This window comes from Cavia porcellus, unplaced genomic scaffold, assembly GCF_034190915.1.
Source record: "Cavia porcellus strain 051 isolate PalLab524CR breed Dunkin Hartley unplaced genomic scaffold, mCavPor4.1 scaffold_6, whole genome shotgun sequence".
Classification (NCBI taxonomy): Eukaryota; Metazoa; Chordata; class Mammalia; order Rodentia; family Caviidae; genus Cavia; species Cavia porcellus.
In genome coordinates, this window is record NW_026947489.1 from 43,174,786 (window position 1) to 43,246,874 (window position 72,089).

At 41.1% G+C, this 72,089-nt stretch overlaps 1 long non-coding RNA gene and 1 other non-coding gene across 2 annotated transcripts; both read right to left on the reverse strand.

Moving 5' to 3' along the window:
• Positions 1 to 14,356: 14,356 nt before the first annotated feature.
• LOC111758524 (5S ribosomal RNA) lies at positions 14,357 to 14,475 on the reverse strand. Its single transcript, XR_002792702.1, has one exon. It is a non-coding gene; the product is annotated as a 5S ribosomal RNA (ribosomal RNA).
• Positions 14,476 to 50,591: 36,116 nt separating this feature from the next.
• LOC134476253 (uncharacterized) lies at positions 50,592 to 53,403 on the reverse strand. Its single transcript, XR_010047838.1, has 2 exons — positions 53,093 to 53,403; positions 50,592 to 50,869 (listed from the first exon to the last, which is right to left on the reverse strand). It is a non-coding gene; the product is annotated as an uncharacterized LOC134476253 (long non-coding RNA).
• Positions 53,404 to 72,089: the final 18,686 nt, after the last annotated feature.

The window sequence follows — 72,089 nt, forward strand, 5'->3', positions numbered from 1 at the left end:
ACATAATTTTAAAAAAAACCAGTAAGAAATCACTAGTTGATAAATTACATATTTTCCTCTTACAAATAGTTGTTCAGGTTACAAAATTGAAGCATACAAAGTGGACATTCAAACAGCGAGACTGCAAACAGTACTGTTCAACTATCCAACAAAAACTTAGTAATATGGTTATCAATCCTATACACTTAAACATTCATGCAGTTATATCCTTTGCAGCACTTTCTTTTCCTCTCTTTTTTACAATAGCAATTACACATTTAGGGTTTTATTACTCCTACATTTCTTATTACTTTTTATACTAGAGACACAATATTTATAAATATTATTATTTATTTCACTAATGAGGATAGCCTCAAGTTGTCTTTATTTGCCTAGGAAGGCCTCAAGATCATCCTTTTTTATAGCTGACTAATATTCCATTGTATAAAAATACCACATCTTTTTCATCCACTCTGCAGTTGATGGGCATCTTGGCTGTTTCCAAGATTTAGCTATTACAAATTGTGCTGCTCTGAACATGGGTGCACATATATCACTGTCATATGATCTTTTCAGTTTTTCTGGGAAAATACCCACAAGGGGAATAGCTGAGTTGAATGGAACTTCCAATCTTAGTCTTCTGAGAATTCTCCACACTGATTTCCATAGTGGTTGCACCAGTCTACACTCCCACCAACAGTGGAGCAGTGTTTCTTTTTTCCCACAGCTTCGCCAATATTTGTTATCAGTTGATTTCTTGATGGCAGCCATTCTTTCCAGAGTGAGATGCAATCTCAATGCTGTTTTAATTTGCATTTCTTGAATTACCAGTGATGGTGAGCATTTCTTCATGTATTTATTTGCCATTTGTATATCTTCATCTGAGAACTGTGTGTTTATCTCAGATGCTCATTTTTGGAGAGGGTCTTTGAATTTGGGGGGCTTGATGTTTTTCAATTCTTTATATGTTCTGGATATAAGTCATTTGTCTTAGGGGTTGCTGGCTATAATTCTTTTCCATTCTGTGAGTTTTCTTTTCACTCTGTTGGTGATTTATTTTGAAGTGCAGAAACTTTTCTATAATATGAGATCCCAGCGGTTGATTCTTTGGAGTGTTTCCTGTGCAGTTTGTGTTTTGTTCATGAATTCTTTGCCTACTTCTATGTCTCCAAGACTTCTACCTACTTTGTTTTGCAGTAGATTTAGTAACACTAAATCTTTGATCTGTTTAGACTTTAGTTTTGTGCATGGTGATAGGCATGGATCTAGTTTCAGTCTTTGGCATGTGGAAGAGCCAATTTTTCCCACAACATTTATTAATAAAGGTTATACTTCTTCCAGTGAGCATGTTTAGCCCCTTTGTCAAATATCAAGTGGCTGAGTGTCTTTGTAGTTGTGCTTGCATCTTCTAATCTGTTCCATTGATCCTCAGGTCTATTTCTTTGCCAATACCATGCTGATTTTTATCACTGTGGCTTTGTAGTGTAGTTTCAAGTCAGGAATTGAAATGCCTCCTGCCTTGCCTTTGTTGCTTAGAATTGTCTTAGCTATTCTAGGTTTCTTCTGTTTGCATGTGAATTTTAGGAGTGTTTTCTCTAGATCTGTGAGGCATGTTAATGGTATTTTGATTTGGATTGCATTAAATCTGTCTAAGAGTTTTGGGAGTATGGCCATTTTCACAATGTTTGTTCTTCCTAGCCAAGAGCAAGGAATATCCTTCCATTTTCTAATATCCTTTTCAATCTCCTTTTTTAGTGTAGCATAATTTTCAGCATATAGGTCTTTTACATTCTTAGTTAGTTAGGTTGATTCCTAATTATTTCAGTTTTTTAGATGCTATTGTGAAGGGTTATATTTCCATAATTTCTCTCTCAGTGAGTTTTTTGTTTGTATACAGGAATGCTATTGACTTTTGAGCACTGACTTTGTATCCAGCTACACTGTTGAATTTGTTTATTTCTTCTAGTAGTTTTTGGGGTCTTCTACATAGAATCATGTCATCTGTAAATGGTGATAATTTAACTTCTTTCTTTCCTATCTTTATTCCTTTTATTTCTCTCTCTTGTCTGATTGCTCTGGCTAGTGTTTCCAGAACTGTATTGGGTAGGAGAGGTGAGAGTGGACATCCTTGTCTTCTTTCTGATTATAAAGTGAAAGCTTTCAGTTTTTGTCCATTTAGTATAACGTTGGCTGTTGGTTTGTCATAGATGGCCTTCATAAGATTGAGGTAGACACTGTGTATTTTGAGTTTCTGAAGGGTTTTTATTATGAACGTGTGTTGGACTTTATTGAAAGCTTTTTCTGTTTCTATTAGATGACCATGTGGATTTTGTTTTTGGCTCTGTTGATGTGGTGTATTATATTTATTGATTTGTGTATGTTAAACCATCCCTGCATTCCTGGGATGAATCCCATTTGGCCATGATGTATAATCTTCTTGATGATTTGTTGCATTCTATTTGCCAGTATTTTACTGAGAATCTTTGCATCAGTGTTCATTAGTGAGATTGGCCTATAGTTCTCCTTTTTGGTTGGGTCTTTCTCTGGTTTTGGTATCAGAGTAATACTTGTCTCCAGGAATGATTTAGGGAGGATTGCTTCTTTTTCAGTTTCATTGAAGAGTTTAAGGAGTATTGGCATCAAATCTCTAAATTTCTTGTAGAATTCTGTCCTGACCCACAGGTAAGTCCATGGAGACCCTAGAGGGGAAGTGGGGATTGGAAGAGACAAGAGACGTGAAGAATGGAGAAAAGACAGTGCTCTGATCAAGTCTCATTTATTCAAAGAAAGTAAAGAATATATAGGGTATTGAGGGAGGAGGGAGTTGGGTTCTGAGACAACAGCAGGTAACTTAGCAACAGGGGCAAGACAGGGGTTCAAATCTCCTGTGCGTGGGCTTATAAAGCGGGCTGATTAGCATAATCCCTGAATGGCCCAAACAGGCCAGGCAAGGAGAGAAGCTTAACTACCAAATGGAGACTTAGCTCCTAGAGGAGGTTAAGGTGGCTGCTGCTTGCAGGTATAAGGTGGCAGCCAATTACAGGGCTTCCCACAGGCCCCCCCTTTACTTTAAAATATAAGAGGCTGTATCCTTTAGTAGACTGTGCGTGTCTTGGGTCAGGGCGCTTCCACAGAGGGGCCAACCTAGCCTTATCCATCATTGGAAGGCAGAGCAGTGAGAGGCCCAGTTCCTGTCTTAGGTGGTGGTTGGTGTCCCGTGTGAGGCCCAGTTGCCCGTCTCTGGCTATCCAGTCTATCGCACCAAGGTAAGAGAAATCGAACGGGAAGCATGCTTTCATAAAACATTATCATAATACAGTTTTGCAGGCTCCGTGTAATTTTCTCTATCAGCCATTTTAAGCCTGTGATAATGGACTTGTATAGGTTGCATTTTTATGGCATCCACCTGTTGTTTGACAAAAGCCATCAACTTATTAAAAAGAAAAGGGCCTAATGAGAGTAAAATCAACAGCCCAAGCAATGGTCCAACTAATTATAGAACTACAGTTAGTGAGGGTGACAAACCCAGCATCAATGTCAGAGGTATGGTTATGAGAACTTCCCTGGAGGTAGGGGGAATCTCTGAAACCAATAGGCTGCACTCTACAGGGGAGGCTGGCACTACAATTTAAGTCAGGACATAGGTCTAATTGATCCTTATTTTGGGGGGTTATAGGAGGCTTGGGGAGACATACCCATTTTGTGCATTGCCTCCTCCCACTTGGAGCAGTATCAAAGGTATATCATCTCATCATTGTAACCTGTCATTCTAGTGTAAGAGGTGGGCTTAGTTTTAACTATACCTCGCTTACAATTACATGGGGAACTGAACAGAGTGGCACTTAGAGCCCTTGCGTAGTGAGGGGGTCCAAAGCTTCCCTTTTCTGGCAGTGGTAGAATCATCATAATCCTAAGGGACAGGATCCAGGCTGTCGGTTCCATCATCTGAAAAACAAGACCTGGGAAAGATCTCTCAGGGCTCATTTTTGTCTCTGGAGTCATCTGTAACATTATCCTCTATTTGTTGCATTTGATCTATTTGTTTAACCAATCATTCTGGCAGCCATCTCGCAAATGCCATCATCTCTTTAGAGTATATGCATACTGATCCTCGTCTCCAGATAAGGACTGGGTCTGGACCATGCCATGAGTTAGTCAGAGGGTCTCTCCATAGTACAGTGGCAAATTGTTTTTGTGTTTCGATGTGCCAAAAATGGGTGGCTGCTGATTGTTCAGCAGTATCCAAATTTAAAAAATTAAGGATGAATAAGGCATGAGATAAGATATTGTTAGGTGACCCCCTTGTGGGGTACCATTCCCCCTTTTTTATTTTTTCAACCGTGAGTTTTAGGGAGAGATGTGCCCTTTTAATTATGCCTTTTATACGGTGAATATTAAGATGCTCTATCTTTGGAGTCCTTCTTGCAATTCTTTGTAAAATGACCAGTCTCTCCACAGGTAAAAAATTTTTGTTTGTGTTGTTGAGATAAGAATTGTTTAACTGTAAACCCTTGTAAAACAGCAACCATAGCAAGGCCTTGCTGGTAAGCAGTTCCAGTGTCAGAGCAAAGGTGTATATATCCTGTTACGTCTGTTTTGTTTTTATGAGGTCTGATAGTGGCCTGACAGGGAGCATTAGCATTCTCAAAAGCTAACTGCTTAACAAAATCTGTGCCTGTGTCAGCGTGGCCAAAGATTATGCTAGCAGCAGTAATCAGACGATTGACAAATTCTGAGAAAGGTTCATTGGGCCCTTGCCTAATGCTCGTGAGAGAGGAACTCATATTGCCCTTTGTAGGCAGTTTTCTCCAACCTCGAGGAGCTGCTGTTTGAATTTGAGCAAAAAGCACTGGGTTAAATTGCTTTCGGGCCTCTCTGTCTGCATAGGTGCCCTCCCCTATTAACATATCAAGGTCCCACACATTGCTGGCTTGTGCATTGCACCTGGCGGTCTCTTTGCAATTTTCTATATATTCTGATTTCCACAAAAGATAGTCCCCACCCGATAAGGTTGCTCGGGCCAATCCTTGCCAATCTGTAGGTGTGAGCCAGCCGTAAGCCAAAGAATCCAAGACAGCAAGAGTATACGGGCCATAGCACTGTATTGTGCTACCACCGTTTTTTTTTTTTTTTTTTTTTTTTAATTTTATTTAAGGAGAAAAGAAAAAAAAAAGCAGGGAAAGGGTACAAGTTATACAGATTTACAGAAAAAAATGAACAGTAGGAAATCACTAGTTAATGGATTACATATTGTCATCTTAGAAATAATTGTTCAAGTCACAAAATTAAAGCTTGTAAAGTGGACATTCCATCAATGATACTGCAAACAGTTCTGTTCATTGATCCAATAAAACTGTGTGATATCATTTTCTATCTTATACACTTAAATATACATGCAGTTATATAGTTTAGAGTACTTTCTTTTCCTCTCTTTTGTACCATGACTATTACACATTTTGGGTTTCATTGCTCCCACGGTTCTTATTACTTTTTTGGAAGAGAGTAAAACCAAATGTGACATAACAGAACAGAATCGGTCAAGTCAAAAGGGTGGACATAATAGATAATGTAAAAACATAATACAGGTGATCAACAATGGTTACCATAATGTCTCCCGCTATCTCTAATAGAATTGCCTATATCATTAGTTATAATACAATTGAACAAAACAGTAAAGAATAAAACCGACAAAACCAAAACATTGGAGACATTGTAGGTCTTCAAAAGTAGCTAAAAGTCAACAAGAATGGGCGTCATAATGAATCTCATTATCTTCACAGCTGATGCCTAAACTTTCGAACCTGATACTATCCAGCAAAACAGAATAGGGGAACATCAGTTAAAAACCAGATGGTGAGAGTAATACAGGGCTTTAAATCAAGGTAATGAAAAGTCAAAATGGGTTACTATAATATATCCTGCTATTTTTTTCCTTTAATTAAAAGGATAAAGATAAAAAAGTAGATAATGGAGTGGAGATTGAGATAAAAGAGGGCATAACAATGAAACAGCGCAGATCAAAACATAACCATTTAAGCAGAATAGTGTTTCACCACCAGATAATCCTAACCTAAAAGTAGTTACCATATTGTCTCTTTCTTTGAAATCCTTGAGTACAACTTCGTATACTGTAGCATTAAGTATATCAAAACAATGTAAAACCATTCAAGAGAATGACAGCATTACAGAGTATTTAGAATCGACTAACAGAAAATGAACAATGGTTTCTGTATAATCTCCTTGTCTTTAAAAGGTTTTTGCTTATACTATCATACATAATAAAATCCAATAAGATACAGCCTATTTAGACCATTGGAGACAGAAGGACAAAAGCTAGATGAGACTTCAAAACAAGATGATACTAAATCAGTATTACCTATTAAGATGTCATTTTCTCCAAAATAGCTGTTCCTATCATCCAATCTTCTCTGCCTCATTTCTGTTAAGCTCTTTTTCTGTCAGTAGCTGTCAGTTTGTCTTCTTCATTTTGTTCTCTGCTCCATTTGTTGTGGCCTCCCCGCCACTATTTCTGGGTTCTTTGTATTTTTCTTTTTTTAGAATATCCTGCAATACTTTCTGTAGAGTTGAATTGGTGGTTGCAAATTCCCCCAGTTCCTCTTTATCCTTGGAAGCACCTTGTTTTTCCATCAATTTCCAGGGACAGTTGTGCAGGATATCTCAATCTTGGCTGGAGATTATTATCTTTCAATGCTTGAATTATTTCCCCCCACGCTCTTCGTGATTTGATGGTTTGTGCAGAGAAATCTGCTGTAATTCTGATGGGTGTTCCCTTGTAAGTGGTCTGTTTCTTGTCTCTTCCAGCTTTTAATATTCTGTTCTTGTATTGAATTTCTGGAATTTTTATTATTATATGCCTGGGTGTTGCTCTGTTTGGGTTGTAGGTAGCTGGGGTCCTGTATGCCTCATACATCTGAGTATCTTTACCTTTTGCTAAATTAGGAAAATTCTCCTGGATTATTTCTGTGAGTAGCTTTTGTAGTTCACTTGTTTGCATCCCTACTTCTTCTTTTATGTTCTTAATCCTTAAGTTATGGATCCTCTTATCATCTTCTTGTCTTTGTATTATTGCTGTTTGTTTCTTTGTTATTTTTAAGAAGTTTTTCATTTCATTCTCCCATATTACAAGTCTGCCCTCCAGTTCAGATAGTCTGTCCTTAGTTTCTTTCAAGCTGTTATGCCAGTCTTCGATAGACTTCTTAGTATCTTGGTAGTCCCTTTGAACCTGCTTCACGTATTCTATGCTTTCTCTGTTTTCTCCATCAAACAATTCTCCCCTTTTTTTCTGTTCTTCCATTCCATCACCTGTTTTTTCTTGGGTGGTGCTTAGCATTTCTCTAACTATTCTGCATACTTCTAGCTTCAGGTCGTTGATAACTTCATTCCTGAATTGGTCTATGAGGCTCTCTATATGGTGCCTTATGTGTATTGGTGCGGTGTCTGCTATTGCCTGTTTCTCAGAATTGGGGGCCGAGGAGACTTTCTTGTTGCTGCCTCTTCCCATGCTGCCTCTTCTTCTCTGTTCCTTATATATGCAAGCTTATATAAGAGGCCCAGCTTCTCTCCCAGTCAGCCACAGCCTGATCGAATTGCGCCAGTTAGGTGTTCCCGCTCACCGCTGCGCACCAGGGAGTTACGGACCAGGCAGCCTACGCGTCTCCCCTCCCGGCCACCGTCAGGCTCTGGGATCTGGGTTGGGACAGTCTACCAGGTCCGCCGGCAGCGTCACGCAGGCCAGGCACTTTTCACCAATCCCGCCCGAGAGGGAGATGTGTGGCTGGAATCACCACCGCGCCCTGCTCCCGCAGGACTGCTCAGGCCCAGAAAGTCCTCTGCTGGAGTCAAACTGTGGTAGAGTGTCAGTTTCTCTCACTCACCTCACCATAAGTCAGTGCACGCCTCCCTGCCGTTCGCAGATTGCCGTTCTCAGAGCTTCTGCACGTCTCTCCCCTTGCCGAGCCGCTGTAGAGGCAGCCAGCCGCTGCGCGGCGGGAAACCCAAATCACGGCTTACAATGGCGCGGTTCCAGCCTCCACACCGAGTCTTTTCTGTTCCTGTTTTAGCACCAGGACTGCATTCCAAGTTGGCTTCTCTCAGCCCAGTTCGTTCCTGAGTCAGCAGAGCATATCTCCACCTGCTTATGTCTCCTTAGTCCGCACCATTCCTGGCTTCTGAGCCGAGTCTTTCAGAGAGCCGCCGGTAGTTGCTGTTATCTGTCCGCCATGTTCTCCCGGAAGAGTCAAATGGCAACTTAATTGTGTGTGCTGAGCAATTGGCTAGATCTTACATCTTTGACATCCTCCATAATATATTAAAAGATTGTGTGTCTTTCCGGTCTGTAAGAGTCCTTCCATGAGGCCTGTAGGCCGTAGAAGTCTCAGTAAGCAGTCTAGCCGGGACAGAAATTCTCAGCACTACGTTGTGGTCAGGGCAGCCATCGCCACCACCGTTTTTAATTCTCTTAAATTAAAAGTGGTGTAGTGGTGGATAAGCTGGCCTTCTACACCTGTTGTCTCAGTCACAGGGAAAGCATTTAACTCCGATACAGGGTCAAGCCAAAAGGTAAATTTTGAAATCATGTCCCTCAGGGGGTCGCTTAATGGGAGAGGTTCTGGAGGAAATTTCGGGGTTCACTTTTCATTTTAAATTTTGCTATTTTTAGCCTTTCTAATCGAGCTATCAAATCTTGATGTTCTTTTTCTAGTTCAATCTGTTCTTTTAAAAGTTCAGTTTTTTCCCTTAGTTCTTTACTAGTATCGAAAGCTGAAGCGGACGGTACAGGACAGGGGAGGGGTTGTGGTAGAGACTGCATTGAGGGCTTTGTCTGCACCTGCTGCCTGGTGCGGGGTGGGGGTGGGGCTGCAGTGTGCTAAGTCTGGAGAGGGTTGGGCATTAGCAATTACTGGGTCACTTTGCTCCTGAGATAAAATTTCATCTATTAAATCCCAGTAAGTAAAGGCCGTTACTGGGACCTCTTCAGGTCCAAAGAGGTTGCAATAATCTTTAAATGCTGTGCCAACCCATTTCTACTGTTTGGGATCAATAGTGCCTTGAGTAGGAAATCAAGGGCAAATCTCTTTTATAAAATCGAAGTATTGGCATAATTGTTCAATATTCACCTTTACTCCTCATGCCTTTAAAGCTTTTACTAAATTTTCAACAAAAATCTCATGCTGGCTAATTTCTTGTCCCATAATCAGTGTTTACTTACCGAGGTTTTGCGTGGTGTGGCAGGCTCCCAGGTTGCCAGGTCCTCTATTTTCTTTTCCTTTTTTCTGCTTTGGGCCCACAAACAGCGTCCCTCATGGAGTCCCCCGTTCTCGTGTCCAACGTTGGGCGCCACTTGTCTTGACTGGCGGGTAAGTCCACGAAGACCCTAGAGCGGGAGTGGGGTTGGAAGAAACAAGAGACCAAAGAATGGAGACAAGACAGTGCTCTGATCAAGTCTTGTTTATTCAAAGAAAGAGTAACGAATATATAGGGTATTGGGGGAGGAGGGAGTTGGGTTCTGAGATGTCAGCAGATAATTTAGCAACAGGGGCAAGACCAAGGGTTATAGGGTAATTCAAATCTCCCGTGCGTGGGCTCATAAGGCGGGCTGATTAGCATAATCCCTGAATGGCCCAAACAGGCTAGGCAAGGAGAGAAGCTTAACTACCAAATGGAGACTTAACTTCTAGAGGAGGTTAAGGTGGCTGCTGCCTGCAGATATAAGGTGGCAGCCAATTACAAGGCTTCCCACAGAATTCAGCCATGAATCCATCAGGACCTGGACTTTTTTTTTTTTGTCTTTTTCGTTTTTACCGGTACCAGGGATCGAACTCATGACTGCCTGCTTGCAAGGCAGGCACTTATGCTGCTGAGCTAAATCCCCAGCCCCAGGACCTTCTTTGTTGGTAAGTTTTAAATTACGTTTTCAATTTCAATAGCTGATATTAGGTTATTCAAAATTGCTATATCTTCTTGGTTGAGCTTTGGTAGTTCACATGTTTCTAGCAATCTGTCCATTTCCTCTGTGTTTTCCATTCTATGTGAGTAGAGATTTTCAAAGTAAGTATTCATGATCTTTTGAATTTCCATGGAATCTGTAGTAATTTCCCTCTTTTCAGTCCTTATTGTGTGAATTTGGGTTTTTCTTTCTTTTTCTTCCTAAAGCTAGTTAGAGGTTTGTCAGTTTTGTCTATTCTCTCAAAAAAAACCAACTTTTTGATTCATTAATTCTTTGTATTGTTTTTAAAGTTTCAATTGCGTTGATTTCTTCTCTAATCTTTACAATTTCCTCTTTTTTATGAGCTTTGGGTTTAAGTTTCTCTTTTTCTAGAAGCCTGAGATGAAGCATTATGTTATTTATTTGTGCTTATTCTATTTTTTTGATATGACAGTTTATTGCTATATATTTCCCTCTTAAGACCACTTTCATTGCATCCCACAGGTTACAGTATGTTGTTTCTGCATTTTCATTGAATGGTACGTATTGCTTTATTTCTTCTTTAATTTAATCTGTAGCCCACAGGCTGTTCAAAAGGTTGCTATTCAATTTCCATGTATTTATGCAGGTTTTGTAGTTTCTTTTGCCATTAATTTCTAATTTCAGTGCGCATGGACAGATATTTTGCATGAGATAATTTCAATACCTTTGCAGTACTTAAGAATGTTTTATGGGATAATATATGGTCTATTTTGGAGAATGTCTCATCACAGCTGAGAAGAATGTGTGTTCTGATGTGGTTGGGTGGAACACTCTGTAAATGTCTACCAAGTCAATTGCTCACAGGTATGATTCAGTTCTATTATTTCTTTGCTGATTTTGTGTCTAGTTGATCTATCTCTTTGTAACAATGGGCTGTTAAGGTCCCCCGTTACAGTTGTGTTCTTGTGTATTTGGTTTTTCATGTCCATTAGTATCTGTCTTATATAGTTGGGCGCTCCTGTATTTGGTGCATATGTATTTATAATTGTTAGTTCTTCGTCTTGAATTTTTCCACTAATGAGTATGTAGTGATCTTCTTTTTCTCTTTTAATCATTTTGGGTTTGAAGTTCATGTTGTCTGAAAATAGAATAGTTACCCCTGTTTTTTTCTAGGTTCTTGTTGCATGGAATACTGTTTTCTATCCTTGAACGTTTAACCTATGAGTTTCCTTTTGGGTCAGATGTGTTCCTTGTATTCAGCATGTTGTGGGATCTTGTTTCTTGATCCACTCTGTCAAGCTATTTCTTTTTATAGGTGAATTGAGGCTATTTACATTTATGGATATCACTGATATGTACTGGCTCAACTTTGGACTTTGCCATGTTATGTTCCAGTTGTTTGCTTTCTGCTTTTCCCCAGTGTTTAATTGCTTGTCCTACCTGGTGGTTTCTTTCTGTTGTTGTTCTGGTGATTGTGGTAATTTTTATCTTTATCCTGTATGTCTTTCAATACTCTTTCTAGGGTTGGTTTGGAGGATATGAATTTCTTCAGTTGTTCTTTGTCACAGAAGTATTTTGTTTCTCCATTAAATTTGAATGAACGTTTTGCTGGGTATATCAGTCTGGGTTGAAAGTTTTCTTTCAGGGCTAAAAATACCTCATTCCAAGCTTGTCTTGACTTGAGGGTTTGTGCCAAAAAGTCTGCTGTGATTCTAATGGGCTTTCCTTGATAGTTGAGTTGTGTCTTTTTGCTAACAGCTTTTAGTATTCTGTTTTTATGCTGTATGTCTGAGATCTTAATTATTATGTCTCTGGGTGTAGATTTATGTTGGTTGTGACTGTTTGGCATTCTATATGCCTCACTTATCTGCATATCAGATTTTTTATCCATGTTTGGAAACTTTTTGCTAACTTCTATAAATATTTTAGGTATGTCATTTGCACTGACTCCTGCATCTTCACTGATGCCTATAATTTTATATTGTTGCTCTTGGCATCATCTTGAAGTTGCTGGATTGTCATTTCACGCTGCTTTGTTATTTTTAAAAGTTCTATCCTTTCATGATTGCTAATTGTGATCCTGTCCTCAAGGTCTGAAATCCTATCCTCAGCTTCATTTAAACAGTTTTGCCAGCTCTGAATACAATTTTTTTGTTTCTTGGATGTCTCTTTGAGTTTGTTCATGAATTCTGCTTGTTTTCTATATTGTTCATTCAAGGTTTCAAATCAGTTTCCCATGCTCCTATACTATTTTCTCTATTACTTCTTTAGCTGTGCTTAGTAACTCCTTTACTAAGGTTGTTATTTATATCTTTATATAAATAACATAAAGTACCTAAGTAAAGTACTTTATGTTACTTATAACATAAAGTACTTAAGTAAAGTACTTTATGTTACTTATAACATAAAGTACTTTAATTCGATTTCCTCTATAGCCTCATGGGGTTTTTATTTCACTCACTATCTTTTTAGGAATTTCTGGTATGTTACTTTTGAACTACTCTATTTCAGTGTCTCCTGTACTTGTTCCTGGTGGACTAGATGTTTGAGATTACATTTTTCTTCTTATTTTGCTATTTTCTTTCTTTTTAAAAAAATTTTATTTAAAGAGAGAACAAACAAAACAGAAAAAAGATAGAAATAATACATGATTTCAAAGAAAAAATAAACAGTAAGAAATTGCTAGTTGATAATTACATATTGTCCTCTTACAAATAGTTGTTCAAGTTACAAAAGTGAAGCATACAAAGTGGAAATCCAAACAGTGAGACTGCAAACAGTTCTGTTCAACTATCCAACAAGAACTTAGTAATATGGTTAAGAATCCTATACACTTAAACATACATACAGTTATCCATATCTTCATGTATGTTAAGATTAAACAAACCAAAGCAGGCTAAAATCACTCTGAACAAAGAATAATAGTGTTACTGGATTTCACATCATGACACTAAGGGATCAGCACTCAGTACTGTAGTGTCTCTTTTTCTTCAAAGTAGTTGTTCATTTCATCATGCATTATAAGATCAGTTCTCATAAACTGTTTATAGGTTCTACATATGCATAAGTCTCTACATGTATTTCTATCCTTTCTATATTAGAGGGAGAAACAAAACAAAGTAAGACAAAGCAAAACATATTCCTATAAACACATGAAATGAAAAAGTCATATAAAACTACAGTACAAGGTGTTCTACCATGGTTACTGTGTTGTCTCTTATTATCTTCAATAGAATTGTCTATATCATCAGGCATAGTATAATTGAATATAGAAGTACACAACAATATTAATAAAAACAAAACATTGTAGATAGTGTAAAGCTCCAAAAGCAGGTAATAATCAAACCAGAATGGGTATCATAATGAATCTTGTCATCTTCAGTGTAGTTGCCTATACTCTCAGACTTGATACTATCAATCATAACAGTTTTGAATAAAATCTGTCAATACCAAACAGCAGTCTAACAAACCAGATTCAACTAAGATCAGTCATGGTAAAACAGTATAATTTATACCGGGATTCAGCTTAAGTTAATAAAGAATTAAGGATGATTAGCATACTATATCCTGCTAGTTTTGGGATAGCTGTCTGTGCCCTCAGATTTAGTGCAAGTAGACAAACTGGGACAGAATATAATCTATCTAAACAGAGCAGTGTGAGTAATGTGGGTTTTAAATCCTGATACGCTATTAATAATATCTTCTGCCTTCTCTTTTTAAAGATTATTCCTCCCCTTTCACTTCCACAGGGTGCACTGTGCATTTTTGGGTCCCACCAACTCCCTCAGTTTTTAGATTGTGGGGGCAACCTGCTATTTACTTAAGTGGGTCCAAACCTTCTCCCTCTTGGACTTAATCTCAAGTTGTATTCCTTTACCTACAAAACCTGCCTTTCCAACCTATCTGCAGGCACTGGCTGAGTTGCCCCTATTACTCTCTGGTTCCCTGTCACATAGAGCATTGTTTTCTCAAATTTGATTTTCTATCTGTAAACCATTTTTCAGGTCAATTATATTTCCTGTATATAGCATCTCAGTGGACCCTGCCTCCTGATCTACTCTGACTGTTTTTCTTTTCTTTTCTTTTTTTAGTGTATCAAGGCTATCTATATTAGAGATTATAGCCAATCTTCTCTACCTCCTTTCTGTCATGCTATTTTTCTTCCATTAGTTGTCTGCTTTTCTCCTTCATTCCACTTTCTGCTCCATTCACTGAGGCCTGTCTGCCACTGTTCCTGAAATCTTGGCACTTATTTTCTCTCCAGAATGTCCTTCAGTAGTCTCTGCAGGGTTGGATTGGTGGTTGTGAATTCCCCCAGTTCCTCTTTGTCTTGGAAGCATCTTGTTTCTCCATTAATTTCTAAAATCAGTTTTTCAAGGTACATCAATCTGGGCTGGAGGTTATTTTCTTTTTTTCTTTCTTTCTTTCTTTCTTTCTTTCTTTTTTTAAAGCCTACAGCACCCGGTATTCCCAGGCAGTCTCCCATCCAAGTACTAACCAGGCCTGACCCTGCTTAGCTTCCGAGATCAGACAAGATCGGGCGCGTTCAAGGTGGTATGGCTGTAGACGGGGTTATTTTCTTTCAGGGCTTGGAACTTCACTCCAAGCTCTTCTTGATTTGATGGTCTGTTTCAAGAAGTCTGCCATGATTTTGATGGGCTTTCTTTTATAGGTGATCTGTTTCTTTTCTCTGGCAGCTTTTAATATTCTGATCTTATATTGAATTTCTGGCATGTTGATGATTATATGTCTGGGTGTATCTCTGTTTTGGTTGTAAGTGGCTGGAGCTCTGTATGCCTCATACATCTGAATATCATTTCCTTCCTCCATGTTTGGGAAGTTTTCTTTAATTATTTCTGTGAATAGCCTTTGTATTTCCTTTGTTTTTACTCCTGCTTCTTTCACGTTCTTTATTCTTAAGTTATACATCCTCTTGTCATCTTCTAACCTTTGTATTGTTACTGCCTGTTTCCTTGTTATTTTAAAGAGATTTTTCCTTTCATGATCACACATTGCAAACCTTTCTTCAAGTTTGGATAATCTATCCTTAGTTTCTTTCAAGCAGTTTTGCCATCTTTCAATGGAGTTTATTTCCTGGTAATCTCTTTGAACCTGCTTCATGTATTCTAGGTTTTCTTTATTTTTCATTGCATGTTTCTCTCCTTTTTTGTGTGTTTCTCCATTCTTCCATCTGTGTCTTCTTTAGAGGTGTGTAGCATTTCTTTTATTAATCTACTTATATTGCTTTACTTGATTAAATGTTTCACTTTTGAGCTTGTCTCTGAGGTCCTGAAGATATCTCTTTATGTCCACTGATGCCGTGTCTGATATTTGCATATTTGCTTCCCTCAGACTCTTGTATTTACCTCTCCTGGATCAATGATTTCAGGGCTGGGGGCTGGGGACTTTTTCTTGTTTCTTTCTCTTGTCCTGCTTTTGGTTTCTTCCAAGCAGGTCTATAAAGGAGGTCCCAGCCCCTTTCCTTGTTGGTTATGGCTCTTCTGAAGTGTTCTGACAAGGGTTTTCTGTCCTCTTCAGCTTGCTATTGGTTACTGAGTTGCAAGCAGGGGTGGTGTATGTTGGCCCCTCCCCTCTGGGGCAGTCAACCTGCGGGGGGCCTTCACTGTGTTAGTGTGCAACGAGGGTAAGGAATTGGTTTGGGGCACCTCATTGGGTCCCGGCCAGGGTGTGACCCAGGCCAAGCATATCCCACCAATCTGGTCTGGGAAGGGAACGACTGACTGAAGTCACTGCTGTTTCTTGTTCCTGCCCATCCTGCTCGATTCCAAAATGTCATCCAGTTGGTCATCCCTTTCCCGTGGGAGGGTCTTATCCCAGCACTCACCACAGGTAATGGAGGTCTCTTGCTGGCTCTGTTCTCCAATGGGCTCACTGACCTCTGACAGCATGACTGCAGTTCCAGCAAGTTGCAGGGACAGTGAGTCTCAGTGGTGGGAGTTCAGTCAGCTCAGTAGAAGCAGCAGGAGTTTGGGTGGTTTGGCGAGTTGTGGCCATATGAGTTTGGCACTGCAGTGAGGCCACCATGCCTATAATCTTAGCTACTCCAATGGTAGCCATGGGACTGCATGTTTGACTAGTTCTTTTCCCTTTAGTTTCTTCCATATCACTCTGTCCAAACCTCCCCATGATGTTTTACTCTGGCATCTGAGTTGTCTGTCTCAGGGAGCCTCTGTATTCTGCTGCTAATCTATCTGCCATCTTGGGGGAGGGAGCCTCATTTTGCCATTTTCCCCTTTCAAGTTAATATTTGGTCCTTCAGTCCCACTAGCGTCAACTGTTGGTAGTATGTATCTTGGGATCTTAAGGTAAGTTGATGTTTGTCCAATTGCTGGGTCCCTCAATGAGGAGATGGGTGAGTCACCTGACTTTCCACTGCAGGGCCTGTTAGATGAGTCCTATATTCTTCCTGGGCTGACAAGCCTAGTAGTATTGATGTAGGTCAACTTTTAGTTTCCACTATTACTTTATCTTCTGGTTATTCCAGATCACCAAATCTCCCTGTCTATAGTGTTTGTGTTGGCTGAGGTCCTACTGTGTCCCTATTGTGTGCCTGTGTGTCTCATCAGCCCTTTTGATTTTCCCCAGGTTGGGGGAGTCCTTATTGGCACACTCCTCACCCTGTCTGATGTTCTTGATGTGCAGGAAGGGGTCACCCACACTTTTGTCAGACTCACCAAGGTCTTACAGTTAGTTTGAGGGAGCTTTAGTACTGGCCCTGTTTACCCACTGTACATCTCTGTTTTAGGGGCATACTCACCACACTGAGTGGAGCCTGCTGAGATCTTCTGTTTGGGTGAGACAGTTACTGAATCTCCTTGCAAGCTAGCACAGTTAATTTGCGTATTCCAACATTCTGGGAGAAAGGGTGGGAGCTAAGATCAACAGCAGTATCAGGTCCAGGAGGTAGGGGGTATCCCTGATGGCCAGCAGATGTCCTGGGTCTGGGCATCCACTGGGCACGGGCCAAGGTCCCAGGGCAATGTGGTGTTCCTTAGTGCTGACTGAAGTTGTGCAGGAAGCGGGCGGCTGTGGGGCCAAGGTCTGAAGGCAGTGTGCATTCCCCAGGGCTGGCGGGGGTCATGCAGCCTGGGCCCCTCGTGCTCACAGTGGCATGGTCCCAGGGCAGTGTGGCATTCCTCAGTGCTGGCTGGAGTTGTGCCTATTTCTGGATTTTGAGTGATGTTTCAAAGCTTCCTCAGTGTACTGGGAATCACCTGGTCCCCTTTTGGCTCCCAGGGCAGACTGCTGGCAATTGCTTGCCTGTTGGAGCTTGCTGGGTGTGGGCCAGTTGCGCCTCTGTGTCCTCTGGTGATTTCAGATGCAGGGCATGGTTTTATTGCCTGGGAGCAAAGTTCCAAGCTGGAACGTGCACTGAAATTCAACCTATGCACGGGGTCAGAGCCTGGGACTGGATTCCGGGCCCTGCTTGCTGCTTGGAGTTGGCTGGATGTGGCCTGGTCTGTGTTGTAGATTTAATCCTGAGAGACAAGGTAGCTGATCAAAGAGGGAGGATCACCCATAGGCCACCATATTGTACATCATGTTCTTGGTTCTGAGAGCCAAGGCTGAGAGAAGCCTGCCTCCTGACACACTTCTAGAAAAGAAGCCGTTCAAGTAGAAATCATAGGTGTGAACTGAGGGTCTGCAGGGGAGTGTGCTTGGGAAGTAGCCCGATATATAACATCGGTGTTAACAACTTTAGCCTTACGGGATCAAAACCTGATTTAGACAGTGCCGTGAGATCAGATCCAAAATTTGAGAAAGATTTGCCTAATCAAATCTACTGAATCAAGTCTACTGAAAAAATAATCATCCTTCAGATAAAAACACAATTGTTCTGCAGATAAAGTGCACCTGTATCTTCCTTTAGAATAATTTTCAAGCGAAGTGTCATCATTAGATTGGTTGTGAGCTTGAAACCAGAACACAGAACTCTACTGAGGTGGATTAAGAGCCTCAAGTTGTGATGAATTATGGTTACACATAGTATACTTGACCTAAACACTAAAGAGCTTCAACACACTTGAACACATGTAGGTGGGGACTTCCAGTCCCATTTCTGGTGATGTGGTACTGCTTCATCTAGGTTTATACCTTCGGTCCAGTCTTACAGGTTTGGGACTCATCCCCTGTCTTTTGGTGAACTTCAGCTCTCTCCTGTGGTTCTTGCTTCAGTCTTACATTGCAGATTTTTATCCCTTGAAATCTTCTCATCCCATTGTGCTGCCAAAGAAGAAAATATTACATGCCATTCTGGGGCATAAGGAGTAGCCACTGATCAGTGATTTTAAGTTGGTCAAGACGGAGTCAGAGACTTTTCTTTTAGGAGGTGGAGGTATGCCAGTGTGGGTAGGAAGGAAGACAGAGTCTCAGGCATTTGATTAGTTTGTCACCAGAGAGGGCACTGAGTGAAACAGAATCAATTTTCTTTTTTTTTTGTCTTTTTTTTGTTTTTATCTGTACCAGGGATCGAGCTCACCACTGCTTGCAAGGCAGTCACTTATGCCGCTGAGCTAAATCCCCAGCCCCTCTTTCTTTCTTTCTTTCTTTCTTTCTTTCTTTCTTTCTTTCTTTCTTTCTTTCTTTCTTTCTTTCTTTCTTTCTTTCTTTCTTTCTTTCTTTCTTTCTTTCTTTCTTTCTCTCTTTCTCTCTTTCTTTCTCTCTTTCTTTCTTTCTTCTTTCTTCCTTTCTTTCTTTCTTCTTCTTTTTTTCTGAGACAGGGTCTCACTATGGTCTCAGGCTGGCCTTGAGCTCACTATATAGCCCAGGGTAGCCTTGAATTTATGATGATCCTTCTGCCTCAGCCTCCTAAGTGCTGAGTTCCCAGATGTGCCCACCACATCTGGTTCTCTTTGCTGTTTTTAGACCAAAAGAAGTGGGAAGCTGTCTAAGAGTTTCATTGATTAGTGTTTCTGGGCTTGGGTAGCTCTTGTTGTCTAACCTTTATCTTACCTTCTCCCCATTTATCTGATTAAGAAATTATGTGTCTCCTATCTAGCTCCTTGGTAACTGATGCCTTCTAATAATTTAAGTTTCAATCAGGTCCTACATTTCTCCCAGTAATCTCAATACACATTTGTGAACCATGGCTTTATCTTTCTGGAACACAGCCTTTGTAGGATGAGCCCCGGGAGTAATATTCAGCATTCACGTCAGGTTTGAGTCACTGTAGAGATGGTGGATTTCATGGGTGGCCATGCAAGGATGGCCTGGTGGGCAGTGCAGGTTCTTAGCCAGGTAGCCCACACCCTAGGGAAAGACGGGGTGCCAGGGTCTGCCAGGGTCTGGGCTGCTGGGGCTGGATGACATGGAGGGATGGGTGGGTGCCAGAGTGCAGGTTCCCAGCAATACCCACCAGGGTTCCAGAAGCCAGGGCTGCCGGGTGGCTGTAGGAGGAGCAGGAAGGCATCAGGCTGCAGTTCTCTGTCATCTGACTGCGTCTGCCCTTCTCTGCCTTCCTTGTGGCTGTCAGTTTCCCAGAGTTTTCCAACAGAGCCTCACATTGAATTTCAAAATGCACACTCAAGGCAATTATCTTCCTTTCCCCATATTCTTGGAGATTTTTTGCTGTTGGAATATAAAGAAAAGGAAGTGAACCGGTGCCTTCAATTGACATCATATTTGGAGAAGAATATATTATGAATCCAGTGGACTATAATTTCTTATTTACTTAGACCCTAAATCCTCACAACCTGCCTTGATTCAGATCTTTCCTGGACCAGGCCAAGTGGAACTCATGTATGATCCAAGTCCCCCTTCCCTCCCTGGCTCCACCCCACACAACGGCAGCCCCTTTTCTCACCTGCGTCCCAGGAAGCCAGAATCCATACAGACCAGCAGCGTCTCTGCTGGGAGCAGCTGGGGAATCATTTCAGCTGCCTGCACCTGTGCTGAGAGCCATCCAGTCTCACTCCAGCTTGATGCAACTGATCCCTGAGTTTGCCTGTTTCAGCAGGGACAGTAAGGATAGTGTGAGAGATGGGCTAGCCTTTTCATGGCACTTTTGGCTGGCACAGACATGAAAGACCCCTAGAGAAATCATGATATGTCTTCTTATTCTCATCTTTGCCAGGGAAGGGTCAGAATACCCAAGGACTGGTGTATTTGTCATATTCCCCTCTGTGACAAAAACTTGACACCCACACTGTAAAGGAGGAGAGGTTTACTTTGGCTCATGTTTTTTGGAGAATTCAGATTATGGTCAGCTGGTTTCAAGGCGGAAATAGCATGGAGGAAGGAGGTGGAGGAGGAAAACTGCTCAATTAATGTCAACCAGGAAGCACAGAATGAAGACACGAGTACACTCTCCAGGTCACACCACAGTGACTCACCTTCATCCAGGCTCCCCTCCAAACAGCACACTTGGCTACTGCGGCTGCATCCACTGATAAGCACAGTGCCCCATGATCGGATCACCTTCTGAACACCTGAAGATTTTGGGGGGACATTTTATATCCAAATCATAACAGCTAGGCTGGTCCGTGTTGCTGCTACAACCCCATGCTAACAACATCAAGCCCATGGATTTTAAGAAAAATTATGTCTAATTTGATGGTTTCAATAGAAGCAAGTCTGCTGCTATGATTTATTTCTAAGGGTGGCTATGTGTTTCAGAAGGGTTCCCTGTCTCAAGGGAGATGAGAATAGAGTGGATCCCAAGCTGATCCCCGGAGAAACATCCTGGAAATACGTCCCTTTGATGGGGAACATTTTTCTTGTTCTGGATGACACTTTACAGCGCTGCCAGTGTAAAACAAAACACTTTGCTCTTGTTTATTCATATCTCCTGTTGTATTTGTTCTTTTGGTCCAGAAATTGCAAACTGGTTGCCAGGATATGGAGCCCACTCTGGAGCTATCGTTTGTTTGACTAGCACAGTTCTTAAACTTGAATTTGGAGAGTTGCACCTGGTGTTTCTCAGCTATCTGCTACCTTTCTAGTGTTGTGGTCATTTGAATTTGTCAGTGTTGTGTTAGGTATGGAATTTATCTGGCCAACAAAATCTGTTTATTTGTGACTAATCCTTATGACCCCTTCTAGGACACATTTCCAGATCATGGAGAATGTCTCTTCACCTGGAGGAGCTGCCTATTATTAGAGAGCATTGGCCTTGAAGCTAGGTTCCCTGACACTGAAGGATATGACCCAACTCCAGGGCTCTATCCATAAAGAGTACCATGATCATGAGTTCCTGGAGTGAGGCATGGTGGCCCTGTGGTATGAAAGAGTTTTGTCAGTTTTAGCCTGCTGGGTCTATTACTATTCTGGCCAGGTTATGCTAAGACCTTATGTACACTGAGTAGGGTGGGTAATCAAAATCAAGACTATGATTTGAAGAGATGAACATGAAGCTATTCATCTTTATTTTCTACTTGGCCTGGATTCAAATAGAATCCAGCAGCCTTATGGCTGAGGAGAACATGCCAAAATGGCGGAGGCTCAGGAAGGGCCTGAAGCTGAGTTCCTGGAGACCCTCCTTGGTAAGTGCAGCTCCTTGCCCTCCTCACTCAGATGGAGGCCCCACACAGCACTGTCTTTTCCTCATCTTGTCTCTCTCCAGCATCTTTTCCTATGTGGGTAGGAGATGTGAGCTTGACATCTGCCTGGTCCCTTCTCTTTGATTTTCTCCAGGAAAGAAGGGGTGTTAGGGGAGGTTTGACTGGGAGAACAATTCATTTCAAAAACTCAAACCAACCTATGTTTGCCTTCCCGACTTCTAGACTATTTTAATCTTGTAAGCGGTAATGATGTGTGTGGGGAACAATTTTGTTGTTTACTGAAGCAGTTGAGTGATAATTGCAGAGAAAGGAGAAAGCGGAAGGCTTTTCCCACAGACTGTATTTCTTGCTGTCGTTTTCTAGGCTAATACGGGCTCCAGTGTTACCTCTTGTGAATCAAGATGACAGGCTCAGGAAGGCAGCCCAGCAGGGAATGAGGGAGGGGGAGCGGCCAGCCTAAAGCAAGGCCTGGACACCTCCCCATAGAAGAGCAGATGGAGCTGGGCCATTGCAGTGCTGGCTGTCTGGACAGGGCCAGCATGAGGAGGCTGCAGTGCAGCGAGCTCTCTGCCCACAAGGTGGGGTTCCAGCTCTGCCCACAGCCTTGTGAAATCAAGCCAGGGTGGAAACTTCCTTCTAAACTTACATCGAAGTGTTTTCTGCTGCAGTATGAAAAGGATAAAGATAGACCAAATGAAACAGATACAAAAAGTTCCAATTCTACTTTGCCTTCTTATGCTAATCCATTTGTTCATTTCTGTCTGACTGTAGTTTATTAACTATTCCTCAGGCTCGAAATATCTACATATTTCACTTTCAAAGTGTATATTCCTTACGTTGGCCTCTTGTGACTGCCAAATATAGTACTCATTTGTCACTAACTTAGTTTTATTGTATGTATTTAAAGTGTACAGCACAATGTTTTGAGATACTGTCCCTGTTGCCTGCAGGGATTAACTCCAAGGCCTCTGAGGACACCAGCATCTACGGAGGCTCGAGTCCTTCACATAACATGGGGTAGTGTTTACAAATGACCTATGCACAAATTCTTGTATATTCTAAGTCAGCTGTAGGTTACTTACGATACTTAATATGATATATGTGCTGTGTAAATAGTTGCTATACTGTACTGTTCGGGAGAAATGAATGACAAGGAAAAGAACTCTGCTTGTGTTAGTATGGGTGCGTGCACTGAGCTCCAGTGACAGTGATGCACAGGACAGAGACAGACAGTGCTTGAACCACAAGTGCTGGGAAGGCTGAGGGGCCGTGACATGGCACGAGGCCGAGGCAGGGTGTGCAGATGCACTTTTGTGTAGTATTACTTTTTTGTGGGAGAGTGTTAGATGTGCAAAACTCCAGTTTTGCGTTTTGGAACTTTATGCCCTACCCCTACCCCCAGTATTTTATATCTGCCACTACTTGATTCAACCAATAAATCTGTATGCAGTGAAATGATTACTAAACAAAGTCCCCCAGATCCATATCTTCTACAGTCAGTGGTAAGAGTATCTAAAACCTATTCTCCTAGTAAAATGTCAGCATGTAAGACAATATTATTTACTGCATGTTAGCTACTTAGTGTAGTCCTCATGCTATACATTTGGTTTCTAGACTTATTCTACCTGCATAACTGCATCTTTGCACTCTATGACTGACTTTTTCCCTTTTCCCCACTCTGTTCCCTGACAGCTACCAATTTACTCTGTTTTGATTTATTCATCATTTATTTTTCAAGATTCTGCATTTTAGTGAAGCACAGGATCTGTCTTTCGGTGCCTGGTTTATTTCACTTAACATAATGTCCTCCAGGTTCACCCACATTATAGCAAATAACAGCATTTCCTTCTTTTTAAAAGGCTGGCTAATACTCATCCTGTCATATATAAAGTTAATGAACAGCCCAGTGTATGTAGAAGCCTACATCTATATTGGAATTGGAAGTCTTGGTGCAATTTACAGTCTTGATAGGTTGCCAGGGACTACATGTCCTGTAACTAACGGATACTTTAAATGTAACAGGAGGAGTGGGAAAAGACTGTCAATCATGTCGTGGCTTGGTGGACACGGCTGCTATAAACATGGGATCTGTTGCTATAAACATGGGAATGTGTGTATTCCTATAAAACAGAAAAGCAATAAGTAGAAAGATGAGAGAAGTTAAAATACTTCCCCAAATTACATATTACATTGTTTAAAACATGTGTTAATACATATGCTAATTGGTTTCATTTGAACCATTAGTTTATCTGAGTTCATTGAAAAGTTTTGTTATTCTTTAATTTCTAGAAGAATCTTTTTGGTTTATGTCTTGTACTATGAGTAACTACTTTAAAAATAATGAATGATACCCATATTAACTATTGGTATTCTCTTACTATTTTGTTATAAAATTTTATGTCAGTTTTTCCATAAAGTAAAAGAAAACAAAAAGACAAAAAACAAACAAGCAAAAAACCCAAAAAACAACCATAGGCTTAAAGTATCCAAACTAAACCCAACAAAACTGGACCAAATCACACCCAACCCAACAGAATCACACTGAACCCAGCCCCAACTCAACCCAATATGCAACCAAACCAACCAAACAACCACAGGCTTTTCTCACTTAAACCCCTTTTGGCTAAACTGTCTCTTTTGACTAATTTTTCAGTGAAGCTCCTGGAAGTCAGTCTAGTGGGAGGATTCTTGCCCAGGAGAGACCCAGTTCTCTCTCACATTAAAGCCAGGCTTCTGTTACTCACAGCTCTTTGTTTATTCAGTCTTCTCAATTCCTAAATCAGAACCAAGGGCAATTTTCTGGGACAAAACAAACAACACCCAACAAAGACTACTCTCCTCTTTGTACCCCTCACAGAACATTGACCAGCAACTCCCTGAAGGTAATATGTTGTCCTCTGACTGTGCTCAGAGCACCTGACTGAGGTAAATCTGTGGCTCTAGATTGTCTGTCCTTGTGTGCCATCATGAAGCCGTTGGACAAACAGCAGTCAGGGCTTTGCACTGGAGTTTGACTCTCTGACACACAATTTCTTTTAGCCTCTAAGCCTATAAACTTGCTCCTTCATGGACTTTCTATTCCCAGTTCCCCTGTCCCTTCCTTTCTTGTAATTTGGAGGTCTCCGCCCACCTCCAGCATCTTCTGCTTCAGGGGCATTTGCTGTGAAAAGGCATGGAGAAGTCATAGCCAATAGACATCAAGTTGAACTCTCCACTTCTTGGTCTCATCCTTTGTCTCATCTCAGGAAAGGATCAGGACTCTCATGAGTATTAAGTGAAGAGAAATCCTGGTAACATTTCTTGGGACTGTTTCTTTGAACACAGCTAAATGAATTGGAAATAACTGAAATATATCAGCCACACACACACATGCACACACACACACACACACACACACCTCACACACATTTTCATGAGCAGAGGAAGAGAAAAGTGGAAACAAGGTGGCTACTTCTGAGGTTGTGAGGCAGGTGATAATGCCTCAAGGGTCTGATTCAGCTGATGTGACTGTGAGAGGTGTGGACCTGAGGAAATGAAAACATGACATCCCACCTGGTCCATCATATCCTGTTTCCCCAGAAATAAAACCTAACCAAAAAATAATCAGCCTTGGAAAAACTACAGATCAAAAATGCCAGCTCACATCATCTTGTCTTACCTGCCTTACAAAGCAGTTTCCAAGAATGACAACAGTGAGACACAATCTGCATGACACTGGCCATCACCATATTAATGACCAGTGCTTATTTCCTGGCTAGGTCTTATTTTGGGGGGAAACACAGTAGGATTACTGGGTTCCCAGAATCATCTGTGGACACCTCGAAAATAGTGATAGTGCGATTTCTCTAGCTTATCACTTTTCCAGCAAAACCATGAATAATCACAATATTAATATTGGTCTTGGTAATACACCAAACACCTCTCCCCTCTCCATCTCGTTTTGTCCTTTTACAAGTATTATCTAAATACAGTACCTTATCAACAAAGAGGGAACCTGGAAATATGCTGTCTTGGTCCAGGCTTCCTAGAAGAAACAGTCGTGCTACTGCACCGATGCTGGGTGTGGGCATGAGGACCCTAGGATAGCAAGACTGAGGCAAAGAGGGACCTGACCAAGGCAAAGGTTAAACGTCAGGTGGGAGTTACCCAAGAGACCTTGGGTTTACAAGGAAATAAGGTATCCAGATGGATTGGGGCCCACAGGCCATCTCCAGGGAACCAGGACAGGTGATGGAGCTCCTTCTGTCTCCTGTCTTCACTCGTCAAACTTTGTACCATTTGGATGACCTGATGGGCAGGGCGGTTGCTGGGACTATTAAGGCCTCCAGGGCTTGGAAACCTAGCACTTGTCACCAAGGCAGGAGTCGTAGGCTGGCACCTGATTCTATGGCAGGCTGAGGGTCCCTCACACACATTCACCTGCGTCTTCTCAAAAATAATGACTCATTACCTTGGTATGCATTATGCCAGACCTTTTATCATGTATTTGTACTTATGCCTATGAGGACTTAAAAAAGAATTGATTTAGAATGTATTATTATGCCATTTATGTTTTTCTCTTATGCTTTGTAAATTTTTCCATAGTCATACTTTTCGGTTTTTGAGACAGGGTCTCACTTCATGGTGCAGGCTGGCCTTGAACTCACAGTGATCCTCCTGCTTCAGCCTCCTGAGCACTGGCATTACAGGCATGTGCCACCCTGTCTGGCTACTGCACGTTCTTTAAATATCTCTGTAGCATTATTTAGTATAAATACACCATCTCTTCTCTCTTTGACAGGCTTCTGGTTATTGTAGTCAATGTTGCAGTGAGCATAACTTTGCATTCACATGAGAAAAATTTTTATAATAAATACTCAGAGGTAGTATTTTAGGGTCAAATGAGGCATTTTTCAACATACTGTCTCATTTTATAATGAAAAATCCTGTTAGGTACTTGGTAATAGTGTAAATATCTTTGGGTGGAAGGGAAGAAGACCTATGGTATGTACTGTTTTAGTTGGATTATTTATAATATTTTATTTAACTCTTAACAACCTTCTGTGTTTTTTATATGGAGAAACTACAGCTCAGAGAGGTAGATGACTTGTCTAGGGTCACATGGCTGCTTTGTAACAGAGCAGGGACTTTGACATATGCCTTTTCATCCAGTGCCACATCCTCTTTTTCTCTATATCCACATAACCCTGAGGTTTTGTGTAGTTTTTCATTGATTTGTCAGGGCCAGTTATGCTGCTTCTATATGGGTTTCTATGTAAAGATTCAAACACTGGTAACTCCCCCCCCTCCATATCAACTCATTTCCATGTGTCGTGAATCTTGTGTTATGCCTGTTATGGTTTCTATCAAGATGTTTCCCCAAAGCCTCATGTGCTCACAAGTGGGACTTTTGGGAGGTGATTAGATTATGGGGCATGATCATTACTTATTTATAGCTAAATGTGATGATGTTCAGAGGTGAAGCCTAGTGGGCTGGAGGTGTGGCCTGGAAGGGTTTATCTGTTTCCTTTTTCCTCTGATCTCTCTTTGTTTCCTGTCTACTATGCCCTGGACTGTTTCTTCTCTGCCATTCTTCTCTGACATGCTGCCCTGTGTTGGAGCAAGGTGACTATGAACTCGAACCTCTACAAACCATCAACCAAAATAAACCTTTCCTTCTTTAGCTTGTGGGCATCAGGTGTTGTGTTCCAGGGATGAAAATGTGCCTAACATAATGCCTTATTGCTTTGCTGTTTTAAATCTTGAAAGAATTTAAAAGTTGAAGCCACTTGATCCAGCTAGTTAGAGCATGACACCTAGTGACACTGAACTTTATCTTCAACAAATAGTGGTCTAAGTGGAGAGAGAGGTCAGTGACATGCCATGGCCACAGACCAGGCTAGTTATTCGTTAGTTGTTTATCACTGGTCACAAGATGGGGAGAGAGAGTGTGCAACTCTATTAAACTGTCTGGTCCTCAGCCCTAAATCACCTGGAGACATATTAGAGATGCAAATTATGTGGCCCCCAACTCATCTGTTAAACTGGGAACTGAGGATGGGTCCTGGAACTTTATGTTTTAACAAACTCTTCAGTGGTTTGAGAATGACTACGTCTCATAATCTGTATTAGTCAGCTTTTTGTCACTGTGATGAAATACCAGAAATAATCAGCATATGAAGATGATCTAGTTTACAGTTTTGAATGTTCAGTCCATTGTCAGTTGACTCTACTCCTTTGGGGCCCATGTGGAGGCAGCATGTCAGGGTGGAAGTGTGACAGAGCAAAACAGTTCATCTCTGTGGCCTGGAGGCCAAAAAAAAAAGGAAAAGGCCAAGACCTCACAATCCTCTGTCATGAGGTCCTGCCTCCTCAAGATTTCACCACCCCTCAAGAGCACCACCTGGGGGCCAAGTCTTCGACATTTGGGCATTAGAGCACATTTAACATCCCAAACACAGCGCCACTGTCTCTGTGTCTACAAGAGAACAGAAATGAAGAAAGAACAGACTTCCTTCAGTTGCATGTGCAGAGAAGCAGGACCATACCAAGGAACATCTGTACAACCTCTGCCGGAGAATCAGTTGCCAGATGTGTCCAGAGGACCATGGTGAATCTTACCTTGAGCTCTGAAGCCTCTATTCTCTGCCCTGGCAGGCCCCTTCCTCCCTGAACACAGGCACAAGCCCGTGGCGGGCAGCCCACTGGCTGGGGGTGTCGGAGCTTGGCATTTAGGGGAATGAATCAAGCACTCTCGGCTTTTAAATCCATTTCATTTTCTACTTAATCAGCTGGGGCCTGTGGATATCTCTGTTGGCTGTGATAGTTATTTCTACATGTAAAAGATGACATATTCGCTTTTTAATATTACACCGAGGGCTACAAATCCCAACTCTCTGCCTTGATGTTTATAAGCCAACTGTCATCGCTGCGATGGAAGAAAAACTGAATTTAAACACAATTCTTTTGCAGCTTTCCCTTCTGTGGCAAGCCCGCCTCAGTCTCTCACTACATCTGCTCCGGTGTGGTGCAGCAGTTGGTAAGGCGGCTGGGCAACCCACTTTGGGCCCACATTTGCTAGTGGAAGAAATAAAGAGTTGATCTTGCATAGATTTTTAAAAAAAATTTTGATCTGTGTTACGGATCGAGTTTATTACAATTCCTTGAAATTCCTAAGTGGCACCCCAGATCTGGACGTAGGGTCTACAGAAGCAGCGAAGTTATGAAGAGGTCATCAGGCTGGGCCACTGACCCAGAGACTGGAGTTCTTATAAAAAGGGGACCTAGGCTGAGATACACATGGACAGTGTCACATAGGGCGAGGACAAAGGTCGGAGCGATGCTTTTTCAAGCCAAGGAACCCCAAAGTTTGTCAGCAAACACCCAGAAGCCAGGAGAGAGGCCTGGAACAACTCTCCCTTCCAGTGTCTAAGGGAACCAGCCCTGCCAACCACTCCTTGACCCCGCACTTCCAGCTCAGAGCTGTGGGACCATTCATGTCGGCGCCGAAGGCTCCCAGACTGCAGGATTTGGTACAACAGCCTCAACACACCAACAGGACTCGCTGTCGGCTGGTGGGCTGGCGGCAGCTGTACCTCTCCCGGCCCAGGGTTCTGCCAGGACTCCTGCCCGCCACGCCCCTTCCAGTCCGGGAACCCTAGGAGGGGCGTGGCTGATCTCGGCCCCTCCCACTGTCGCCCTGTGTCCCCTGGCCTTCACAGAGAGAGTCCACTATGAGCTCCCCTACGCATCAGTTCATGCTAGTCTCACACCCGCCCACCGGCCTTCCTCCCTATTTGTGCAGAAGCACTTCAGAGCTTTACACAAGCCTGAATGTCCAGGACGCTTCTTTGCACCCAGGACGTCCCAGGCCCCACCGTGGTGTTCATGCATCTGTGCTGTAAAGCACCCCCCGGTCCTGTCTGCACAATGCTGGGCCTCCCCAAAGTCAAGGGGCGCCTGAGCGCAGGGCTGGGCCGGCCCGAGGTGCGGGACATCTAGCGGCCGCCAGGGGCCTTTCCGGTGCTCATTCGGGGCCATGCGGACCTGCGCTGTGCTGAGCCGAGCCAGAACCGCGCCTCGGCGCACGAAGATCCAAGACTGTGCACCGGAAATACGTAGATAAAAATCAGCAATGCGTTTTATCTACAGTTACCACACAAGCTTCGCAGGGCCCTTAGAGGGGGTGAGTTACATTGGGATGTGTTCTTCGAAAGGTGCAAACGTGCAGTTTTAAGAAGAGTGACACACAGCAGCCGACTGTAGTTATACTGTATCATGCACTTGATCTTTGCTGATAAAATAGATGTTAAGTGTTCTCATCCCCCCAAAAAAGATGAGGTGATGGGTGCGTTAATTAGCTTGATGGCGGTCATCCTTAAACCATGGAGACCTATACCAAATCATTACATTGTGCACGTTAAGGAGTATACTTTTTGTCAATCATACTTCAAAATGATTGGAGAAAACAACAAAAATAAACCACTGACTAATAATAATAATAAAAAAAGAATACAACAAAGAAATGGTGACTGATGGTGATGTCAAGATGAAGAAAGCTTGCCACAGGCATGGTCACCAGTATTGGGGAACAGTAGAAGAAGACCCTTCCTCTCCTCCGGTCTGCAGCCACTGGCACAGGTGCCCCCAGGAGGAGGGATGAGGTTGGTCTGGGGCCAGTACTATAACTGAACCTTTAGTCCTATGACCTTTTTGAGACATAGGCATTTTAAGGAAAAGTTGGGTACTGAGGTTTAGGGAAACTTTGGCTTGGGACCCATTCTTCTCATGTAGGCTGGGAGCTGTGCTTTTGGCTTTGGAAAAGTCGGTTCTTGAAGAGACAAGGCATGCTTTTAGAGCAAATGTCTTTTTTTTCTTAACTAAGTCACAATGGTCCTGAAAGCAGCAATTCCTTTTTTAATGCCCTCATAGCACCAGGTTTTGCTGATTGTAACAGGTGGAAGCACCCACACATTTTGATGTCAGTAGTTGTTAGGAGTCTGCTCCTGCCTTGAGAGATGCCACAACACGTGCCTGATGCAGATAGAGCCTGGAGTCACCAAGGCTAGAGGATGAGGCGATGTTGGGGCATTTGGCTGTGTGTCCTAAAACTGTCCTTTGGAGAGGCATGTCATAGAGGTCCTTGCAACTCCCTGCTGGGGCCACACCACACATTCCTTCCTGTTAGCACTAACTGCCAATGATTTGCAAGGTGAATTCCTTTTGCCCTCCCCAGGCTGGCAGGATTCCGTTTAGTCATCATTCCTAAGTGGAAATTGCTTTTTTCCTGAAATTTTTAAATTCATTTTAAAGAGGGTAAAATTAAACCGAACAAAACATCATAAGAAAACAATTTAAGAAACACAGATTTCAAAGCAAGACCACTGGAGATCTTCAGTCTATCATATTGTCTCTTGTGTTCTTCCAAATAGTTGTCCACATCTTCACACACAGTGAACATATACTGAACAATATAGTACTAAACTGATCAGAACAGGATGATGAAGGCTTTTTAGATCTTCAAGACCAGACAATAGGGAATCAACAATGGCTGCTATAATGTCTCTCGTTCTCTTCAAAATAGCTGTCCATGTCTTTACATATGTTGAAATTAAACAAACAAACAAAAAAAACCAGACTAATATCACTCTGAACAGAGAATAATAGTATTGCTAGACTTTATAACATAATGCTACAGAATTAGCACTGGGTGTCTTAGTGTCTCATTTTCTTCAGAGATCTCTTCGTTACAATATGCATTATAGAATCTATTCTCGTAAACTGTTTAGAAGCTCTACACATGCACGAATCTCTACAGGTATACGTATCCTTTCTGTATTAGAGGCAAAAACAAATCAAGACAAGATGACAGAACAAATTCCTAGAAAAACATGAAACAAAAGAGACATATGAAACCGCAGTGCTAGCTGATCTACAGTAGTTACTATGGTGTCTTGTTATTTTCAGTAGAATTGTCTGTATCATCAGGCATAATATAATTGAACCTAGCACCACATAGCAATATTAATAAAAACACTAGAGACTTTATAAGACTTCAAAAGCAGTTAATAATCAAACCAGAATGGGTATCCTATTGTCATCTTGAGAGTAGTTGCCTCTACGTTTAGACTTGATACTATCAAGCATACCAAATTTGGATAAAATCAGTCAAGACAAACAGTGATCTAACAAACAAGATTCAAATAAGATCAGTCATAGCAAGACAGTATCAGTAGTATAGGGCTTTAATTTAAGTTAATAAGAAATTAAGGATAGTTACCGTAGTATATCCTGTTATTTTTGGCATAACTGTCTGTGCCCTCAAATCTAGTACAAATAGACAGACTGGAACAGAATAAAATCAAACTAACCAGAGGGATAAGACTAATATGGCTTTTAAATCCTGATACACTATTAACAATGTCCTCTGTCTTTCTTTTTTAGACAATTCCTCCCCTTTCCCTTTCTCAGGGTGCTTTGTACATTTTGGGTCCCACTAACTCTTTTAGTTTTTAGATTGGGGGGCAGCCCGTTATCTATCTAAGTGGTGATGAACCTTTTTACCCCTGAGCTTGATCTTGAGCTGTATTCCTTTATCTACTAAAGCCTCAAGGTTTTCCTTCCTTATAGCTGAGACTGTACAAAAGTGTCATGACTTTCCACCTATACGAGCTGTCCCTATTTCTCTCTGGTTCCCTGTCACATAGAGCATTGTTCTCTCATCTTTAGCTTTTGGTTCATTAACCCTCTTTCAGGTAGATTGTATTTCCTATTCAGAGCATCTCGATGAACCCTATCTCCTGATCTACTCTGCCTGTGTTTCTTTTTGTTAGTGTATCAAGGCCATCTGTGTTAGAGATTACAGCCAGTCTTGTCTGCCTCCTCTCTGCTATGCTATTTTTCTGCTGTTGGTTGTCTACTTTTCTCCTTCATTTCCCTGTCTGCCCCATTCATTGAGGCCTCTCTGCCACTGTTGCTGGAATCCTGGTGATTTTTTTCTCTCTCTCTAGAATGTCCTTCAGTATTTTTTGTAGGGTTGGATTGGTGGTCACGAACTCCCACAGTTCCTTTTTGTCATGGAAACATCTTGTTTCTCCATTAATTTTGAGACAGTTTTTCAGGGTACATCAATCTGGGTTGAGGTTATTTTCTTTCAGGGCTTAGAATACTTCACTCCAAGGTCATCTTGATTTGATAGTTTGTGCTGAGAAGTCTGTCGTGATTTTGATGTTTTCCTTTATAGGTGATTTGTTTCTTTTCTCTGTTCTGTTAATATTCTGTTCTTGTGAAGAATTTCTGGGATCTTGATTATTCTGTCTTGGTGTAGATCTGTTTTGGTTGTAGGTGGCTGGAGTTCTGTATGCCTCATATATCTGAATATTATTTCCTTTTCCTATGCTTGGGAAGTTTTCCTTAATTATTTCTGTGAATAGCCTTTGTGTTTACTCCTGCTTCTTTGCTTACATTCTTTATTCTTAAGTTATAGATCCTCTTGTTGTCTTCTCGCCTTTGTATTGTTACGTCCTCATTCCTTGTTATTTTTAAGAGATCTTTCCTTTCACAATCACACATTACAAATCTATCTTCAAGTTTTGAAAGTCTAACTTTAGTTTATGTCAAGGAATTTTGCCAGCTTTCAATGGAGTTTTTAATTTCCTGGTAATCTTTTTGAATCTGTTTCATGTATTCTAGATTTTGTTTATATTCTTCATTAATGATTTCTCTCCTTTCTCTGGGTCCCTCCATTCTTCCATCTGTGTCTTCTTGAGAGGTGCTTAGCATTTCTTTTATTAATTTTTTTATATCTTGCTTCGCTTGAATTAGGGTTTCAGTTTTAAGTTCATCTATGAGGTCCTGAAGGTATTTCTTTATGTCTGCTGATGCTGTGTCTGATATTGCATGTTTGCTACCCTCGATTTCTTCTGTATTTACCTCTCCTGGACTTATTTTCCCTGGGTCAATGGCTGGAGGCTTTTTCTTGTTTCTTTCTCTTGTCATGTTTCTGGTGTCTTTCAGACAGGTGTATGGTGGAGGTCTCAGGCTCTTTTGTATTGCTTACAGTTTTTCTGAAGCATGCTGGCTAGGGATTGCTGCCCTCTCCTGTTTACTGTTGATCTGTGAGGTGCACACAGGAACAATGTGGGCCCTCTCCCCTGGCCCCTCTCTCCTGAGCCAGTCAACCAGCAAGTGCCTTCAGCATGTTAGTCTGTGCTGTGTGGATGTCACAGGTTCGGGACAGTTTCGTCCTTGGCTGTTGGGTCCCAGCCAGGGGCGTGACCCAGCCCAAGCAGTCCATTTTGGGCCAGCAGCGCCTGACTGACACCACTGCAGTTCCAGGTTCAGGCCCATCCTGCCCAACTCCAATATGTCATCCAACTGGTCACCCCCTCTGCGGGATCCAATTCCTAGTACTCACCACAGGTTAATGCAGCTCTCCAGGTTGGTTCTTCCCTCTGTTGTGCTGCATCCTCCCACCAAGAACCTTGGGCTCACCAACCCCCGATTTCGGAGCTATCACAACTTCAGCGTGACTGTGACTGTGACTGTGACTGTGACTCCAAGACGTGCCCAGCACAGCACAGAACCAGCCCCAGTGAGAGTGCGTCTGGTTCCAGCCTTTTGTCCATGTTTTCCCTTCCTTCCTTTCTTTTTCTTTTTTCTCAGTTTCTTCCTGGGTCATGAGAATCCCTCTCCTTTCATCTGTTCTTCTCCATGGTGTTAAATTCTAGCATCTGGGTTGTTTTTCTCAGAGAGGCTCTCTACCCTGCTACCTATCAATCTGCCACCTTCCTAATTCCCCTCTTTTCCTGAATATTGAGTCAGGGAAAAGCCATGCACCATAGGCCCTGTCCATCCTCAAAATTGCTCTGTCTCGTCCATGGGTGACACAGGGGTCTGGTAAGTGGAAGATAATTCTGTGAGCAGGATGTGGTTGGAAAATACCTGGCCTGTTGGGGAGGCTGGCTGATTGGTTGGCTGGACTCTAACTCCCATTCAGAGAGCTCCTTTTGTTGGTTTGACTGAGGGCACATCTGACACTGTGTCAGGCTGATGCAGGGTACTAACAGGAAGGTGACAGATGAGCTGGAGACAGACCCCAGAGGCTGAACAGTGACCTCTCGGGAGCAGTTAGCGGTTCACTGTGTGCTTATTTAATATGTAACTTATTCTCAATTTGTTTATTAGAAATTTATGGTAAATCACATTTTCCTATGTTCTTGATAATCTATTATGTTGTCTCTGAGTATCTTTTATACAATCTGAGGTTGTTAAAATGCTTAGTCACTGTTATCAAATATACCTAGTAGCAGAAAAATGTAAAATTTGAACTTCAGTATTGTTTGGAAAGAGCAAACTCTGGTTATTAATTACCCACACCCTCAATAAGTCATCAGGACTCTCGTGATCCACAGAGATGTAGAGATATAAAAGTGAAGATTGAAAGCTGAACATATTGGCACACACCTGTAATTCCAGCACCCAGGAGGCTGAGGCAGGAGGATTCCTGCAAGTTAGAGATCAGCCTGAGCTACAAAGTGAGTTTGAATTGTGTAGTGAGACCCTGTCTCAAAGAAAAAGAATTCCCCCCAAAATGAAGATTGGGGTCTGAGAAATAAAGTGACTAGGCGGAAAACTCCATGGGTGATTTCAGAGAGATATCTGGAGTCTTGCTGGGAGCAGAGATGATTTGGGAACAGGAATGGAGGAAGAAACATATAGGCCTGTTTTAAGAGACCCAGACCAAGCTGGGGATTTAGCTCAGTGGTGTAAGCGCCTGCCTGGCAAGCATGAGGTCATGACTTTGATCCCCAATTAAAAAAAAAAAAGAGACCCAGACCAGATCAAAATGCCTAAAATAAGAACAAGGGCATGGAAATATTCTGAAATCTCCTCCATCTTGTACTGATTTAACACATATTGTTGTCTGAATCAAGGCACAAAGAGGTATAGGCAAAGCTGTTTCAGACATAGGAAGAAGCATAAGTGGGGTCGCAGAGCTGAGGAGAATGTGGTTTAGCCATTTGGCAAAACAAGAGAGCCAGGTCACAGAACGCCAGGGAGATTTGAATGGGCGGGGGAGACTCTGCGGATGTCCCAGGGGTCACTTGCATCTGGTGTAGAGGCACAGATTTGGGAGTCACGAGGCAGTTGATGGTGACTGATGAAGCATGGGAATGGCTGAGGCCACCATGGTACACGATGTGGGGTTCACAGAGACACGATGGTGGGACTCCCTGATGGCCGCATGAGGGAGGCATACTTAGAGGAGGAGCTCTGGGAGAAAGGAGATTCCAAGGTGAGGGCCCCACCAAGAAGACCATACAGAAACCAAAGGAAATGAGGGCTTAAACCAAGAGCAGGGGATCAGGAATGTCAAACACTGGAGAAAATTAGTACGAGATCTTGATGTGTCCGGGAGATTTAACAAAAAAGACATTGCTGGTATCCCCTTTTGGGAACTTAGTTTTTTTTAAGCAATGAATATTTCCTGAACACCTGGTCATTTGTGCCATGCTGCTCTTGGCCTGAAAGAGACAAACACTGAGCAAGTGACCTGATAACTGACACAGTTACTGTGTACAGGACTGAGAACAGAGCACTAGGAAAACCAAGCAGATTTAGGGGACAGTGGGCAGCAGGCAATGGGTGGGGAGCTTACGTAGACTGGGTGGACAGGGTGCTCACATGCATTTCAACAAAGGGGAGATGTCAGGCAAAGACCTTCAACCACTAGTTCTCAGCTAGGGGACTTTTCCCCCTCAGGGACATTTAGCAATGTTTCAAGACAGTTTGGTTGTTACAACAGGGGAGGGGAAACTGCCATCTAGAGAACAGAGCCAGGGAGGCTGGTACACCTGAACTGCAGTGAGGGGCAGTCTCTCAGTGAGGACTTAGCCTGCCCCAAATGTCCCTCAGGCCCACTGAGAAAGCTGGCCTGAGATTAGGAGCAAGCTTAGCCCATTTAAGACTTAGAGAGGAAGTCGTGCCCGGCAACTGATGACAAGGTGAGGCTTGGTGGAGCATAGGTCACAGAGGGTGGCAGGCCAGATGTCTCAGGCCACCTAGGTTGTGGTGGAGGCTTTTCATGCTTTACTTTGGAAGAGCAATGGGAAGCCATGGAAGGTTTAAGCAGAAAGCGGCTAGATCTGATGTACATTCTAAGGTGATACCCTGTTTACTGTCTAGCCAAGAGATGGCAGCGGGCTATTGTGGGAACCTTGAGGCTGCTGCTCAAGGGACAGCAGTGGTGTCTCGGGCTGGGGTGGCTGGAGAAGGATGGGGTGTTAATGAGCAATTAGCGGAGCAGGTGGGGTAGTGTGATGATTGAGTCAGAGGCTGAGGGAAAATAAGGAATCAAAGATTATTCCTGAAGTTTCAGGCGGAGGAAAGGAGAACCGAGGTGGCACATTCACTGTGATGCGAGGATGGGGCGAGGTCTGGGCTTGAAGAAAACGTAGAGTCTGAGATGCATATTAAGGGCATCTCTGAAGTAATGGATGAGAATTTAATGACCACCAGTTTATCACAGTGCTATTTGATGCAGTTGCAAATAGCCTAATTATCTAGCAATAGATTATGCAAATAAATTATGGAAGCAGTATAAATTCACATTAGAAAACCGTATCTGTTAGCATGGAAATATGTTAACAGTGCATTACATGAAGAAAGAGACTGAAATAGTGTGACAGATAGGACTTTATTGGATTCTTCTTTCTTTTTTTCAGCAAAATATGTACTCGATGAAGTAACAAGTATAGAAATGAAATCATAAAAATATTAGAATAAAGTGTGAGTGAATATTTTTATAATACAGGGTGATGAAAGCCCTGCATAGCATTATGCTAAAGGCAGAAACAAGGAGGAAGAGACGGACATACTTGACTGGTACAAAAATAAAGTTACTTGATGGGTGGGGAACAAACACAGACTAAATAAAAAAAAGAAGGAGAAAGGCTGGGAAAATTGTGATCAGCATCATAAAATTGATATTAATTTTACTTAAAGACATAAATTTATAGCCAGGACAAATATTCCAGTAGAAAAATAGAAATGATGAGAATAAGCAAGTTATAATAGAAGTTAAAATGGACAGACAGAATGTCAAAATTTCCATCTTCTTGACTGTTAAAAGATATTACTTGAGATAAGTTCATTTTGAAGCTATCAGATTGGCAAAGATTAAAACTCAAGGACTATCTGGGCTTGGTGACGCATACTTGTAATCTCAGCCCTTGGGAGGCTGAGGCAGGAGGATAGCTACAAATCTGAGGCCAGACTCTGCCACACAGTGAGTTCAAGGTGAATCTGAAGTACATAGTGAAATCCTACCTCAAGCGAAGTAGAACGAAATAAAGGGAAATGAAATGAAAACAAACCTCAAGGACTAGAGATGTAGCTCAGTAGCACTTGCCTACCTGGGTTGCAAGTAGCACTTGCAAGACCCTGGGTTCCATCCCCAGCACCATAAGACAAAGCATAAGACATATTTGCCACTGTTGGAGAGGGTGAAGATTGGCACAATCTTTTTGGCTTACCATTTGGTAACATCAAAATTTAAACTTTCATCGTTGTCTTCTTCTTCTTCTTCTTCTTCTTCTTCTTCGTCTTCTTCTTCTTCTTCTTCTTCTTCTTCTTCTTCTTCTTCTTCTTCTTCTTTTGTTCTTGTTCTTCTTGTTCTTGTTCTTCTTCTTCTTGTTCTTCTTGTTCTTCTTCTTCTTCTTCTTCTTCTTCTTCTTCTTCTCCTTTGCTTTTTAGCAGTGCTGGGGATTGAACCTACAGCCTTTACACTGAGTGACAGTCCCACCATTTTTCATTTTTTATTTTGAGACCAGGTCATGCTCAATTGCTCTGGCTGGCTTTGAACTTGTGATCTCACTGCCTCAGTCTCTCAGACTGCTGGGAGTATAGGCAGGTACCACCATACTTGGCAACTGCTTGTTTTTTGACAAAGAAAAACTACTTTTGATTTTCACTTGCATTAATAATTACACAACTGTTCCAAGATAGATGTACACAATGTACAAAGCCACATTGCCAGTAATAATAGGGACTTTGACATAAGGAAATTCTTCATTCATAAGGAAATGCTTAAACTATTGGCCATAACATATGATAAAACAGTATGCAATTGCTTGATGTAGTGAGGTTGAATTGTTTGTCCTAACTTGGAAAATTGTTTACGATATTGTTAAGTTAAAACAAACTAATAAATAAGTTGCAGAAGAATCTGTGTAGGATGATCTTATCTTGTAAAAATGAAATTTTGTATTGTTCTATATGGTTGTATATGCTTAGAAAAGCTCTGAAAGGCTTACATAAAATTATTGAATGTAATCTTCAGGGAAAGACATTAAAAAACCCTTTCTATATTCTGTAGATTTTTAAAAATTTTAAAACAAACAAAAAATATGGTGATACAGAATCTCAAAACAAAATAATAGATGATTAACAAATGTCAATACATTGCATATTGTTATCTTCAAAGTAGTTGCTCAGATTATAAGATAGAAACATGAAAAATGATAAAACAAAGCACAAACCATTCTTTTTGATGAACTAAGAGAATAGTGGTATAATTATCTATATTCTGTTTGTGTATACAGATGTATAATCTTTCCCCTTCTTTCTTTTTTCCCTTCCCCCATCTCAGTTTTTCTTTTCTTTGGAGCATTTTTTTCCTCTTTCATGTTCACAATTTCTATTGTATATTTTGGATCTTATTGACTCAGTTTTTTACATTTTACACTGAATATGTTGTTTACACATGTGAATCTGGTTTATTTCACTTATGAGTATGGTCTCAAGTTGCATCCATTTACCTATAAAAGCCTCCAGTTTATCCTTCTTTATAGCTGAGTAATACTCCATTGTATAAAAATACCACATCTTTTTTATCCATTCCTCTGTTGATGAGCCTTTGGGTTGTTTCCAAGATTTAGATATTACAAATTGTGCTGCTATAAACATGGGTGAAAATATATAGCTGTGCTATGATATTTTCAGTTCTCCTGGGAAATTTCCCAGCAGGAGAAAAGCTGGGTTGAATGGGATCTCCAGTCCTAGTTTTTTGAGGAATCTCCACACTTATTTCTACAGTGCTTGTATCAGTCTTTACTCCCACCAACAGTGGAGAAGGGTTCCTTTTCCCCTACAGCCCTGCCAGCATTTGGTATTGGTTAATTTCCTAATCGTAGTCATTCTTTCTGGAGTAATATGAAATCTCAGTGTTATTTTATTTGCATTTCTCTAATGACCAGTGATGCTGAAATTGCATATTGACATTTTGGAAAAAGTGCCCTTAGCATTATTATAATGTAAAATATATTTTCTGTATTAGAATCATCTACCTAGAATTTCCTTCACTGTCTTTTCAAAAGGCAGTGCTGGGTAAGAAATATACTCACCTAAATAGACCATTTGCATCTCCCATAATTCTGTTTTTTTAAAAAAGTGAAATATCTATGTATAACTAAATGTTTATGAAAAATATGTACAGAAATCTGTATATCCACACATTTGTATGTGTGCATTTTATTTTTTTTATTTTAAAAAGCAAAACAGAAAAAAAGGATAGAAATGATAGAGTTTATGTGTGTATTTTAAATGATATAATGTTTATTTATTATTAAGCAGAACTAAGTTTGTCTTAAACCAGTTGCAATACTTGGGAAAGAAAATTTGTCTCCAAGCAGCCTCCTTTTATTGTGAATTGTAAACTAGCATGATGTGTAAGAAAATATACTCTGGTAGCCAAGCAACTGAATCTCAGGCAGTTAGTGCTGCTAAACTTCCAGCCAGTCAGAAGCTGAAAGCTGATTAAACATGACCATATCAGGTAAATGTCAACTGCAGCCAATCAGTGTGTCCCTTCCTCTTCTGTGGCTATAACTTGCACACGTGGTGGAGTGAGACATTCTGAGCCATCCATTCATCTTTAATCTGCACACCACTCTACTCTAGAACTGTGTTGGTTGCTTTTCTCTCATTGCTGAGACAAAATACCAGACACCCAAAATGAAGGAAGGAAAGGTTTATTTATGGAGGTTTCAGTCCATAATCTGCTGAGTCCAAAGCAGTGTGGCTCATGGCAGAGGGCAACAGTTCATGGTAGCTGCAAGATCGCAAAAGCAGCAAGAGCAAACAGGGAGAAGTAAGGACAGAAGATTCTTTCTGTCCCTTCTATTGTATTCAGGCCACACCCACTGTAGGGTTATATTTTAAGTGTTGTACTCACACTCATATCCCCAGCATTGAATTAATCACAAATTCTAGAAGCCTGCCTTCATGACTGCATGAAGCTTTGGGGGGACGTTCAAATACAAAACATAACAAGAACCTTATTCTTTGCTCAAGTAAACTATATTAAATTTAACTGCTCTTTCTTCTAATGATATAAATTCAAAGTTGATCAAACTTAATTGTGGTATGTGGTAATCTGAAGTAGCTCAGATATTTATATGTGTGGTTCTCTGTGCAAACATCGCTACCTGTATACATGGTATGTGCAAAGAAGGAGTCTGGTCTCTACAGCAACTTGCTAAAAGTGGTTGATTTGGTAGGGGTGGGTTTGTGGATTTTACTGTTGAATGTTCATTTTAGGTGCATGCACTTTTCTGTCATGATCATATTTGCTTTTCTAGTGTGAAAACAAATCCAATTTTGTTTGGAGGGAAAAAAAGAAAGTAGCTGGATTTGTTAATGGTGACCTTCTCTGAAGTTGTCCCTGAGCAGTAATAACAGGAGCATAAGCCAGATGGCTGTGGATGAACCATACATGGGTGATGATGGAGTAGTGGCAGAGAATGTGGAAAATTACTTTAATAATCTTTAATGAAAGTGAGGGAAAGATAAGGCAAAGCAAAACTAGAAGTTCTTGTAGCGTCCAGCAAAGGAGGTTTATACTTCCTCTCTGTGTCTCTGCATTGCTATGTGGGCCATCAGCATTTGTGGATCATTTCTCTAAGAGCAATCTTACATTTGTTTCCAATTACTTTAAGTCTCTCAAACACTGGTCACTCATTTGATTTGTCTTACATGGAAGTGTGGAAACGCATTAGGTCACAATCCCAGTTTCAATTGATGGAGAATTCCTACTCCAAGGCGATAATCAATGTTGGTTTAGTGTTAAATTTCTCTGCTCCCCGCAGGGCTCCTGTTGTGTTGGTGGAGCTGACAGGTTCCTCCTGCTTCCTTCAAACCTCACCTTTCATCACTTTTCCTACTCGATTCTCTCCCAGGGTGAGGAACAGAGATGAGCTGTCTGTGCCCTGAGACTGCCGTGGTGTTTCTGAGTCAGCAAAGGCTCATAATGTACTATAGTTGGGTATTTCCAGGGTTTCTTGGCAGTCCATTTGGTGGGCCTTCCAACTGCAAATCCTTAGCTGACTGTCTGTCCTGATCCCCTCCTCAGTTGTCCTCTAGCCCTGCCCATCAATAATGCCCACAACCCTTCCTGTGAAGTCCTCTTTTCTGGGTAGTCTCTTTATTTAAAAAATTTTTTTTTATTGTTTTTGGGTCTTTTGAGATAAGATATTACTATATAGTCCAGGTTGGCCTCCAGCTTTTCGTGTTCCTCCTGCCTTGGCCTCCTAAGTGCTGTGATTATAGGCATGAGCCACCATGTCTGGCCACTGAGTAGCCTTTTCTTAAGTAGGAGACTTACACTGGCTTCCAAGGGTGAGGTTACTTCCTAGGTTCAGCCTTCTAGCTTGTGGCCACAGGCTGCTCTAACTTTTACCGGCATGAAGTGGATCCAACTATACCCTAAGCTTCAGGGATACATTGATCTTTCCAAATGATATCATTTAAAGCTTTACAACTGGCTTGAGGAGGATGAGAGGTCAGTATTATAATGGCTTTACTAAAAACAAAACAAAACAAAACAAAACAAAACAAAAACTTGCGTTCCTTTCTCACTGAAACTTTTTAATTTTTCTTGTAAAGAAGGAAATTTCAAAGTTGTAATGTTGATTCTTTGTTATGTTATATTGAAATGTCACACGCGGTCTTTCTAGTGCATCATCTGGAATGTGGTTGTTATAATATCTCCATGCTTTGATCTCAACTTCTACTTTAACATTCTGTTACACACAAATGATGATGAGCCAGAACTAAAAATGAAGTAGAAATTAAAGATACAAGAGGGAGAGGCTATTAGAGTTCAGTTCCAAATATCAATAGAGGAATCAGTCTAGGAAGGGAAGGGGAAAGGGAGTTTTTCAGTGTGACATGAGGTAAGGAAGAAGACAGGTCTATTTTGAGCAGCAGGCAAAGAACTCATAGCACTGCTACTTGATTTCTATTTTCTCCTCGAGACAAGAGACCAAAGTTTTACCGAAGCACAGAGAAGTATGCAAATGTTGATTGACTTGGTCTGAATCATTTGCACGATGGTCCTTGGAGGGAACTCCAGTCCGGTGTCATGCAGTGGAGCCCGCAGCAATGATGGAGAAGTTGCTGGGCTGATGAGCAGAGTGAGAAGTCTAGGTTAATGTCTCCCGGGCTCCTGAGCATAAACATACAGCAAAGGAAGAAGAGTCGTAGGTGGCAGAGGGAGGTCAGAGAAGCCCAAACATGGCCAAGTTCTCTGGTCTAGAGAGGAAACCTGGAAATAGACTCAGTCTACAGGTTCCCAGGGCCCCCACCCACACACCGCCCAGCTCCCAGCTGAAACCCACAGCAGAAAAGAGGAAGGCAATATAAAAGAGAAGTCCTGACATGGTTCTGCAATAGCACCAGGTTTCAGGGACTAGTGGGAGGGAAGGATGGAGTCTTTGAGGGTTATTCAGCCCCAGAACCTTTGATTTTTCCAGACCTGGCTTGAGTCTGTTGATTGGGTTTCAGAGGAAGGATAGCCACAGTAGTGAATGGGACTTCCTGATGCCCCAGAAAAATCCCTCTGTATCCTCTGAAAGGCAAGGATGAGTGAGTTTCTATTCCGTGAGTATTGTGAGTGACCAAATGCAGTAACAACCTCTGTGGCCATGGGAGGTAAAATTATAGGAACTGAATGTACTCCATGGTGATAATATGACCACGGGAAGAGGGAAGAGAAACAGGCGAGCATGAGAAATCCTCTCAAAAGCTAACTTGCTAGTCATAATCATGGGGAATTAATAGAAATTAATGAGGGACGGTTTTAAGCAGGGAACCCTTCTCAGCATTATTTAAAATAAACCGCACAGGTGCACGGTAATAACCCCAAGTGACCAACCAATCTTTTTAATGCTGCCTTTAAAAAAGAGAGCATTTCCATTGCAAACAATTGCCTAAAACTGTCTCTCAGATTTTCCAGTGATTTTCATGGGGTTATGTTGGATTCATTACTGGGCCACAGAGCAGCCGTTCTGAACATGAGGGAAAACAAAAAGCCATGTCTAAAGCAGAACTTTGGTTTTCCTCTCGTCACATCAGAGGGACATCTGGAATGGGTCCTTGTCATTGTGGAGATGAATGTATGCCTGTGATCTGGATACAGTTTTCTCTAAAGACTCCAAAACTGTAGCGTGGAAAAAGGAAGTATGTTCTAGTGAATTTTTTAAAGAATTATCACTCATAAAGATGAGACCTTAAAGGTCATGGGAATAAGAAATTGAAACAGATTTACTTGCTAAGTTCTAAAGCTTTGAAACTGAGATTTGGCTAAAATCTCCTGTGCTAATTATTGCCTGAATTTATTCAGCGAGAAGCTTCTGAAGTCTGCTTGCTTGTGTGTGAAGTACTCCATGTTAATGTTGCAAATCCTCCTAAATAACCACAAAAGCCACTGTTTATCTCTATCATCACTTAAAACACCTGCTTACAGATACTTGATTATGTGTTTTGAGGCTTGTGATTGAGAACTTAACACCTGGCTGATTAGGTTGAAGTTTGATCATGTTTTGAAATGCAATTTTACTACTTAGCAAGTAGTTCCATGCTGCAGTGCATTAAATGGATTGGATGCCTCGAAACTCTTATTGTTGTTTTTAAAAAATAACCATTACAGAATAATAGCTTGTTTTCATTAACAAGGAAATGAACTTAAAACACACCACGATGCAGCATTGTCCTTAATGATACTGGATTTTGAAGTGTGCTGCAAGGATAATCACCCCAGAATTCCTAGCCTAGATGTTCTGGATCCAAACAGGGGGCTGTGATTGACATTATGAGTGTATTTCCCATGTAGACAAGTCCTACTTTAAGAGGAGGTCATTTTCAGTTAGACTTGGAAATAGAACAGGTAGCTTTCTGGGTGGGAAGTTCTGTGAAGTGGGTTGGTACAGTGTTGATCAGGCTTCTGTTGTTGGAGAGCTTGTGTCTGTGTGTGAATTCTCGCATCATGGTAGGCTGGGTAGCGAGCCCTCTGTGAGTCAGCTTGGGAGACAAGGCCAATGAAGAGGGCAGGGCAGTCTGTCGGTTGTCACGAGTAACCCACTCTGCCCACTTCCTTTACAAATGAGAAAACTGGGGCCCAGAAAAATGAAGGCTGGATTGAGGATAATACAGTGGGGTGCTGAACTGGAAACTGGGTCTGGAAATCCCTGCTCCTTGCTAAGAATATCTTCCATTGGCCACTCCTCCCTGCCATCTTGGACCACTATGTTCTTTGTCCCTGTTCTTGCCTAAGAGGCTGGTATGCATGGACTGAAGTTACGAGCTCTCTGCACTCTGGATTCTGGAAGTTTAGCCAGTGGGATTCTGTAGTTGGACATGGAAGAAGAGCCCATTGGAAGGGAAACTGTGGTAGACTCACCTGAGAGAACTACATGGGTTTGCTAAAGAGAATATTGCGAGGCTGAGGATTTAGCTAAGTCAGTTGCACAAGCGCCTGCTGGTAAGCACTAGGTCATGAGTCCAATTCCTAGTACAAAAAAAAAAAAGTGAGAGAGAATATTACGACAAGTACATTAGTCAAGACATTTCAGAAAAGAACTAAAAAGAAGAGCTTTATATGAGTAATTGGCTCAGTTGATTATGAAGGCCAACAAGTCTCACTTTGGCCATTGGTAAACAGGAGACCTAGTGGTGAAGTAAGTCTGAGTTCTAAGGCCTGAGAATCAAAGGAGCTGATGGTGTAAATCTTGGTCCAGTGGAAGAAGGTAGAGGTCCTAGCTGAAGCAGACAAGCATTGCTCCTTTTTTTACTTTCTGTTCTGGCCCAACGGATAATGCCTGCCCACAATTGTGGAGGGTTATCTACTTTACTAGGTCCACAGATTCAAATGCTAACCTCACCAGAAGCACCCTCAAGGCACCCAGGAATAACTTCTTCTGGGACTCTTGATACAGTCAACACACGAAGTCAACCATCACAGCTACCCCTTGGAATCCACATATATTTCTTTAAACCACTTAATCTTGAAATAAAGACAATGTCAAATGTCATCTTCCACCTAACAGGGTTCCACTCTCCTGTGTGCTAACTCCTTCCCCAAAGACATTATCCTTGTGCAGGATGTTTAGTTTCCTCAGTACTATGGTGTAACAGTACCATGGTGTGAGTCAGCATGTCTCCTATTACATGATAAAGGAATCAGAGAGAAAAGAAAAACACACATATACACACACATTCATAGCAAAAAAGGGAAGAAATGCTCATGACAGTTACAATCGCCATTTCTGTTCCTTATCACATGTTTGTAGCTGGTGTTTATAACCGCTTTCTTCCATGACAAGCTCTATAATTCTCTTTGCTCTCCCCAAGCACCTCATTTGGCTGTGGTTTTTAAGTAGAATGACAAAAGCTTCATTTCTAAAGGTCTTGGCCATTAATAGTTCTGCCTCGAGTCAGTTTTTCTGTTGATGTTGATTACAGCATAATAGTAAGAAACACCCCAAAGAGCCTCCTGTGTTTAGGCATGATCTTCTTTACCTCTGAGGTGCAGATAGAGGCCAGTGTCTTGCTTGTAGCCTAGATCAGTCACTGTGACAACACCAGATTCAAATTCCTTTCTTTGCCTGTTGATTCAAGGTGGGAGTCCAAGGTGGCTCATAATATCACACCTTCCATTCCGTGAACCATTATTGTTTCTCGGATGAAAGCATTTTTCTTTGTGGAAACGACTTGGTCCTTTTGGTGATCAGCTCATATTCGAGTTAGAACAACAACAACAACAAAAAACTGCTCTTATAGTCAGGAAATCACAAGGATTTTATAAGCTCTGTGTTGTAAACTGGGAGCAGAGACCAGTGTAGACTTACTACTTTATATCTGGCTATGAAGAAGAAGAAGCAGCAGCATATAGGTACATATATGTGTGCTGGTGTGATTTGAAATTCTCTGAAGGAGCCACATTTGTATTAATGATCTGCAGACTGCTTGTCTTTGGCTAACTGAAGCACTGTGATCATGGAGAGATAGGTTGTATGTGGAGAGCCAAAATTATCTTGGTCTGTTTTATGTTTTTTAACAGCCAGTTGCCTTAATATTTGTATCTGATTTAACAGTCTTGTAACTAATAGATAAACTTCTTGGAATATATCATTAAGATTAGCTGACTGCTATCCTCCAGAAACCCTACAGCTAAGAATATAGTTATGACAATCTCTGAAACCCGTGAAAGAAATTTTCCTATTCTGTTGTAGCCCACCTACCTGATGCCACCACCATTGTAATTGGTACATATATTGATTTCTGACTCTTTTTATTTGCGGCCATAAAAGTTCATGAAAGCTCTTCCACATGTCATTCAGAGTAAATGAATCTGTATTCCTAAGCTGTGGTCACTCATTTGATTTAGAATAAACTATCTTATTTCCTTTAAGACAGAGACATTCTTTTATGTTGACGTGGATTGACCAGACATCCCAATTTACCTGGACAGAAGAATTTCTTGAGATAGAAATTCTAGTGCTAACACCAGACTAATTCCAGGAAAACAAGTGGAGTTGCTTATTGAAAATTTGATTACAGAAAGTTATGGGGAGGTCAGCAATTTGAACAAAAACGATAGGAATATAGTTGCTGTTGTCCTTCTAAAAATATCCACACACTTGAGATTTTTACTTTATTCAAAAAAGGAGGTACCAGCCAGGCTTGGTGGCTCATGCCTGTAATCCCAGCACTCAGAAGATTGAGGCAGGAGGATCGTGGCGAGTTCAAGACTAGCATAATGAGACCCTGTCTCAAACAGATGAAAAAAAAAGTATCATGTATCAAATTAAAGTTTTACAGGGGTATATTAATAAGTATTTCTCCACTCTAGGCTTCTATTATTTCTCTTTCAGAAGCCAACTGTGACCAGTTTGTATGTGTGTGTGTGTTTTCTTCCAAAGATATTTTATGCACATTTAAGTATATAAGTATGCTATTTAAACACACAAAGAATAGCATACTAAACAGTATTCTTTGTTTAGCTTTGTACAACAGCAATTATAAAGAGCTGATGTATTGTTCTCAGTGATTTTATAATATTCACTTGCCTACATTTACAATAGTCACTATTGTAAGTTTAGCAAGTCGTCTACTAGTAGACTTTTAGTTTGCTTCTAATTCAGTGTCACTAATACAACACAATGCTGCAGTGAATACCGTTGAACGCCTGGGTCCCAGGCTGTGAGATTCAATGTTATGTTGTCTTTTGCAGAGGCTACAATAATTTAACCTCTTACTAACAGTGCAGACAAATGCATGGGACCACCTGTCCTGAATTCAGCCAAGGTCAAGGCTTGGCCAAACAAATTCTAAATTGTGTTTATAAATCAGATCTCCCACTTTACTTTCTAACCGGTCTCTACCAGCTACTAAGGCAAAACTATCCTCTAAGCCAGAGCCATTTCCTGCCTTTTTTTCTGCTTTTGCTGAGTCAACTCATTAGCCTTAATTGTCTTCAAAATGATTCTCAGCTGTGTCATTCTTTCCAGACCTGGAGAGTTATGGGAAATGCTGTGAAAGCCCGGGATGTGTCTTTAGGGATACAGCGAGGTCCATGCAATCAGTAGCCAGCAACTGGAGAATCAATCAGCACTTTTAATTTTTTTTTTTTTTTTGACTGAAAATAGGTTAAGTCCATGAAGGCAGTGAGGAGCAGGAGAATTTCATGCCAGAGTCATGAATGCACAGGACATCTTGGTTGAGCCACCGGATGCCAGAACCAAGTATTTGTCAGCCCTACCTCCCATCTCCAAGTATTTAGTACACATGAAGATGCAGAAGCCCAGGTCTTCTCTGTCTACTCGTATGAGACTCAGACCAGCATGTGAAAGTCCATGTGATGGTTTTCTTTGATTGTCCAGTTGATAGGCTTGAAAGATGCCTAGGAGATTGATAGGGCTCATTCCTGAGTGTGTCTGAGTGTGTCAGGGAGGCATGACTTTTCAGTCTAGGTCTGGCCCCTTGCCTCTTCTTCTCTAGCTCTTTCACTCTTTATCTGCTTCTGGGCTGCCATAAGTTCAGCAGCTTTTTCTCATCACATCCTTCTGCCAAGGTGTTTTTGCTTTGGTGCAGTTGACCATGGACTGAAACCTTTGAAACTGTGAGCCAAAGTAAATATTTCTTCCTGTGAATTATTTTCTCAACTATTTGGTCACAGCTACTGAAATTTAACTAACACATCTGCTAAGTTTTTGGAATTTTGTAAGCCAGTTGTTAAATATAGCCATTTAAAATTATATGAATTCAGTTAAATATTTTCATTAAAAGAATAAAATAACAGATATCCAAAATGCATCACTGCCTTTTTATTTTTACTATATCTTATCTGTGCTTTTTGGAGACAGAATTTTACTATGTAGTTCAGGTTGGCCTTGAACTCACTATGTAGCCCAGGCTGGCCTCGAACTTAAGGCAGGTCTCCTGCTTCAGCCTCCTAGGTGTTGGGATTACAAGTTTATCTATGCTTTTGACCTTTTTTTTTTTTTTTAAAGCACTTACTTATTGTGTCTCTATGGTGAAAGCATGATACAATTGTGTGCGTGATGCATTCTTCTCAACTCTGTGGTTGGTGATCTATGGTGGGTAACACAAACTTGACCAAGTCAGAAGAGTTTACATTGCAAAGTTGACAAATGCTACAAACTGATGCTTGATTTATTGTTTTGTTGATTGTTTAAACTTAAGAAAGTTAAGGGGAGAGTGTTAGTATTATGGATTGAACTTTAAAGTCTGTTATGACTTTCCACTGAAGTGAAAGGAGAATCAGTTGATGAATGTCATTTTCATGGGAGTGAGCTTACCAGTGGATCTTATTATAAAATTTATCGGGAGAAGAATTCAGACACATTATAACTCTATTTATCAAGTTACATTCAGTAAGCTTAACCATAGATACAAGACTAACAAAAATTAAAAGCATCCTGAGAGAATCAATAAACTATATGGGATCTCCAGGACAGACTATTCTGTACTTTAGTATTATCTATAAATTGTAAACCTATCCTTTATATTAGCAAATTTAAAATACCTCTATATATATGTATACATTTTGAATATCCTTTACCTGAAATGTTTGGAACCAGAAGTGTCTCAGATTTCAGATTTTTTTTTCAGATTGTAGAATATTTGCATATATATAATACACTATCTTGGGAAATGGAACCCAAGTCTCAACAGAAAATTCATGTATATTTCACCTGTCCACATAGCCTGAATGTAATTTTATACCCTGTCTTTAGTTTACCAGTGCTTTGACTGTGACATCAGGCATGGAATTTTCCACTTAAAACATCAGGTAGCACTCAACAAGTTTTGAGAATTTGGAATGTTTCAGATTTTGGAGTTTGGATTAGGGTTATTCAGCCTATAAATATAATCATTTTTATTTTTCCCTCAAGAGCTTGTTGCTTGGTATTTACCCTCATCTTGCTGTCTCCAGATTCAGGATTCTGTGACTATACATGGATCCTATACTGTTATCTCAAAAGGAACCCTCTGATTTTTGTCCACCCGCATTGTGAAGTGGGGTTCAAAGGTGGTACACCTGCCCCCTTTCTCAGGGAGCCCAAGGAGTGTCCACCCAAACCACAGTGTGTCAACAGGATTAGCACAGCAGTCAGGCCAGCACTGAGGAGCTGGCTGACTTGCAGCCAGGTTCTTTCTGCTGATCTTTCTTTCTGTTAAATGGCCAGAACTTTTCAGCATTTTTCTAACACAGAGTTTGGCACCCTTCTGAAATAGCAAGTCATATCTGCATTTCTTTGCTGTAAACTAATGTGTGTCACGAACACATTTTAACTCTTAAAAAGTTATCCAGGTTATGGCCAAAGTCATCACACAGGAGAATTATTTTATTAAGATGAAGGTCATCAAAACCACAAAAAAATCAAAACCAATAATCTGCAATTTAAAAATCAACACTTGTGACATGAACAGATTATTTGTTATTTTGTGCCACTGTGATCATGGTCATCGCCTGGCGTGGTTGGGTGTGCTTCTTGTGTCAGGCTCCAAGTCAGGGCTGAGGAAGAGTTTGTGAGCCAGGCGTCGGGATGCAGGTGTGGGTCTGGAATGCTTCTTTGACTCGGTGCATCATCCAGAATTCTGACTACAAGCAATAGATATATCCTTTGTTTATGTAAATATCAAGCAGATTTATTAAACAAAATTAGGTAGGTGAAGGAACCCTAACGAAGATCATACTCAGCTGAGCCTACTATAGCAAAGCATTATCAACTGCATTTTAAATAACACACATTTATTTCTCACAATTCTGAAGGCTGAGAAGTCTGAGATCAGTGTGTTGGGAGACTTAGTTCCTGGTGAGGGCTCTGTCTGGCTTGTACACAGCAGCCTTCTCCCTGTGTGACATGGCCTTTCCCTGGTGCCTGCTTGTGGAGAGAGACATCTATCTCCTTATGAGGCACTAATCCCATCACACAGGGCTGTTTTAGCCACTTTCCTTGTTACCAGACAATTCTGTTGCCTGACAGCTGCAATTTAAAGAAGATGAGGTTTATTTTGGCTCATGGTTGCAGCCCGTGGCTGGTTGGCTCTAAAGCAGAAATGGCAGGGCAGAAAGGCCTGGCACAGGAGAAGCTGCTCAGTTCAGTGTGTCTGGAAACAGAGAGAAGAGAGTAACGGGGCGGGGGGCGGGGAGGAAACCCTTGCAGGTCACGCACCCAGTGACCCAGTTCTAACCAGCACCCTAACAGCACACCCAGCTGCGGAACTCCGTAGTGGATAAATCCACGGATGAGTGTAGCTCTCCAAAAGCCCTGTCTCTGCGTGCTTGAGAATTTTGAGAGATATTCTAGATCTAAACCCTAACGGGCCCGACTCTAGCAATATGGTATAAGTATTAAAGAAAAGAAGTTTATTTTGACCATGGTTCTGGTCCAAGGTGTGGGGCAGTATCTGATGATGCCTTCCTTCTGGCAGAGTCCTGAAATAGCTCAGGGCATCCCATATTGAACGGCAGGATACAGGATATGTTTGTGTGGGTGTGCTGTGGTTTCTTTGCCTCTTCTTAGACAGCCCCCAGTATTTGATAATGAAGACTCCTGCCTGAGTCCCCCCTCTAATTGGAATTACCTTCCAAAGGCCCTACAATATCAGATTAAATTCCCACCCTCATAATGCAGATTAAATTTCAACACACATTTTGGAAAGGATGAGCCATATCCACCTCATTGGACACCCTCATACTCTAATCTAAATCTAATTACCTTCCTTCAAATATCATTACTTTGGGGTTAGGCTTTGCATATGAGTTTTGAGGGTATACAAATATGCAGCTCATAACACAAGGTTTTAATGCTAGGTCTGGAAATTGGGCATAAATAAGAAGCTACCAGAACACAACCCAAATCATATTTAAAAACTGCCTGGCAAACCTTTAGCAAGTGCTTTTGCTATCCCTGGCACTGGACACCTCTGTTGGTAGTAGCTTTGCTGCTAGCGCAGGGCTTTGGACGACTTTCAGAACTGCCAGAGGATGGCCTGAGTATGTCCTAAGGCTTGATTCAAATCCAGGTCATTAGGGTCTCAGCCTCTTGCTTGGGCCTTGCTGAAACAGAAGCTGGGACAAGACTACTTGGTTTTTCTCTAGTGGGAGAAGGCTCTGCTTTCGATCTAGAAGCACAAAGGTTGTGCTGCAAACAAAGGAAGGGGATTGAACGTCTTGGTAGCCAGAAAAAGAAAACCAGATGCTCCTGGCACTACACCATACACTGCTCTGTATGACTTTCTGGTCATCTCGGGCTTCATGCCACCACTGCTCACCAGATCTTTTATTCTCTGTGCAGGGCACATTGGTCGCTTTCTCTGCTCCCTCAGGGACAAGCTGGGAGAGACACTGGCTCTGCTGAGCTGTGCTGCTTGTGGCTACAGTTATGCTCAGGACAGCGCCCTGGGCTCCTCCACAGTGTCTGGGCCGTGATGCTTAGCTCTCTGTCTACTCAGTGCGCAGTGAAAATGTGGCCCATGTACAGTGTGGCAGCCACTAGTGGGCTGAACCCTGGCACCTGATGCTTCCTGCAGTGTCCTTGCTGCCATGACAAAGGCCTCTCAAAGTGAGGGCGATGCCACTCTTGGTGTCACAAGGGGCCCATTTCTCCTCTTGGTGTTTCAGCTTGAAAAGTGCCTATTTTTCTTATGTAACTATCGAGTAATATATATTATGTTTGATGCTGAGGGTTTCCAAACACTTCCATAATAACGAACTCATTTTATTGTCTTAGCTGCCTTCTGCAATAGTCAGAGCAGTTACTGTTCATCACAGATATTAGATATTAGCTCCAAGGTCGCATAACCCCAAGTATGCTCCTACCGCATCGGGCGCTCCCCTGGCAGCACCAGGTGGTGGGGGTCTCTCATGACAGCACCAGGGCTGCTGGTCACTCACAGCCAGAGTTCTTGGTTGTGGGTCTGCCTTCTTGGCGCTTGCAGGCTTTAGAGGTTGCTCGGCGCCTTCAAAATTCTCTTCAGTTTCGTTCCGGCTCTGGGGCTCCCCCTGCAGGTGGGCAGGAGCACTCAGAACGAGCAGAGTCCCTCCTGGCCTGTAGCCCTCTGGGCTCCTGCTCAGCTGCTGCCCTGCTGCTTAGGGACGTCTCAGTGACAAAGGAAAGGCCGCTGATGAAGTGACCACGGTCCTCTTAGAGGAGGCCAATGGGTACAATCTGTCACAACTCCCGCCTGAGGTTTGGAAAACAAACGGCTTTTGTTTCAGCCAAATGGGAATGATTCCAGCCTGATGAGATTACAGCCAGGGGATCACGAGGAATCTATTCCTCCAGAAAAGGGAAAAACAGTTGACACAGCCGCTGTCAGGCCTCCTGCTAAAGGTGGCATGGGGTCACAGGCTAGAAGGTGCCAGGTGAAATGGGAATAGAGCAAGAGGAAACTAGACCAAAAGATAGTAAGTGAGGAGCCCAGACAGGTCAGAGCAGACCGAGCATGGCGGGGCTACCCAGACAGGCCAGGTCCATCTGCACAGACACAAGGAGGGGAGAAAAGTCCAGAAGGAAATATGAATGAGGAAAGAAGACCAGTGAGAGAGAGGAGAGACTGCAGAGGGGGACTAGGAGAGATGGAATAGCAGAGGGAGATATTTAATGGATGGGGTGCTCCAAATTTAGAAACCCAGATAAGTAGTATTTTGCAGTGATACTCACTAAATACAAAATTAATACAAAACATCTATAATGAACAAAATGCTTGCATTTTAAAAGGAGACAGGATCAGAGATAGTGCCATATTGAGCCAGGGGATCACGAGGAATCTATTGGATTGAGCCATATTGGAACCTGAAGCAAAAGGAAAATCAATGCCATCGATCCTGTCTTTATTGAAGATATTGGCATTTGCTCCTCATGGATTTTCTGGGATTCATCTTTGATTTTTAAGAATACAGCATTGAGGCTGGGGATTTAGCTCAGCGGCATAAGTGCCTTCCTTGCAAGTGTGCGGTTGTGAGTTTGATCCCTGGTACCGATAAAAATGAAAAAGAAAAAAAAAAAGAATACAGCATTGCAGGACTGGGGATTTAGCTCAGCAGCATAAACACCTGCCTACAAGCCCACAAGTTGTGAGTTTGATCCCCAGTACCGATTAAAGCAAAACAAAACAACAACAACAAAAAAGAATACAGCATGGAGCTGTCACTTATCTTGCTGGCTGAGTTGTGTGGTCGGCCCTTGAGTTCTGTGGCGAGCCCCAGGCCAGCACACAATCTTTGGTGCCTGCTGGCCTGTCCCAGCCAGGGTATGGAATGGAGCACAGAGCTCTTCTCAGAACCACCTGGAACCCATGGCTGATGCGTGGTATAGGGTTTTGTCCTTATGTATGGTTTTTTTTTTTTTTTTTTTGAGCCAGGAATTGAACTCAGGACCTCGTGCTTGCCAGGCAGGCACCGAGCCACTGAGCTATACCCCCAGGCCTTTGTACTTCTTTTGGAAGATGAAGCTTTGGGTGTTTTTCCCAGGTGTGAGACCAAGTGACAGGAGGCTACTTGCATTCAGTGTGACATGGACACAGAGATCTGCGAAGGAGCTGTCTGGGTTGGGGTTTGGTCTGTGACAGCTGATGGGTGAGATGGGAGTCGTTCTGAGCAGGAGTTGCATGTGCTGGCATTCTGCATCCTAAATTTTTATTTAGCAGCATTTACTTCTACACGGTTCCCTTCATATTCTAACCGAATGAGTTTCTTTTCCACCAAGTAAACCAACAAAATTTTGACCACTTTTCTCCAATTTTTATTTTTGTTTTGCCTTTATTACCAGTAAAAGTAACCACGATGCTGGAAAAGTAGCCATGGTCTGTATTTTGACACGACAGCCTTGAACAGTTTGAGAACATTCTGGAATTACAGAAAGGAGCTCATCAGATATGCAAAGCAGTGCTTTTCCATTTGTTGTTCCCTGGAGGAAAGTGAAGGTGCTACCATCACCCTCTGGGTGCTGAGGTTCCTTTGATCTATCTTTCTCTCTCCTTGGGGATCAAACTGAACCCAAGGTCTCATGTGTGCCAGGCAAGTGCTCTACTACTGAGCTACATCTCCAGCCCTCTATTTTATTTTGAGAGAGATTCTTGCTAAGTTACTGGGCTGGCCTTGTACTTCCAATTCTTCTGCCTCCGAAGAAACTTGGATTCCGGTCAAATGCTTTCACTTGGGTATAAGAATTTTAAAACACTCTTTACGTAGTATTGGGATTGTAGACAGGTAAAGGATCTGAGGGGAGCTTTTGTTTAGTGCAGGCCTGCACAGCTGAACAGGTGGTATTATTGTCTCTCTTCCCCTTCCTTTCTCTGCTCACAGCTGTCATCTCGGTGCTTTGTGCTAGCAAAGATGGAGACACAAAGATGGGGAAGCTGCAATTTCTTTCCTTCATTTGCTAATAATCTAGAGGGCCCATGTGCAGAGATAAAACCTGTCATGCCCTATTGCCACTCTTACTTTTCAACAATCCTGTGAGATGTAGAACTCACCACTTACGGATTAAAAAAGAAAGGCTCAGACAGTCCTAGGGCTGTGTTGAGACCCTCAAACAGGAAGAGCCAAGGTTGAAAATTAGTACACTGTCATGGCACAGCCTGTGCAATCTGTCTGCCTTACAGAGAGGATGGTTAATGGTTGTCAGTCAAATATTCTTTTGTGGGAAGCCTGGAAAATGTGCAGAATCAGCAAAAGAGACACAGGAGGTGCTTAGATTATTTAAAAAGAGGAGCTACATGTTTTTTCTCTTGAAATTTGTGAATGTAAAAATGGGGTGGGGAGAGACAGGCAGGTAGACATAAAGAAGGAGACAGAGAAACATGGGGACAGAGAGAGAAAGAGAGAGAGAGAGAGAGAGAGAGAGAGAGAGAGAGAGAGAGAGAGAGAGAGAGATTGATTCAACAGTTTAGCAGGGAAAGACCTGGGCTCAAAGATCCTTGATTTTGCAAAGCATAAAATTCTCAGATGATGATTTCAGAGATGGCAGCTGATAACTGATTTTTTTTCCCTCTTGGGAGGATTTGAGCCTGATGTCCTTACTTTTATTGAACGCCCTAAAGGATAATCTTTTCTTTGGACGGGAGGGGAGAAGCCAGCCAAAGTAAGAGGTGGGGCTGGGGCTGCTCCTTTTTCTGGGATGTGTTAGTTGAAAGTTTTGCACCTTCTTTTTTTCTTTTTAGTATTTTTAAAAACTTTATTTAAAAGAGGATAAAAGCAAGGAAAATAAAACAGAATAAAACCAATCAAGATAAACTAGTATAAGTGATACAGGAGTTCAAAACCTTATGAAATCAGCAATAGTTACCATAATGCCTCTTGTTGTCTTCAAAATAGCTGCAGATATCTCCGGGCATAGTAAAAATCAAGCAGAACAGAACAGAATCGAAACAATAAAAACAAAACAGTACAATGCAGGACTGCAGAACAGGCCAATAGTAAATCCAAAATGACTACCATAATATGTCTTGCTATCTTGCCTGCTCATGCATTGGATTTAACATAATCAAACAAAACAAAAGAGAATAAAACCCAACCCAAGAAAACAATGGAAAATGATATGCTTTCCAGGAGGGGATCACTTCCTGGTGAGACCTGGTGTTCTCTCCTTGCAGTGTGCAAATGGCGATGACTCACAAGAGAGGCTTGGGTGTGGCTGTCCCCACTCTGGCAGTGGCCTGCACATGGCATTGGTTTTCAGGCAGGATCACCTCCTGGTGAGGCCCGGTTCTCATCCCTTGCAGTCTATGAATGGCACTGACTCCACCTTCTTTGTGACAGTTCCATTCAAGGCCATATAAAGCACCTAAGCAAAGTCTGAAGTGACAATTTTTTTTCCCAAAGGCAAATTGCTTTTTAGAAAATTATGAAAGCAATACATGTTCACTGAAAGAAGAAAAGGCAGACAAAAATGTAAAAGAAGGTGAGATCATTGATCACTCCATCACCCATATAACCTGTACATACACACCCACACATGTCATATCACAAAGATGAGCTCACACTTCATATTTATGTTATTTGATGAGCCAACGCTCATTGGTTGTAGAATAAAATACGACATAGTCTAGTTCAATTTAGACCAGTCCTTCCTCCATAAAAAACTGGCATTTTTCCTGAGGTTTTTGCAGTTTTGCTGGTTTCTTCCCTTTTTGTATTCTTATTGTTGTGGTCTTTCTTCTGTTCCACGAACATGAAATAGCACAGTGTCTTTCCAGACCTTCCTGTTTCTTCCCCACCTTTTAAAAATCTTTCTGTTTATGCTAGCCAGAATCAATTCATCTTCCTTGCAAATGGGAGAAACTTAATGAATGCAATATTATATTCATTAGTTCATAACCCATAACCTTTTCTCACTTAGCATGTCAGGGCCATTTCCCATGTCCACATAGTCATAGGGTTCGTATGTGCTGGCTGTGTGCAGTCCACAGTGTGAGGGTATTGCATTTATAAAGCTAAAAACACTTTTCAGCTTTCAGTGCTGAAACCGTTGTCTAGTAGGCTCTTTTAGAGGCTCTTTTTTAGAGGCTCTTTTTTGTTCTTTTTAAGATAGTGCTGCAGTAAATAGTACAACATATACACTTCTGTATTTATTATTCCTCAAGATGGACTTCTAGAAATGAAATTCATAAAGTTTCGTATAATTTCCATTTTGTATATTATCAGATTTCTTCTAAGGAAATTTGTACCAATTTACACTGCCAAAAAGAGTCTGGACACCCAACATGGGTATTATAAATCTTTCCATTGATTACCAATCTCATAGGAGATAACTTAAAAAATAATAATGTATGTTTTATTTTGTCAGCAATAGACTCCTACAGAACTGTCTAGGAGGCCATCAACTAAATGAAAGAAAAACTCCAAATCCATTGCTTATTTGAGTCAATATATAAAATAGAACATATGTGTATATGTAAAATCAAAATACATTAGACACATCCAAAACCTTTGTTCACCCTCTCTCACGTTGGAGGTAGCTGCAGTATTTCATGTTGGATTTACAGCTTTTTTGTGTCATAATCATGGAAGTATAGTATTATTACTTGTTATAAAATTATATGCTATATTGTGTGACTTTACTTTTTTCATTCAACATTATGCTTTTGAAATTTATTCATGTTGATAGGTGAAGCTCTAGTTGGTTCACTTTGAATATTATAGATTATTTCATTGCTTTAATTTATTCCAACTTTTAAAAACTCATTTTCTGGGGCTGGGGATTTAGCTCAGTGGCATAAGCGCCTGCTTTGCAAGCGGGCAGTCGTGAGTTCGATCCCTGGTACCGATAAAAACGAAAAAGACAAAAAAAAAAAAAACAAAAAACCACAAAGAAAACACAAAAACCTCATTTTCTAATTACTTATTGACATTAAGGAATTCTCTATATGCTCTTTATATTAAGTCTTTGCTTTTGTGTTGTAAATATCTTCACTCACTGCAGAGCCTATCCATTTTGTGTTAGTAATTTAATTAGTAATTTTTCAACTTTAATGTAAAAGGTATTAATATTTTCCTTAATGTTTTTGCATGTCTTCTTTGCTACTACTAACATAATATCAAATTAAGATAGATGATGGGAGATAGGGAGATAAATCTTTTATAAAGGGAATAAGACCAAAAGTGGAAGGGAAGGAGGACGGAAGCGGGGGAGGGGATGAAAAAAGAATTAAGATGTGTCTGTCATGTGCAGGTACCCACGCCCCACGAGGAAAGTGATCTTTATGTATTGCAAACGTGTATCATTTTTTCCTGAAAGTTTAAACATTTTATTTTTTCACATTCAAACCTTTAATCCATCTGAAGTTGATTTTTGTGAATGGTAAAGTGTTCCATTTGTACAACTAATTACCCCAACTCCCTAGATTAGTTAAGTGTGCCCCCACTGAATGGAAAAATGGCTATAACACACCAAAGTGTTTTTGCACTTAATACATGTTATTCTGAGAAGAGAACCAGTCAGCATCTCCCAAGATCCAGCCATGTTGGAACTTAGGGCGCTGAACAAGAAGGCAACACGCCCGCCTTCCTGGTAAGCAGGAATGGTGCGAGTGAGCTGTGGGCGAGCCAGGAGGAGAACCAGGCCGAGTCTCCCACGAGCCTACTGGTGCTCGGGCTGAGAATCAAACATCCCACCCCCCAACCCCCTCCCCTGCACTATTATAGGGAGCTGTTGAAGCTGGAGATTGATCACATGTGTGAGGCTAAAGCAAGGCCAGCCCAGGAAAAACAGAGATCAAAACAAGCTATGTAGACAAGTTGTTGCAGCACCAAGAAGGCAAGGGGCTAAGGCTGGCCAAGCAATGGGTTGCTAGGCAGAAGGGCTGAAATTGACGTCATATTTCCCAGTAGATAAATAAAGGTGCTACAGTGGTTGAGCAGTTCCTTTCCTCCCTTCAGGAGGCTAAAGGCTCCACCTGGCTCCAGCTTTGTCTTTTCTTTATTTTTCTCATCCGCTTGCTGGTCCTTAACCCCAAGAACCTCAGCAGCCACACTGGGTCACGGCACATTAGCAACGGTGAACAGAGGTCTGAGCATCTCTTGGGTGGATGATGTATGCAGTATAGCAAATATAGGAGATTTCCTTCTATCTTCTGTTTGAAGGCCATTATTGTTTTCTTTTTTGTAAATTTTATTTAAGGAGAAAAAGAAAAAGAAAAAAACAGAAAAAGGGTACAAGTTATACAGAATTTCAGAAAAAATAAACAATAGGAAAACACTAGTTAATAGATTACATATTGTCATCTTAGAAATAGTTGTTCAAGTTACAAAATTAAAGCATATAAAGTGACATTCAAACAGTGAGACTGCAAACTGTTCTGTTCAATGATCCAACAAAACTCAGTAATATGGTTATCTATCTCATACATTTAAATATACATGCAGTTATATCCTTTAGAGCATTTTCTTTGCCTCTCTTTTGTACAATGACAATTACACATTTTGGGTTTTATTACTCCCACAGTTCTTATTACTTTTTTTTGAAAAGAATAAAACCAAATGTGACATAACAAAACAGAGTCAGTCAAATCAAAAGGATGGACATAATACATACTGTAAAAACAAAATACAGGGTGATCAACATTGGTTACCATAATGCCTCTTGATATCTTAAAAAGAATTGCCTATATCATCAGTTTATAATAAAACTGAACAAAACAGTAAAGAACAAAACCAATAAAACCAAAACATTGGAGACATTGCAGGACTTCAAAAGAAGATAATAGTCAAACCAGAATGGGCGGCATAATGAATCTTATTGTCTTCACAGTTGTTGCCTAGACTCTCAAACTTGGTAGTATTAAGCAAAACAGAATAGAGGAAAATCAGTCAAAACAAGATGGTGAGAGCAATACAGGGTTTCAAATCAAGTTAAAAGAAAATCAAAGTGGGTTACTATAATATATCCTGCTATTTTTTATTTTTCCCTTGATTAAAAAGATAAAAATAAAAAAATAAATAATAAAAAAAGGAGACTGAGATAAAAGAGGACATAACAAAACAGCACAGGTCAAAACATAGCCATTTAAGCAAAATAGTGTTTCACCACAAGATAATCTCGACATAAAAGTAGTTACGATAATGTCTCTTTCCTTAAAATCTTTGAGTATAACTTCGTATATTGTAGCATCAAACATATCAAGACAATGTAAAACCGTTTAAGAGAATGACAGTATTACAGGGTATTTAGAATCAACTAACAGAAAATGAACAATGGTTTCTGTATAATCTCCTTGTCTATAAAAGTTTTTGTTTATATTATCGCATATAATAAAATCCAATAAGATACAATATGTTAAGACCAAAGGAGACAGAAGAACAAAAGCTTGATGAGACTTCAAAACAAGATGATATTGAGTCAGCACTAGCTATTATGATGGCTTGTTTTCTCCAAAATAGCTGTTCCTACCCTTCAACCTTCTCTACCTCATTTCTGTTGAGCCCCTTTTCTGTCATTAGTTGTCAGTTTGTCTTCTTCATTTTGCTTTCTGCTCCATTTATTGTGGCCTCTCTGCCACTGTTTATGGAATCTTGGTATTTTTCTTTTTTAGAATATCCTGCAGTATTCTGTAGAGTTGAATTCGTCGTTGCAAATTCCCCTAGTTCCTCTTTATCCTGGAAGCACCTTGTTTTTCCATCAATTTCTAGGGACAGTGGTGCAGGATATATCAATCTTGGCCGGAGGTTATTATCTTTCAAAGCTTGAAATATTTCCCCCCACGCTCTTTGTGTTTTGATGGTTTGTGCCGAGAAGTCTGCTATAATTCTGATGGGTGTTCCCTTGTAAATGATCTGTTTCTTGTCTCTGAAAGCTTTTAATATTCTGTTCTTTTACTGGATTTCTGAAATTTTGATTATTATATGCCTGGGTGTAGCTCTGTTTGGGTTGTAGGTGGCTGGGGTCCTGTATGCCTCATACATTTGAGTATCTTTACCTTTTGCTAAATTAGGGAAATTCTCCTGGATTATTTCTGTGAGTAGCTTTTGTAGTTCATTTGCTTGTGTCCCTACTTCTTCTTTTACATTCTTAATTCTTAAGTTATAGATCCTCTTATCTTCAAGTCTTTGTATTACTGCTGTTTGTTCTCTTGTTATTTTTAAGAGGTTTTTCATTTCTTGCTCCCACATTACAAATCTGTCCTCCAGTTCAGATAATCTATCCTTAGTTTCTTTTAAGCTGTTATGCCAGCTTTCAATAGAGGTTTTAGTTTCCTGGTAATCTCTTTGAATCTGCTTCACATATTCTATGTTTTCTCTATTTTTTCTCTATCAAACAATTCTCCCTTTTTTTTTCTGTTCTTCCATTTTACCATCTGTTTTTTCTTGGGTGGTACTTAGCATTTCTCTTTCTCTAACTATTCTACTTATATCTTGCTTTAGGTCGTTAAATACTTCACTTTTGAACTCATCTATGAGGCTCTGGAGATACCGCTTTGTGTCTATTGGTGCCATGTCTGATATTGCATGTTTTCTGTCCTCATTCTCCTTTGCATTTACATTTCCTGGATCAGTGTTCTCAGGATTGGGGGCCGAGGACCCTTTCTTGTTGCTCCCTCTTTCCATACTTTTTGTTCCTTCCATACAAGCTTGTATAGGAGGCCCAGTTTCTTTCTTTGTCAGTTACAGTTTGTTTGAATTGCACCAGCTAGGTGTTTCTGCCCCCTGCAGTATACTAGGGAGACACAGACCTGGGCAGCCTCTGCTGGGTCTGCCCCTCCAGGTCAGTCAACCTACTGAAGGCTTCACTGCTAGGGTGCACCGCCAGGTGCTGGGACCTGGTTTGGGCTAGCCTACTGGGTCTTAGTCTGCGGCATCACCCAGGCCAAGCACTCCCCACCAATCCCACTTGAGAGGAGAATATGCGACTAAAGTCACTGCAGCATCCTGTTCCAGCTAGTCTGCCCGGTCCCAGAATGTCCTTTGTTGGAGCCTCCTTATCTATGGAGGGGTCCCCATTCCTCTCACTCACTGCAGGTTGATGCAGGGCTCCCTGCCAGTCCCACTCTCAACTCTGTTCGCCGATTCCCACTCTCAGAGGTTTTGCATCTCTCTCCCAGCTGTGCCAATTCAGATGCAGCAGCAGTGGCAAGAAATTCAAATCATGGCTTCTAGAGGCGTGGGTTCCAGCTTCAGCGCTGAGGTTTTATCTGTTCTGGTTATAGCACTGGGACTGCATTTCCAATTGTTTTCTCTCAGCTTAGTTTGTTCCTGGATCGGCAGGGTATATCTCCCCTTGCTTAGGACTCCTCACACCACACCATTCCTGGATTCTAAGCTGGCTAACTCAGAGAGCCTCCATAGCTGCTGTTATCCATCTGCCATGTTCTCCCGGAATGCCATTATTGTTTTCACTGTTTTGCTTTGTTCTGATTAATTGTATTGCTCTATTCAATATTTTGTTTCAGTAAGTTCTATAATGTTCTCTATTTGGTGTGGTTTTTCTATACCTGATTGAAAGCACAACTATTGTGAAGATAACGAGATATACTGTGGTACCTATTACTGTTATTCCAGTAAACTGCTGTGATGTTCTGTACCAATTTCTCTGCATTGTCTCAATTGGCTTTGTTCTGTCTTGTTCTGTTGTATTTTACTACCTTCAAAATAAAAACAAAACAAAAATATATGTTGTTCTGTCAATATAATTTTTTTCTACATGTTAATATCATACTGTTTTAATTACTGTAATTTTCTAAGTTGGGTATCTATAGTATAAATATTCCTAACTACTTCTAACAATGTCAGGTGCTGACCATTTATATTTTCTTACAAGGTTCAGAATCACTTTGTCAAATTCTGTGGAAAAGTCTATTGTGATTCTTGTTGGATTATTCTGGGTATACTATTTAGGTATTTAATCTATAGGTATTTAATCTATAGATATTTATTATTTCCCTCAATAAAAATGGAATATTCTTTTATTAATTAGAAATTTTATTTTTGCCAGCAAAGTACCATAATTTTGCTTCCAGTTAGTTTTATACATACTTTGTTAGATCCCTCCCTCAAACCCTGCTGAGAATCATTTTCATGACTGTTTTGTATGGGATCTTTCCTTTATGGATGAATATTTTCTAAGTTGTTATTTAAATATTAGAATTCTATTGATTTCTTCTGTATTGATCTTGTGTCCAATATACTATTGAATTCTCTTATTATTCCTTTGAGTACAGATAGATTCTTTTATTAGTCTTAACATCTGACTTCCAGGGTAGTTTTCTCTTCACTGGCAGTTGCTCCTTTGTCTCTCTTATGAATGCTTTGTAAGGATGCCTTATTATATTAGTGAGGACCTAAGACAATAGGGTCTAACAGAAATGATAATGGGGCTATTGTGTATTCCTGACTTTAACAGAAATGTTTATAATGAATTACTACTGAATATGTTGCATAGATTTTTAAAATGTTTGCTGTGGATTAAATTGTGTCCCTCCAAAGGATAAAGTCTTAATTCCTAATACCTGTGAATGTGACCTTTTTGAAAATATGATCTGGATATGATCAAGTTTTGATCAGGTCATACTGGATTAAGGTGGTTCCTAATCCAATGGCTTTTGTCCTTATAAGACGAAAGCTTAGATAAACACACACAGATGTGGGAGAATGCTGTGGAGGGAGAGATTGGAGTGATGCTTCCACAAACCACAGATTGCTAGGAAGGAGCAGGAAAAACTTCTCTAGTTCCTTCAGCCAGATTCTAGCCATGCTGACATCTTAATTTGGAATTGCACCACACAGAACTATCAAATGATGAATCCGTGTTCTTCATGATCGTGAAGCCCTAGCAGATGAGCACATTTACGGTACGTACCTAGTGTTAGATTAATGATGTTTTCTTCTATTTCCAATTTATAAGGGAGTTTATTTTGTCTTGAATGAATGTTAAGTGATTTTTTTATCATAGGATTGTTTACCTTTCAGTGTTAAAGATAGTTTATTGTATTAATGTATTTCTGGTATTGTACTATTCTTACATTACTAGAAATAAACTAATCAATTAAAGATGATCATGATCTTTTTTATATAATATAGGCATTTACTTGTTTCTTCAAGATGGGCAGCCTTGGTAATAAAATTATATGGGCCTTAGTCTTTTTTTCTTTTAAGGATTTAGGAATATGAATAAATTTATGGCTATGAATTCAATTTATTTAATGACTATTTGATTAGTCACTTTTCCATTGCTGAGACAAAATATGCAGCACCTGTAATGTCTTGTTACTTTTTTCTCATTGCTGAAACAAAATACCTGACACCCAAAATTAAGGAGGGAAAGATTTATTTAGCTCACAGTTTGTGAGGGTTGCAGTTGGTAATTAGCTGGCTCAGAGCTTGGTGGCGTGGCAGAGGGGCAACTGTTTATGTGGCAGAAGACAGCAAAAGCAATCAGAGCAGAAAGGGGGAGAACAAACCTCTTCTCTTCCCTGATAGAGTATGCAGGGTACCCCCTCTTGGGTGGGTGTAGCACTCATACTCATCCACGCCCTCCTCTTGCACAGGCTTAGGGTATTTACAAAGTGAGGACCCTGGCCCCCTGCTGATCACTTAGTTAAACTTCTAAAGTTATTAAATTGACATAGTGTATCAACCATTGCATGAGACTTAAAGGAGGAGAGGTTTATTTTGGCTTACTGTTTCAGTGGGTTTAGTCCATGGTTGGCTGGTTCCAACACAGAAACAGCACGAGAGGATGGCATGGTGGGAGGATGGCACGGTGGGAGGATGGCATGGTGGGAGGTGGCATGGCAGGAGAAAGCTGTTCACTGAATGACCAGGAAGCAGAGAGAAAAGGGAGGAGCCAGGGACATGAACTCACCCTTCCTAGTCACATCGCAGTGACCTCCCCTTCCAATCAGACCCTCCCTTTGAATGTGAGAATTTCGGGAAAATTTTAGATCTATACCACAACACTAGTGATTTTGCCAGTCATTCTTACTATTCTTGAGTCAATTTTGTTATTCCTTTTCTTTAGCAAATTGCCCATCTTGTGTCAGCTTCCAGATTTATTTATATCAAATACTTTATAGATGCTTCTCATGGCTTTTAAAGGTTTCTACAGCCTTAGTGACTTGTCTGTTTTCTCTTGGTATTATTATTTGTGCCACTTCTATTTTTTCCTATTCATTCTAGAGAGAGACTTTTCTAGTTTTAATGAACTAGTTCTTGAATTATTCATCTTCTCTTTTGTTCCTTTGTTTTTTTTTTTTTTTTCTATTTTTTTTTTATTTAAAGAAAAGGAAACGAAAAAAAATACATGGAAATTAAAAAAAAGGGTAGAAATAATTCTAAATTACAGACAAACAAAAGGTAAGAAATTGCCAGTTGATAAGTTACAAATTGTCATCTTCGAAATGGCTGTTCAGGTTATAGAATTAAAGTATATAGAATGACATTCAAAAAAAAATGACCCTACAAACCATTCTGCTCTATGGCCGAACAAAAGCTCTGTAATATGATTATCAGTCCCACCTATTTGTTTTACATCTCTAAGAGGATAAGGTTAACCATATCAAAACAGAACAGAACATTTAAAAAAAAAATTAAAAAACAATTTAAAGAAATACAGATTTCAAAGCAAGTCCACTGGAGATCTACCTTATCTAACTGTCTCTAGCTTCTTACAAATAGTTGTCCCTTAAATTTGTTCTGGTCTGTCCACTCACATCAGATTTGAGGACACAGACCTCTAGAACCAAAAATAGCAGGTTATACCACGGCAACTATCCTTATGTTCCTTTGTTTTTTATTTCAATATTTTCTGCTCTTGTTTTATTTACTTGCATCTAATCGTTAAAGGGCATACTTATTCCCTTTTTAGTTCTTTGAGTTGAAATTTTTCCTTGTTATAGTATTGACAAATTTATTTAAATCTCTACATTATTAAATGCAACCTGAATGTCACCCAACAGTTTTAGTATACAATATTTTTATTGCAGTTCTGGCCCATAAAACTTCATTTCACTGATTATTATTTTTTAAACATATGAATGATTTAGAGTACAATTTCAATTTCAAACATAAAAGTTCCTGTTTGTTAAAACTATTTCTTGGGCATTGAAAGAAATCTCATTGCATTTTTGAGGACTGAGATTTTACAAAATATGTTTTCAAATCCAGTGTAACAGAACCAAAAAAAGAATCAGTGACAACAGAAAAGTATTTAAAAAATCCTTATATTTGGAAATCAAGAGTATGCTAACAAATCATGCATATACGAAAGAAAAAACCACTATGAAAAATTTAAAAATATTATCATAGTGAAAATATGATAGATCAAGATTTAAGGGATGCAGTTTAATTCTTCCTTAAAGGGAAATTTATAGCACCAAAATGCATGTATTAAACAAAAGAGGATGGAAATCAGTGTGCTAAGCTCCCCTCTCCTCATGGTCAGAAGGACAGGTTGGGATAACAAATGTCAACTTCATCAAAGATGGCTGCAAGAGCATCTTCAAGAGGATTGCTGTTTATTTTCCCTTTATCTTCGTATCTAAATTTTGCAACTTTGCTGTTGCCTGCCTCTGACCTTTCTGACTCAAGCCTTAGGATGGTGTTCTGGAGTTCCCATTCTGTGGAAGTACTGGGAATGATATAGAAATGTCAGTTAATTCCTGTTTGAGAAACTCTAGCTTTATCTCAGGCAGGAGTTTACAGCTTCCTTCCTCAGTGTCTTTTTATCAGTCTGAAAACACTGACTTTCCCCTTCCCCAAGAATGAGCTCCCACTCACTGGTTTAGCCTCAGCAGGGAGCAAAGGAACAGGCCCCGGGGCCACTGTGCAGGAGGGCAGCTGTGTACAAACCAGGGTCAGAGCTCTCAGAAGACACTGAGTCCTGCTGGATGTCGCTCTGAGACTCCAGCTTCCACAACTGAGAAAGTAAGCGCCTGTTGTTTCTGGTCTGTGGTGTTTTGTTACTGAAATCTGAGCTAACTCGGACACCTTTCAGATGACTGGGCTGTTTGCTGCCTCTGTGTACTCTGAGCTTGGTGGCCTGTGTCACTGTTCCTCAGCCCTGGTCACTTTGCCTTATAACAGCAAGCTGGAGATATGTTCTTTTTTTGATGGCAATTATGACTTTCAGGTTTTTTCTTTATTTTATCTATTGTCCAGGGAGCTAAGGGAGTTTATCAAACTGTGAGCATACTAAGATCTTTAGTAATTTCGGTAGGAAAGAATCACAGGAGTTTAATTTTGTCCTGGAGATTATTAAGTATTTCTTATTACTGTAGACAATAATTTATTAAAATTTAGTAAATAATTTACTAAAATTATTGGATCTGCATTTGGAATTAACTGGTTCCTACCAGTCACAAATTAGTCTGTTGCTTCTCTCAGAACAGGTATTTTCCAGCCTGTCTGGAGGAGACTGCTGGCCAGGTTCTCCTTAGGGTGAAAGCACCTTCCAGAGGACTGATCCTGGTGTTTTTCCAGACTCAGGACACTGTGGCTCTTTGTGTTTCTCCACCCACACTCCCAACATCTCCAGCCTTTGTCCTCCCAAGCAAAGGTTGCAGAGTAGTCGCCCTACAGTGATGACACACACTGGGAAACAAAGCAACATTGATACATTCGCTTACGAGTGTGCAGTCTTTGTGTGTGATTATTTGACGTCACTACTTGGGAAGCATTAGGTAATATTATTTATTCTTCCCACAGAAAGCACATGATATGCAACTCTTGGCACCTCTCACTCCTCACCCAGCAGTGATTTTTGACTTGTAGATGTAAACTGTTATCTGCAAATTTGTGATTCTGCCTCTCAGACTTGATGCAGAATTGACGCTTTTTCTAACACTCACCTCTTTACATCTCACTGCCATAGATCACATAGTTGTGGATGTGATTGCCAATGTGTGATTTAACACTTGGCTGGGGATTAGGATTCCCCAGAGATTTTACGTATGGTCTGGGCTTAATTCTCCTAGAGGCAGTTCACTGAAATTGCACACACTGGGGTCAGTGGAGAGCTGATTTAGGGAGGCCTGTGCTCATGAGGATGTCTTTCAGGAAAGGACTTTAGACCTCTTCAAAATATGAAGCCAAAATGCAAAATGGTGGCAAGCACAGGTAGACATTTTTCCTCAGGGCAATGGATGCTACTCTTGGACACAGAACTGCCCAACCTTGCAATGGGTTGTCAGAGGACAGTTTTAAGGGGATTCCAGATCAGGGGCTGAGCCCATGTCCTTTCTAGTTCTTCCAGCATAAATCACCAGGACACTTAGGAGTAAAATGTAGGAGATCAGCAGGTGGATGAACGTGATTGTAGGGCAAGGAAAGATTTCTTCTCAGGGATTTATATCATATTCTGCTGGCAAGTGCGAGAACAAGTCTTTGACCCAGCTGGTATTATCCAGATGAGAGAAAGGAAGTGACTACTAGAAGAGAGCAAGGTTTTATTTCTTACTTTCTCATAACAAGCCAGCTGCAGGAGTTAGACATTTTGTGTATTTACTGTGGTGGTAACACTGCAGGTGCCTGAGTTTTATGGATATAAATCATTTTTATTTTTTCTCTATGGGCTGAGATACAGAGGCGTATTGCCAAATCTAAATATGCTGTTTGGGTGATGGAATAAATTTAAATTTTTAAAGAATCAAATTAATTTTACTTTTGACCCCAGACAATCCATTGCTTCCAAAGAAAAAATGATCCGAAAGATTTATAGAAGGTACTTAGGTCTTATGCAAGTCTGATTCTCAATCTTACCCAGATAAGTTTTACTTAAGGTAAGAATTACATTTTCTATGAACTGGCAAGAAATGAGAGAAAGTAGTACTTGATATGCACTTTGACTCTCTCACAGCTCAGAAAATGAGAGAGTGGCACAGTTTTATGGGCAAAACCTCATAAACTCTAAGGATCAAAATCCAGACTGAATCAAACATGTAAGATGGGAAAAGATTTTCCCTAATGTCTGTCTGCCATTACCCTTTCTTATTCAGTAGAGCTTCAATTAATCCACTAAGGCAAAGCTAGCTGGCATTTTCTAAGGGCCAGGTAGCAGATATTTTAGGCTTTCTGAGTCTCTCTTTTCTCTTTTGAAATGGTTCCACCCTTCTGTTGTAGAACCAGTCACTGGGGACATGGTATTAGTTGATTTTTCATTACTATAATGAAGTACCGGGGATAGCAACTTAAGAAAGGAAGTTTAGAATTTGGAAGCTGAAAGCTGGAGATTTGGTAGTATCCATTCAGCCTCTGCTGAGGGCCTGGTAGCAGACGGCATCATGGGAGAACATGTGTGGACAACAGCACATCTCATAGCAACATCCAGAGAACGGTGGAGGGCTCAGGCTCAGGCTCAGGCTCAGGCTCATAACAGATCACTCTGTTAAGACCTACCCACAAGAACAGCTTAATCCCTTCTGAGGGTAGTGTTGCTAGTGACCAGAGATCTCCCATGAGAGTCCACCTCTTCAAGGTTTCACCACTTCTCATGTTACCATTCTGAGGACCAAATTTGCAACACATGAGTCTTTGGGGGTAGTCTCCAGGGAGGGCCTTCTTGCTGCATTACAGTATGGTGAGGCAGAGCAAGTTTGCAGCAGTTCAGTTCTCTGCCTCTTATAAAGCCTTCAGTCCCATCATAGGGCCCACCCTGATAACCATACCTAATCTCAATTATCCCCCAAAAGCCCCACTCCAAATAGCATCAATATCTCTTTAAAGATAAAGCGCCAGCATGAGTTTTGGAGGGGGCATGCAAGCATTGCCCACAGGCTTTGAATCATCCCTGGAAGCCCCTGACACGACAGCTACAGTCCTGATTCATCTGATGTCGTGTGACAGGCCCTCTATGGAAAGCACCATTTTAGTAGTGAGAGAAGAATGCAAGCTGGATTGCCTTTGAGGAGAGTAAATGGGGGAGAGGGAGAGAGGGGAAGATAGCAAAATGGGAAGCAGACACAGGTAATGTGTTGGGTCCCCAAGGCCCCCATGTTCAGAGACATGTTAGAAACAGGGAACCCATCGTCTGTGTTCATGGGTAATACTTATTTCAATAATGCAATACGGTACACATTTAATCATAAGAGGAGGAGACAGGCAGATGGGGATTTCTCCACATCTGTCTCTTCCTCTTATTCCATTGAACAGCTCCTGGATGGCCAGTAGGGCAGGGCTCACCTGGGAGCTTGCTGGAGAGGCAGAATCTCAGGCCCTGCTCCAGATCTAGTCTTGCAATCTGCATTCTGGCAGCAAGGCCCTCAGGAGACCTGTATGTGCCTTGCAGTGTGAGAAGCTGGCATTCAGTAGCACTCATCGAACACTAAATTGGATAGAAACAGCAAACCTGTCCATACTCCTTAGAGTTCAGTGATGTTCTCCTTTAGCCAAAACAAATCCAAGTCACATGGTCACTGTCACTGAAGTGAAGTAAGTCCTGCTCAACACGGTGAATGCATTGAAAATTCAGCCATTGCATGACAGGTGACACCTGCTTGAAGTAACCTAGGCTCAATTTTATATCAACTCCAAATGTGAGAACTAAAGGCATCAATGATTTCAAACTGGGTTAACTCAAATATGCTTTTTTAAAAGAATACTTTGTAATCTTTTGTGAAGTCACCATATAATGTAACACCTAACTTTCCCCTTTGAATAGTTAAGACTCTACTTAATTAACTGTTATAAACAAACTTCTAAGTATCAAAGGCAGGTACTGTCCACGTGAACTATTGGCAAACAATGCCCTGGTGCTAATTAGCTCATTAACACATCACAGTTATTCTTAGAAATGCTCTCAATTACTTTTCTACCTAGTGAAATTTCTAAGTCCCAGAGTTCTCAGATTTGTTTTATCTTTCTTATAAACTTGGATAAGTTACTGAACCTCATCTCCTGTAAACCACAAAATAGGACTGACGATCTACTCCCTGCCCAGCTCCTGAGAGCCTTCGGGGATGATGTACAAGCAGGGACCTTAGGTGCAGGAGCTGTGGAGTGCTTCCAGGTCACTGTGGTCTGCAGGCATCAGGAACACACCAGCGCCCACAGATAGTGTGCCAGGTCATCTGGACAGAAGGGGGCTGAAGACTTGATCTCCTCCACATGTGCGGGGTCTCAGGATTGGTGCTGCCTGAACTCTGAGATGTCTCTTTGGTGTTAACCCTTTGAGACTCCCAGGACCTAAACTGGCCTGTCCCCCGGAGGCAGTTGCCACCCTAGCAAAGCGGCCTTCTGCTCAGATCATCTCTCACTGTCTCACTGGAAATCTTGAGGGAAGCAGGAAATAGCTATTTCCCAAAACTGATGGGGAAGTTCTTAAAGCTGCTAATTTCTCAGGCTGATGAAATTCAAAGTGAAAATCAAATGCTTTGTCTTTGAGAAGGGA